The sequence below is a fragment of the Dasypus novemcinctus genome, chromosome 1 (genome assembly GCF_030445035.2).
Source record: "Dasypus novemcinctus isolate mDasNov1 chromosome 1, mDasNov1.1.hap2, whole genome shotgun sequence".
Taxonomy (NCBI): domain Eukaryota; kingdom Metazoa; phylum Chordata; class Mammalia; order Cingulata; family Dasypodidae; genus Dasypus; species Dasypus novemcinctus.
In genome coordinates, this window is record NC_080673.1 from 54398625 (window position 1) to 54470713 (window position 72089).

At 41.9% G+C, this 72089-nt stretch overlaps 1 protein-coding gene across 3 annotated transcripts; it reads left to right on the forward strand.

Annotated features, from left to right (window-relative positions):
• The first annotated feature begins 13711 nt into the window (after window positions 1–13711).
• SETD7 (SET domain containing 7, histone lysine methyltransferase) lies at window positions 13712–56069 on the forward strand. Of its 3 annotated transcripts, none has more exons than XM_071214602.1 (9): window positions 13712–14114; window positions 14776–14908; window positions 23451–23580; window positions 33869–34070; window positions 37717–37906; window positions 41903–41984; window positions 44274–44391; window positions 45955–46112; window positions 50237–56069. In XM_071214602.1, exons 2-9 carry the CDS (start codon window positions 14869–14871, stop codon window positions 50415–50417), a joined length of 1101 nt encoding a protein of 366 aa, XP_071070703.1. In that variant the 5' UTR covers window positions 13712–14114; window positions 14776–14868; the 3' UTR covers window positions 50418–56069. The 3 variants fall into 3 exon arrangements, with proteins under 3 accessions (XP_071070703.1, XP_004472008.1, XP_071070698.1); XM_004471951.5 differs by lacking the exon at window positions 13712–14114 and adding an exon at window positions 14143–14531; XM_071214597.1 differs by lacking the exon at window positions 13712–14114 and having other exon boundaries at window positions 14577–14908.
• The last annotated feature ends 16020 nt before the right edge of the window (window positions 56070–72089 follow it).

The window sequence follows — 72089 nt, forward strand, 5'->3', positions numbered from 1 at the left end:
TGTAATGACATACAACATTTAGTTTCTAGTAGTAATGACTAATTGCATACTCACTTTCATTGCCTCCTTCTTTACCAGTTCCACGAAAATTAGGATTGATTGGAGTTTTTTCAGGTTAATGGGTCTTTCCTAAATAGAACACTTTCTTATTCAAAATAACATGAGAAAATTGATAAGAACACTCATGTAGGTGACCCCCTGCATCCTGAGACTAATTTTTCAGAGCTAAAAGTTTTTGCCTCAAAGTAGCAACACAATTGGATATAGGGGAGAAACACTTGAAATTACCCTGTGATAACAATTATGAAACCAAAATTGAACCTTTTTGTTTATTTTTTAAGACTATTTTTTTCCTTTTTTTTTTTTAAAGGGGCTTTAGATTACATGAATGTTATATCAAAAATATAGGAGAGTCCCATATACCCCACCCCGTCCCCCTCCCACACTTTCCCCTATTAACAACATATTTCATTAGGGTGGTATATTTGTTACTACAGATAAATGCATATTGAAGCATTGCTACTAAGCATAGCCTATAGTATACATTATGCTTTACACTTTGCACCTCACAATTTTATGGGTTTTGACAAAATGTATAATGGATTGTATCAATCATTGCAATATCATGCAGAACAATTCCAATGTCCCCCCAAATGTCCCATGTGATACCTATTCTTGCTTCCCTCAGAACCTGTGGTGACCACTGTCTATATGTCACTGTTACAAGTTCTTCCATTACTAGAATAATAATAAGCCTAATTTAGTCCACAGTTGCATTCCCTCCTTACGTTTGTTCCTCAGTCTTAAGGATTTTGGGATGGTGATGCCCACGCTGCTTCCATTTGAGAGAGGGCTTAGACCTCCTGGAGCAGATAGATGGAACTGGCTTGTTTGCAGTCATAGATACTGTTTTTTGATGGGCACAGTCCTGGGTGAATCTAATGAACTGGAGAGTAGGTGTTGGCTGCAACTCTGCTGAGATTCAGGGCTCAGTCAGCATATAGCTAGAAAATTTAATCTCTGGGACATATATTTGCTATAGTGCTAATTATAAGTTCAAATGGAATAGTGCTAATTATAAGTTAAAATAAATGGGCAGGAGAACCATGTGTAGGAAAATTATAAATGAGTCTAACTCTGATACATTGGAGAGATAAGTTATCATATATTCCAAGGTAAGGCCCACCAACAGGGTACTGATTTCCTGAGGTTGTCTCCCTTCCTATAGCGCCTGGATGTCTGTAGAGCCCTCAGGAGCATCCCTGCTTGAGGCACTGTTTACTGTGGCAGTTAGTGCAATCATCCTGAGATGTGCGTAAGTGTAACCTCTGGAATGACCTTCCAACTCACTTTAAAATATCTTAGCCTCAAAAACTCATTTGTGTTTAGTATTTTACACTTTTGGTCTAGGTCCTTTTCCAAATGCATCACTAGTTGGAGCTTGGTATCCCTTGGTGCCAGGGACGCTCATCCCCAGGAGTCCTGTCCCACATCAGAAGGAAGGTAGTAAATTTATATGCTGAGTTTGGCTTAGAGAGAAGCCACATTTGAGCAACAAGGAGGCTTTCAGGAGGTAACTTTTAGGCAATATATATTACTGGCTAAGTTTCAATTTCACGAGAACAAGGTTCATAAGTGTACACATCAATATCAAGGGCCTAGCATATTAGTCTGTCCTCCTTTGGTAGGCATTGCCCATGTACTCTAAGGACTCTTGCCACTCTATGAAAGAATGTAGCAGGACACCCAAGGATGGGAATTCAATATCTGTCAGTTTTTCTGTGGATCTTCATCCGCCATGACCATATGAACACATTCATCTTCCTTAGAGGCATGCCCCAGGTGCGCCCCTCTCCACACATCTCCCTCCCACCGATACCCCCACACCAGTGATTCTCCCCTGCCACAGTTGCAACCCTCCTGCAATCCAAAACATCCCCAAAACAAAGCTAACAACAAAAAATAAAATAATTTTTTAAAAAAAATAATAATTTTTTTGCATTATGCCTTTCATCACCATAAGATTTGTTATCTTTTATGTATACTGACAATTTCTTCTGTATGTTCCCCAGTATCTTTTTTTTTTTTTTCCACTTTATTTTCCAAAAAGATTTAGGTTACAGAAAAGTCACATAGAAAATATTGGGGATTCCCATAATATGCCCCTGCCCCCCACCACCACCACCATATGCTCTCCTACCAAAAACATCCTACATGAATATGGTGCATTTGTTACAACTCATGAACAAATATCGAAGTATTGCTACTAACCATGGTCAATGGTTTACACTATGGTTCACCTTTTCTGCCACATACTTCCATAGGTTCTGACAAAATGTATAATGGCCTGTGTCTGCCATTGCAAGATCATTCAGAACAGTTCCAATGCCCCCAAAATGCCCTGTGTTCCGCCGATTCTGCCCTTTCCCTCCCCTTGGAATCTATGAACCTATTATTTTGCCTTTGTCCATATCCTCATTCCTAGAGGAGGCAGACTGAGGCCCTACCGCCTCATCCCCCTTTGTTTAAAGCTGCCTTTCCTCTAGCACTAGCATTCAAAATAAACATTTAAATTGTACTTTTTATTCAATTTCCCTGTTTTGTTTCCTAGAATTTCCTTTTTTTTTCTACTGCACATAGTGGGTTAAATAGGCTTTTGTGGGCTGGTTTGGGAACATTGTTTCCAGTGAAAAATGCATTCTGTGTTGGAAACAAACAACATACACAAAGAAACTTTGGGAACACGACCTCTTTGTAGGAACTGCCTGTCCAGCCTCCTGTATCAGAGTTAAGCTTACAAGGGTTCTCTTTGCAAATCTGGGCAGCTATTCTTTTAGGTTTGTTTTTTTTTCAAATCTCGATCTTGCAGGGAAAGCAACTGCTCTGACCACACTTTGAGGCTGCTGTGAAATGCTTATTCTGATTTTTTTCTTCTTCTTAGCTGGGGGTGAGGGGAGGTAGAAATAAAGTGATATGGTTGCCCTTTTCCTTGTTGGGAAAACACCTGCCCTCTGAGGAGAATGTGGTGGATGGTAATTAAACTGTTCAATCACTTGACAAAGATAATCGACTTAATTAAACCATTCATTCAACAACCATTTATCCAGCACCTATGATGTGCTGGTCACTGTTATGGGTGTCCCAGTGACATGACAGGCAAGGTCTGGGGGGAGAGTGACACTAGCTACCAGAATAAAACAAATAAACGAGAACTTGTCAGGTAGTAATAAATGTTATAATGAAAATAAAACAGAAGACAGGATGAGTAATTGGGCAGCCAGGGAAAGCTTCTCTGGGGAGGCAACTTTTACACTAAGACCAAAACCAACCAGGAAAAGACACAGGGAAGAGAATTCCAGAAAAGGGGAACCGCTAGTGCAAAGGCCCTGAGGTAGGACAGAACTTCACTTTATTCCAGGAGCAGAAGGGTCAGTATGGCTGGAGTGTAATGACTGAGCAAGAGGGATGGTTTCAGAAATGAGCTTGCAGAGGTGATCAGGGGCCAGAAAGGTGTTAGGGCCGAAGTAAGTTGTTTAGATTTGCACCTAAGGGCAATGGGTAGCATTGGAAGGCTTCACACAGGGTGATGACTGGGGAAGATGCTCTCTTACTCCACGGAGAACGGGTGAGAGTAGAAGAAGGAGCACTAACGATGGTGGCAGTTAGGATGGTGGTGGCCACCATGTACTGTGTACCCACCATGCACCCAGAACGGTGCGTTTGTGGGATTATATCAGTTAATCCTCATGACCACTCTCAGGAGTGGGGATGGTTAGAGTAGCCACAAGACTCATAAAGAAAAGGAGGCTTAGAAAAGTAAAGAAACTTGCCCACAGCTGGTAGGTGTTTTTATGCTTTTTAAAAAAAAATCCCTTTTTATAATTCCATAAATCAATAATGTAGTCATTATAAGAAATGCTTAAAAAAAAAAAGGAAAATATTAAATCACCTAAGATCACATTGCCCTGAGATAACCACTGTTAACATTTTGGTTTATACTTTTCAAATGTTATGCAATGCAAATAACTTCACATAGACTTATGAAAATGAGATCTGTTTCCAAAGCATATGACTGTTTGCTTCTATAAATGAAATATTTTCTAGATTATAGATTTTTATATTTTTACTATTAATTTTAAGAATACTGTCCATTTTAAATGACACCATGAAGAAAATGTTGAATTGTAATACATAGAATTGGGTGTACCACTGGACAGCGAATTAACATGATATATTAATTAATTAAGGATAGAATTAATAAAAATATAGACTATTATCTACCCTATAATCCCATTTTATCTATGCTTATATATTTTTAGAAAGGGTCTAAAAGGATATATACCACCTTGTTCACAGAGGTTTCTACTGGTTAGGATTTTGAGTGATTTTTACTTTCTTATTTTTGATACTTTACCTTTCTAATATCTATGCAATGAGTATTTTTCTTCTAAAAGCAATAAAGTAAATCGTGGTTTAAAATTACAGAATAAGACCAGACTTTTATTTAGTTTCATGAAACTCTTCCAAAAGCATTCTTCTGTCCTCTTCTGTTTCCGTAATTCAAAAGTCACCCGTTAGAAGTGAAGTGCTCCTAAGACGGTCATTCCAACCAACCCGCTTGTGATGGGCTTGTTTGGGTTGGTCCCTCAGTGGCAGTGAGCACTGCTGGCAATAAGCTTACAGGCATCTCCGGAACCTACCTGTCCTACACTGTGCTGGGCACTAGGGAGCATGACACCTCAGCAGAAGTCAGCATTTCTGTCCTCCACCTCAGCCTCCTTTTATGGTTTTATGGGTTGACTTGTGTTCCCCACAAAAACATAATCAAGTCCTAACCCTTTTTTTTTTTAGATTTATTTGTTTTATTTATTTCTCTCCCCATCCCCCCCCCCCCCCCCCCGCCAGCCCACCCGCCCCAGTTGTCTGTTCTCTGTGTCTATTTGCTGTGTGTTCTTCTTTGTCTGCTTCTGTCGTTGTCAGCGGCACGGGAATCTGTGTTTCTTTTTGTTGCGTCATCTTACTGTGTCAGCTCTCCGTGTGTGTGGCGCCATTCCTGGGCAGGCTGCACTTTCTTTTGCGCTGGGCAGCTCTTCTCAGAGGGTACACTCCTTGCGCGTGGGGCTCCCCTATGCAGGGAATACCCCTGCATGGCAGGGCACTCCTTGCACGCATCAGCACTGCGCATGGGCCAGCTCCACATGGGTCAAGGAGGCCCAGGCTGCACTTTCTTTTGCGCTGGGCAGCTCTTCTCAGAGGGTGCACTCCTTGCGCGTGGGGCTCCCCTATGCAGGGAACACCCCTGCATGGCAGGGCACTCCTTGCACGCATCAGCACTGCGCATGGGTCAGCTCCACATGGGTCAAGGAGGCCCAGGCTGCACTTTCTTTTGCGCTGGGCAGCTCTTCTCAGAGGGTGCACTCCTTGCGCGTGGGGCTCCCCTATGCAGGGAACACCCCTGCATGGCAGGGCACTCCTTGCGCGCATCAGCACTGCGCATGGGTCAGCTCCACATGGGTCAAGGAGGCCCAGGCTGCACTTTCTTTTGCGCTGGGCAGCTCTTCTCAGAGGGTGCACTCCTTGCGCGTGGGGCTCCCCTATGCAGGGAACACCCCTGCATGGCAGGGCACTCCTTGCACGCATCAGCACTGCGCATGGGCCAGTTCCACATGGGTCAAGGAGGCCCGGGGTTTGAACCGTGGACCTCCCATGTGGTAGACGGATGCCCTAACCACTGGGCCAAGTCTGCTTCTCAAGTACTAACCCTGGTGCTGTGGATGTGGACTCAATTGTAAATAGGGTCTTTGAAGATGTTATTAGTTGAGGCCAAACTGAACCCAGGTGGGCCTTAATCTGACATAACAAGGGTCCTTAGTAGGAGAGGAAACTTGGACACAGGTGGAGGAGACAGATGGAGAGAGATGGCCATGTGACAGAGGACGAAAAGACATCACCAGAATGCCACGTGCTTTAGAGACAGCAAAGCCCTGCCAGTGCCTTGATTTTGGACTTCTAGCCTCCAAAACTGTGAGACAATAAATTCCCACTGTTTAAGCCAGCCAGCCTGTGGTGGTTTGTTACAGCAGACCTAGAAAACTAAGACACCACTGTAATCAGAAAAACAAACCAAGTAACTTGGACCCAAGAAGCAAATCATCTCAATTGAGTGAGGGTCCCTTGAGACATTCTCATAAACATGTCCCCCCCGAGATAAATTCCCCTGCCCTCTGAGGCCAGCCATATATATGGTTTTTATGGTTTAGTCTTCCTTAAGTACACCTTGTACAGCACTATAAAAATTGATATGGGGAAGCGGATGTGACTCAATTGACTGGGCTCCTGTCTACCATATGGGAGGCCCTGGGTTTGCATCCCAGGGCCTCCTTGTGAAGGCAAGCTGACCCGTGTGCCACGGAGAGCTGACGGCCCGCACCCACGGAGAGCTGGCACAATAAAATTACACAACAAAGGGAGACAAGCAGACACAGAAGAATGCGCAGTGATTGGACACAGAGAGCAGACAGCAAGCAAGTGGTGGTGGTGGTGGAGAATAAATAAAATAAATCTTTAAAAAAATTTTTCATTAAAAAAAAACTGATACAGAGCTTTCTCAAGAAATCTTCCTGTATTCAGATATCTGCTAGAATTGTTTCTTCACAATTGCCCTATTTTTCCCTTTCCCTCTGCATATGATTCTTCATGCATGGACAGATATGATTCCAATCCCACTCTCACTAGTTATGTGACCCCAGACAAGTTATTTAAACTTGGATCTCAGGTTTCCTCATCTGTAATTGGAGATAATGCTTCTGTAAGGTCATTTACAGAATGAATTAAATGAAATCATGTGAATCAAGCTCCAGGGACACCATAGACTGTCTCTAAATGCCATTATCTTCTCACTTTTCCCCTGCCCTCTTAGGTCAAACCTCTGAAGGGTCTCATTATTATGCATGAGATGTCTGATAGAGTTGAAGGCCCAATGGACCTTGATTTAAGCCTCATTTGCAGGAAGTGGATGTGGCTGAAGCGACTGGGCTCCCATCTACCGTATGGGAGATCCAGGATTCCATTCTCGGGGTGTCCTGGTGAAGGCGAGCTGGCCTGCATGGAGCGCTAGCCTGAGCAGAGAGCTGGCCCAGGCAGGAGTGCTAGCCGGAGCAGACCACATAGGAGTGCTGCCCCACACAGGAGTGCTGGTGCAAGATGAGGCAATAAAAAGAGACACAGAGCACAGAGGAGAGACAATAAGAGATGCAGCAGACCAGGGAGCTGAAGTGGTGCAAGAGATTGAGCACCTCTCTCCTACTTTGGAAGCCCTCAGGATTGGTTCCCAGTGCTGCCTAAAGAGAAGACAAGCAGACACAGAAGAGTGCATAACGAATGGACGCAGCACTAAACAGGGCGGGGAGAGCCACATTTGGCCACATATTAGTTGCATGACCCTGGGCAAGTCTCTGGTTTAAGGGGCTACTGTGAAGTGCAAATAAGATCATAGATGCCAAGTTACTTTCTGTTCAAGACAAAGCATCTCTAAGTACTAGAAGAGTACAGCAGCAATGGGAATAGTCCCTTGGGTGAAAATGGGCCCATACACAAGATGATTCCACGGTATAACTCTACATTTTTAATAAGCATTTTCAGAAGGACTCTTGAAATAGTAGGGAGAGTTAGTAGCAAACACCCCAAATCTTCTACATGTTCAGGGCCAGGGGAAGAGGTATTGACTTGTCCCTCTCTCTCCTCCTCTACAACTGAGAACTAACCTAACCTGCTTCAAATCAGAGCCTGTTACCACATAATGACCTGCACAGGTAGAAAATCCCAGGGGAAGCTGGTCCAAAGAGCAAGAGCCCAGCCAGCAGGGAGGAGGGGCGCAGACTTCCCAGCTAAGAATCGAGGAGCTGCCTCCTCTGCTGGGGCACTCATGGCTTGAGGCACACCCTCAGATGCCAGGTTGGAAGGAGATGCTGCTCAAGTGGTATTTATCTCCAAACAGACCTCACTGCTTACAGTGTAAAGCCCACTGCAGAGGTGCGTTCTTCGTGTTCCTCTATTTTGAACAAATGAGCATGTGCACTGGGCTCTTTAAGTTTTTCTGGAAGATATTCCAAAAGGTTGGGCACAGCATCTTTTCCTGGGAATTGGTCTATGGACTCAGCAAGGAGGATCAATAGGACCTTAAATGACCTGAAAGGATATTCATATTCAAATCCACTGCAAAGCAGGTCCTCAGCAAAGTGTATCCATGGAAGGGATGGTTTAGCATTAAGATCCTCTGGATGAGGGCTACCTATAAGCCCAATGTGTCATTTCAATGCCATGGCCCCATACACATTTCATCAGCCTGTCCTTGTTTGGGACTAAGTTAACAGGGTCATGTGAATATTTTCATTTCTGACTATTGCATTCAAAATCAGAGAAAAGCAAGAGTCCTGTATGGACAGTGAGGAGGATGTTTTGTGTGCCATATAAGTTATAGTAGATAAGATCTGCATCCTTAAGGTTAAATTTCAGTGCGTGAGTCACAGCAAAAGGCCAAGCTCTGCATTCTCCCACATACAAAAAAGCAAAAAACAAAAATCCTTGAGCTGGGTACCCAGGGAAACCTGGACAACTCTAATAGGACAGGATACATGGATCTTGATGAATACATCTGGTCTACTTATCTAAAGTGCCATGGCATGCTATGGTTGTTGGTTGCCCATGGAGCAAATATGAGGTGCTTCTCCAAGAACTTGGGAACTAGTTGCCCACTGAAAGTTAGACTAGCAGACATAGCAAACCAAGACAGTGACTGAGTTTGTGACTGAAGACTTTGGGGATACTCCAAATTCCCATCAGGGTGACATGATTGTATTATCAGGGAAGTAGAAATGGAATGTGATTTAGATTTTTAAAGTCCAGACCTGACTTGTTGGCTGTATAGGATGCTGTGTGGAGAAAGTGGTTGAAGAGACTAGCCTATGGAGAAAAGAAGGTCAAAATCTTGGAAGCTAGCGAGATCATCTCTGCTGGGTTGCAGTGGGTGTGTGGGCGGCTCCTTTCAGGACACTGTGTCTGGGGTATTCCTCTTGTGGACCACACAGCTAATTTCATTTCTTCTAATTCCAGGCTGACTAACAAGTAAACTTTAAAAAATGGAATTTTTCCTCTCAAGTGCGTTTATCTACAAATAGACACTGTACTTGCTATGAAAGCATGAGTATTCTGGTCTCTCAGGCATAATTCTGGGATGTACATCAATCTCTGGAAGACTGGTTAGTGTGGGTCCACTTTGAGGATAGGTTCACTCTAATTTCTGAGCCTATAAGGCTGAAGGTCAAGATCTGAGCCTTGATGAATTATCCATGTTGTAATGTTTGTGGTAAATAAGTGAGGTAGAATCACCCTTTGATTCACCCTGTGTGCAATAACGACAAGTGGGTACACAGGATGCATTTTTGTGTTGGTAGCCCAGTAAACAATTTTTTGAAAATGCAATAAAAAGTAATATTTAAGAAAACGTTTGGTTTGGGTGCAAATTTCTGCAACTCTATTGATTTTTCTTAAGTGATTTCTGAAGCAGTTGTCTCTTTGGAAACAGTTTCCGATTTTTCCTTTTTTTCAAGTTTTGTCACTAAACAGCTTCACCAGACCCAAGCCTGACAACTGTTTTCATACCCCATAATGCATAGCGCAAAAGAACCAGGTACACTGTGGAGAAAGAATATTTGGCCAGACTCAACCCAAACAGAGAGATGTAGGCTGTGTCTTCCCTCCTGCTATGCCCTAGAAGGTCTAAATTTAGTTTACTGGGATACACTGCAATAACATTAACTTGTTGCAAGAGCAAGAATCAAGCAAAAGAGAAAAAAGAAGCCTAATGTGGCGTGAGGCATCTTAATGCCATGGCAACTGCGGTGTCTTCTCTATTATTTAATGCACTTCTCAGGTCAGGTCATTCTGCTCCCTCTCTCTCCTGCACTTCCTGTTGCCAGAATCGGGTCATCCTGAATTTTTGAGTCCTCTTCCTGACTGCAGTCATTGCTATTTCCAGTAGAATGACTTTTCTCTATCTCTTTCTGTGCTCCCCAGACTTTCATTTGGTGCCCACGACGTTGCTTCTTTGCTCTTTGCTGTGTTCCACATACTGTAAAGGTTTCCCTTTCATCTACATCTCTTCCCCCACACCCTTCTCCTTGCAGCTCCTCTCCCTGCTCCTCCCTCCAACTTCTGCAGTTGTCACTAACACAGTTGTCCACTTGATTAGTGACTCAATATTCGGAACCCAAGCTTCTCCTGAACTGCTCATGCCTCTCGTCCTCGAGTTAAGAGAAAGGCCCCTCATCTTCTTAATATCTGTACCATTAAGCTGAATTGACTCCATTTGCCAGAGTTGCCCGGCCTCTTTCCAGGGCATGTATCCGGGACTCTTTGGGCTCTCTATAGCTATTCCCCAGGAAAGGTACAGAGAAGGTTTGAACTTAGAAATTCTGTAGCCCCTCCTCCTCATTTACTGATGGGAAAACTAAAGCCCAGAAAGCTTAATTGTTCACTGCACAGCTAGTTTTTGGTAGAAACAAAACTGATAAAGTGAAAACCCAAACTGGTTAATTTGGGGGAGGGTAGAGCTTGACAAGGAGTGAGCAGGGTTGGAATAAGACCTGATGATCATTTAAGAGTTCCTTGACCCATTTTGCCTCATCTCCCTGCCGGGAGTGTAAGCAAACAGCACAAACTAGAGCTGAACACCAGCCATTGGCCCACAGGACCCCTGGAGAGGCCCCTGAGACTCCCTAGCTGGCTCTGGAAGGCCTTGCCTCCCGGAAACATGAGACCCAGACGTCTGCAGGGGCCACTCCAGCCCCCATGCTGCAGAGTGAGGTGTCAGTAACAGCCAAGGCTAGTGATCCTGCAGGAGTTCCACGTCCACTAGGTTTTCTGCAATTTACTTATTATACGTTGTGGCGAGTTGACAGAATTGTTTCTCCTGAATGTAGGAAGGCACATATCCAGCCTGTAAAACATATTTATCACAAGAGTTATAGCAACCTTGTAAGTAAGCACCAGCCTTCCCCAGGGAAAGACATGGGTGGTAAAATGAATGAAATCAACTCAATATTTTGACTGCTCACTACAGGGGAAGAGCGACCTACGTTTCCCAACCTGAGTGTGAAGAGAGAGGACACATCCTTGCATGCAGTAATGCTAAAATGTGGCAGCTTGGAAAGTTATTCTTTGGTGTGTGCATGGAAGCAAGCCCTCCCCACCCCCCCGCAAAGTTTTTTTTTCCTCTCCCCTCTCCCCCCACCCCAGTTGTCTGTTCTTTGTGTCTATTTGCTGCGTCTTGTTTCTTTGTCCGCTTCTGTTGTTGGCACAGGAATGTGTGTCTCTTTTTGTTGCGTCATCTTGCTGCGTCAGTTCTCAGTGTGTGCAGCACCATTCCTGGGCAGGCTGCACTTTCTTTTGTGCTGGGCAGCTCTCCTTACGGGGTGCACTCCTTGCGTGGGGCTCCCCTACACGGGGGACACCAGTGCGCATCAGCACTGCACATGGGCCAGCTCCGCACGGGTCAAGGAGGCCCGGGGTTTGAACCGCGGACCTCCCATGTGGTAGACGGATGCCCTAACCACTGGGCCAAAGTCCGTTTCCCGTCCGGCAAAGTTTGATGGATGTCCTGTGCAGGTTCTGTTTCTCCTTGGCGGGGCCTGTTCTGGCACATTGGGATGTGCTGGGGTTAGGAACTGAGCTACACGGCCGCCACCACGGCCGCTCACGGCCGCTGCCACTGCCGTACATTGATTTTCTAAACTGTGTCCACATTGGTGGGGACAGACTACAACAGGGGGAAATGGTGGGAAGCCAAGTGGAAAGATGGTTTATGAAGTGAGCTCTCAATGAAGAAAACTGTAGGAAAGAATGTGATGGAAGCCAATTTGGGCCAGTGGATGTGGGAAAGTGGAACATTTCAAAAATGCTCCTTAGACTTGAGCCAAAGCATAGGAAGAGGACCCAGAATGTGAGAAAGACTCAGCCCTGTTTATATAAAACAAAATATTCTAATCCACAGAAGCATCACTGACAGTGCTTAACCCTCATTCTGTACCAGGCACTGTGTTGGGTTCTGGGGCTATAAAATAATAATCAGTACTAGAAATGAGACTGAAAATAGACGTAAAGTGATTTGTGAAAATGCAAGTATATCTTAAAGGAGTTATATAAAGAACATTTAACCTAAGCTTTGGGCCCAGGAACAGTTGGAATGCATGGTGGTGAAGTGACTCCTGCAACTGCCGGCCCTGCGAGGAAGACCCTGGTTTCCACCTATTTTTTCCAGATCCAGAGGAGGCCTGCTTCAGTGATGGGGCTGCGTGCAGGTTTCCAGGTGTCCCCGGGGTAGCAGGTAAAAGAGAACACTTGACCCTTTGGGCATGCAGTGCAGGCTGGGAAAACCTCACAGCACCAAGGAGAGGAGAGGGTTGGACAAGTTTCCTCTGAACCTCAATACAGGGGCGGATGCTTGTGACAAAATTCCGCCCCCCCCCCCACCCATCATGCTTCTCGGTGGTTCCAACTGTGTGTTTGGAGGGGAGATTTCTTTTAACCTACCCACGTCCTGCCTCAGTCCCTTTGAGGAAATGAACTGGTTTTGCTGCTTCCTTTAACTTTCAGCATCTTCTTCACCCCTGAAAATAAGCTGGAATCTTGGGGAGAAAGGTGGGTGTCTGTTATGTTTTTGTGTACCAGTGTAATACATAGGGGAGGAGGTTATACATAAAAAGGAGAAATAAAATATATCATGCAACCGAAAACCAGTGAGTGATCAAGCTCAGTAAATGTTTATTTTCTTTTTTAATCAGAAATAAAATCCTGTTTCTGTGGTTTATGTTTGAAATTGATGTGACCTGAAGTGGCTCTTTCTTCTTTCACGGCAGGAACACTTTCTCTGTATAACGTTGGGGCTCAGATATCAGCCACCAGAGGACTTTCAGGAAGATTCAGAGGGGGTCTAGCCTAAGCTGGGGAAATTCAAGGTCTAGCCTAGACCAGAGGACCTCAGAGGAGTCTGGTGCAAATTAGAGAAACTCAGAGAGGCCCAGCCTAAACCAAGGACCTCAGAGTGGTATATCCTAAGCTGGAGGGATCTTACAGCAGTGGCCTCTACGCCTATTTCCTGGAGGAGGAATTCAGGCTGGCAAGGGTGGCCTATCAGGGCCTCTCGATAGGTGTCTTCCTTCTAGTCCAGGGTCCTTCTAGCTTTGGCTTTCAGTATCAATCAAAATAGGCTGAAATTCCTGGCAGTGTATGAGGGCAAATATCCCTGGCATTGTTCTCTTGTTCACAGATAAAAGAATGTATTAAAAACAACGCAAACCTCGGTTAAATACACACACACACACACAACTGTATAAAGAGCTCAAAGCAAGGCGTGGTCTACTATGCGCTAGAAGTACTTTGAAATCCCCAAAGTCTCTGCTCATCTTCCAGAAAGCCAAATGGAAAAACTTTCTTTGCTCCCCCACCTCTCTCCCTTCCCCCACGAGGTAGCCGCGCCTGGCAGATGCCCAGAGCCGCACGCTGCAATTCCACGGTACATTTCGTACATTTGCATCCATTTAACCAGCTATTTACAGCCGCCCTTAACGGTCACCTTTAAGAGTCAGCGCCATAGTGACACTGTCATTATGAGCGGGGGCCCAATGGTTTTCTCCACTTGAAGACGCCCCAACCTGTGCGGTGGCCGGCCTTTCGGGAAAGGGAAGAGACAGCTAGGGGCATCCCACGTGCGGGGCGGTAAACGGGAGCTGCAGGCGCGCCAGAACGAGGGACCTTCCTGGTCAGCCCCACCCGGTGGCTCTTTTTCGTGACCACAGCTGCCGCGAGAAACCTGCCGGGCCTTTGGTGTGGCTTGTCTCCGGCCTGATAAAGAACCCGCAGCCATTTGGGCTTGATGAATTTTTTGAAACACCCGAGGAGCTTGATGGTCTCGAGGAGGGTGGGGCCCGGGCCGGCTGGCGTGGAACCGGACCCGTTTGACACCCACCTGGGCGTCTGGGAAGCCGTCTGGCGGGCGTGAGGCGCTGCCGCTGGACACCTGCGCTCCTGGGCGCGCCGCACTCGCGCAGTTCCGAGGGGTAGATCGGGTGAAGTGGGGGCGAGCGCGAGAGACAGCCGAGGCGCCAGAGCGTCCGAAACGCTTCCTTAGTTTCCCCTGCGCCTGGGAGGCTGTCCCGAGGGAAGACGGCGGGCACTGCACTGCGAACTTCCAAGTTGCCCCTGGCGCTGCCAGAAGTCGGGAGCTCTGAACCCCCTGAGGGCGGGCCCCGGCGGCCCCGGGTGCTGGCGAGAAGCCCAGGGAGCCGAGGACCGCTTGGCGCTCTCGCCGCGCGCCAAGTCGCGCAGAAGCAAAAGATAAACGCTGATCGGCCCGGGGTCTCGGCTGCGGCCCAGAGTGAGCGCAGACCGCGAGCGCCTTTCATTTTGAGGAGCCTCACTTCTGGGAAGGGACGGGGAACCGTCAATCAGCGAGGGAGGGAGCGCACCGGCGCTAGGTGATGTCAGAGGATCAGCTGCTCGATAACAAAGAGGGGAATTACGGGCGAAAGTTGCAGCAGCGGCAGCGGCCGCAGCGGCACCCCGGGGCCTCGAAGGCGAGGGGCTAGTGGGCGAAGGGAGGGGTGGGGGGAACGGTTGCTGCCGCAGCAGCTGAAGGCCAAGGAATTGAAAGGGCTGTAGGGGGAGGTAGTGCGAGCCAGCCCGACTGCTCCTCCTCTTCCTCCTCCTCCAAACTCGCAGGGCTCAGCCCCAGCGCTCGCTCAGCCGCCGGGAGCACCGAGAGGGACTGGAGGCAGCCGCGCGGCCCCGAGCTGGGCAGGGTCCCCAGCCGCCATGGATAGCGACGACGAGATGGTGGAGGAGGCGGTGGAAGGTACTAGCTTTTCTCCGAGGCCGGGGAAAACAGGGCGGGAGGAGTGGCGGACTGCGGCGGGCGCGGCGCCGGGCCCCGGGGCCGCCGCCGTTGCCTCCGCGGGTAGCCGGCGGCCCGGCTCGGGCGGGGGCCGGACAGCCACGGCCCAGCCGCCGGGAGCGCGCGCTGCGCGGCGGGGCGCGGCAGGCGCAGGCCGGGAGCTGGGCTCCGCCGGGCCGGGGCCCCGGGGAGGGCACGGCCGCTCCATCCCGCCCGGCCGCAGCCTGCATCCGCCCGCGGAGTTGCGAAGCCTGCAGGGCACTTCCTCCTTTCGCGTGGGGGGTGGGGGGGCAGTTGAGGGGGCGTAGGAAGGCCGCCCCCTGAGGGCAGTGGTCTCCGCGGAGCAATTGCACTGCCGGGTTTTGGAACCCGCCAGCCCATTGCTTGCGATCGGCCCCGCAGCCGCTGCGGGATCGGTCCCCTGGCGCAGCGCACCGGGCCGGGCCAGGCACGTGGCAGCCGCGGCCCGAGCGGCCACTCCTCGGAACAGATGAAATCATTGCAGGGCAACGCACAACGGTCCCGACCGGGGTTCGATCACGCACGGTCCGGGAGGCGACTGGCCCTTGCTTCGGTTGTCCCGGGAGCGCACTCGGCCAGACCCCCCCTCCCCCTTCCTGCTTCCGCGCCCGGGTGCCGCCGCCGCCACGCTGTGCAGGCGCGTCGCAAGCCCAGACCGAAATTGCTGGGTGACACTTAACTTTCTGAATTCCCTGCAGTTGGCTGTGGGTGATATCACCGCCTTGGTGTCGTGTTTCTCCGCCCCTTCTCCTTTAGCGCCCCTCCCCCGACTTTGCTCGCCACTTTGTTTTGCTGAGTTTCTCCACCTCTTTTTGGCCAATACTAAAATCCTTGTGGAACGTTGTTTGTGTCCTGAGATGTTATGGTTTTGTAATAGTGAATATTGAAAAATACTCTTTAGCGTATTTATTTGCTTCTATCCCAGACAGTACGTCGTGATGTTTTGCAATGCTGTGTGGTATTTTTCTAGAACATTTTAAACTAGGTGACTAAGTAAATAATTTTGAACTGTTGGTTGTATCTGGTTTATATCTAATTTGTATGAAGAAGGTCTCACAAACAGTAAAGAAAAACAGGGTGGCGGCCAATGCCAAGGGATACCTAGTTTCTTCATTGAGAGAGTAAATCGATTTTTTATGTTTCAGAAAACATAATTGACCCCTTGTGCAGTACTTCCGAGGTCTTAGGATGAAGTAAAGTAGAATAATATTTCTGAATTCTCTAAAAGATGTCATTCTAATGTAACTATTAGAATTCTTAAACATTTTTGGTGAAAAAAAAATTCACTAAAATATTTTGAACTCACGGAGCTATTTATCCCTCTAATAAGTAAGGCCAATGTGGGTCCATCCACATTGAGTTGACCCATAAGAAATCTTTTTTACTATCTAAAAGTTACTGACTTCTTATACCTCCATGATATGAAAGATAAATGAAAAATTCTCAAGTTGGTAGTCCTTGCTGTCATTCTTACAAGTTTAATTTTACTTGTGAAAATTTAGGGTAAACCCCTGGTTACCAGAGACGCTCCCCAGGTTAAACCACCTCCTTGAAGCTGTTTAGAAACAGCGAACAGGTTGTTCCTGGTTCCCTGGCTCATTTGCAGAATGTGATCAAGCAGCCTCAGAAATGTAGCATTGTTGTTACTGAGATTGCCCAGTGGATTAGAAGGTTCTTACTAGTTGCATAGAGTGACCATATGCTGTCCAAATTCGGGCACTCTTGAGAATGAGAGAGGCACTGTGAATAATTATGCTGGGAAAACTGGGTTAGGCCTTAAAGGTCTGGGGCAATCTAGGACACATGGTCACTCGGCTGTACCTAACTATAATAATCAGTGTAACAGAGTCTGAAAGTCCTTAGGAGACTCTCAAACTCAAACAGGCAGTGAACTGCACCTACTGACTTTTCTCCAGCCATTTTTTGGCCTTTTCATGGCTGTCTTCTCTTCTCAACATCTAATACATGCATGGGGGAATGTTATGAACTACTTGTGATCTCTTCCTAAAAAGAACCTAGTCTGAAGATGTTGATGTTTCAGTGCCAACTAGCCTACCTCTCTCCATGAACAGAACCTCTGTTCTCAGTAGAGAACATATTCAACAGAATTGCAGCTCATTGTCTTAGCTATTGTTCTCATTGCTGTAATGGTTTGGTTCTTGTAATGTGCAGTTTCACATGCATTTTCTGTTCATTCTTAGGAGATGGGTACTAATAGGATCCTAATTTTACAGAGGAGGGAACTGAAGCATAGAGAAATTAAGAACTTAATCCGGGGTCACTCCAGAGAAAACAAGCTTGGAGCGTCCAGAATTTCACGCCACCATACCAAATTGTCTCCCTGTTCTTTGTTTTCTGTTTTTGTATTTTGAATATGTCAGTCAAGTCTGTGAAAGAGTTGGTTACTGAGTTTGGAAGAACAGTTAAATATTATGTCAATATTGTCAATGCAACTCTTTAAAAGTTGGTCATGAGAGTTCGGTGAGAAAAGGTTTGTATAAACACTAGTTTTAGTACAGAAAATACTAATTTTTGTTTGTTTGTTTACAACCTGTTAATTCATCCTTTTCCACAGTCTTCTCAGCATTTTCTCTTCGGATTAATATGAATCATTCAGTGACTTTCCATAAAATTGTATTTGGAGCAAGGGAATTTACAGATTCTACAAAGACATCCTTTTCTTTCCCTTCCTTATTAGAAATTTACTCTGGGGAAGAAATTGGTGTCTTCAGGACTTGAGTTTAACTGTCTTTTGCCACATTGTGTACTTTGTGATTCTCTGTCAGGGTGGAATCGTAGCTCAGGTGACGTTCTGAACTGTAGTGGATGAGTTCCCGAGGGGAGGGAGGGCCAGGAGGGAGCAGGCCGTGGACCTGTCTTCCGGGCTCCCAGGCCACCTATGCTGCTTTCTCAAAACTCCGAGGCTCACTTGTTGAGTGGGGAGTGATGTTTAGTTTTCCAGTATTATTCTTCTGGGCCTTTAGGAACAGAACTATTCATGACTGTATTTCTCTTGTCTACCCATAGATACAAAGATGAATATGATGTGGTCCCTAATAGAATTTCAAATAAATATATATTTATTTGCAGATGATTTGTGGTGGTTGAGAGGAAAAATAAAAATCACTTTCAGCTTGGAGAAGTAGAGGAGGAAAGATTCCCCAGCAGTAGTGGGACAGAGTTGAGTGGAAATGAGGCCGGAACGTCATGCGTAAACATAGAGAGGTGTGGAACTATGTGGGCACGTTCAGAGAATAGTTGTTCAGTTCTGTTGTAACACAGGGCTTGGAAGAGGAAAACTGGAGGGTAAGATGGAAAAGAGGCTGGGCCCAAGTCATGTGGCCGATGCCGTAGAAAGCTGCCAGAGCTCTTTAGAGCTGGGAATGTCAGGACCAGAGCTCCGCTCTGGGAGATTAGCAGGCAGTGGCGAGCAGGGCAGCCTGAGGGGCTGAGATGGCAGGTGAGGCAATAACCTTAAAGGCTCTGGTTGTGAGGGCCCAAGTCAGCAGGAAAAAATGGAAAGGCCTTGAAATGTGTAAGAGACCCTGCAGAGGAGTGCTCCAAAGGGGGAAATATCAGAATCCCCAGAACTGAGAGGCCAGGAATGAAAGCAAGCATCTCAGGGTTCCTCTGTCCCACCCCCTGGAAATGTTAAGAATGTTTATTTATTTATTTTTTTTAATCACAGTTCCCTCCTATTTTGTCCTGTCTGTAATAAGACTGCGCATGCTCTGCACCTGGGGAAAATGCACGCCAAGTGTACTGGTAGCAAATTCTCCACGTGGGCCACATGTTGTAATTATGACCCGAACAACTAATTGAGCTCTCACAAAGAATTACTCTTAAAAATCAAATTATGTTTTTAACAGCCAGTATAAATGCATTATCATGAGGGCATGTTCTTTGCATGAAGCAGGATAAGCTTCCTTTGATTATTTTGTTTTTTAAAGCAGGGCTCTATTCTACAAAACCAACAGTGCGTGTAAGCGCTTCTTGTTGTGAAAGAACACGCACTCGCACACACTATTCTTTCAGATCCCCTCTGAGTAAGTCTGAGGCAGGGCTCCCTTCCAGAAGCTACCCGGTGTCTGATCCCGAGGGAATTTCCTTTGCTGAGACGATTGTTGCCACAGGGAATGCAGCCCTGCCTCTTAGGATAAGGAAGAAGCTCAGAAGTAACTTGAGGGGAGAAATTTAACTTCTGTCTATTCAGTAGATAGTGATCTTTAAAACAAAGTGAAAAAGCAAACTTCTAAGAGTTGTATTTTTTCCTCCCTTTCTCCAACTATAATTATATTTAAAGTCATGTTATGGACAGATAGGCCGTAAATTAGCTGGGACAGCCTTATAATGAGCAGCCATTCCAGTTAATTTTTTGTGTTGTTTGGCTGGAAAACTACCCTCTTTTGGAACTGTCTAGTAGGATTATTGGCTGACTTGGCGTATTTTACAAATTGACTTCAGTCAAGCAGGGGGGGATAGTGTTTCTCTTTGAGTTGGGTAACACTTGGTAGAGGTAAGAATTTGCAGCCAGAATATGCAGTTGAAAATCTTGGTTGTTCTGAGAATTATCTTAACTAAAAAGGCTTCTCCCATTTTTCTCCCAAGGATGTAGGGATGCCCACCATTTTAGAGGCACCTTCATCTCCACCAGCTATTTTCAGCCCCGTTTATTGGGTAACATGGAAATCGATTTGCTCCTATCTCTCTAGAGAGAAAGGGGATTGAAGGATTTAGGGAAGGGACTTTTAGTGTTCAGCACATTCAGAGTGGTTAAAGTGTTTCTTGAGCAAGTCTCTGCTTTTGCATCCTTGAGGTATTGAGTGAGAAGTTTAATTAGACAACAGAAAAGCACATAACCCAGTACCTGCATAGAGGGTGCAAAAAATTTTTTCTTTCTGTTTCAGTATCCCTTTCTGTTAAATTTAGTAATACTAACAAGACAAATAGTACATGATCTTATGGTCAGAATGGCATTTGAGCAAGAGTTATACCAGAAGCTCTTTTTTTTTGGTCTTTATTTATTTAATGTTACATTCAAAAAATAAGAGGTCCCCATATACCTCCCACCCCCTCACTCCACTCCTCTCCCCATAACAACATCCTCCATCATCATGAGACATTCATTGCACTTGGTGGATACATCTCTGAGCACCGCTGCACCTCATGGTCAATGGTCCACATCAAAGCCCACACCTCTCCCACAATCCACCCAGTGGGCCATGGGAGGACATACAGTGTCCGGTAACTGTCCCTGCAGCACCACCCAGGACAACTCCAAGGCCCGAAAACGCCCCCACATCACATCTCTTCCTCCCACTCCCTCCCCTCAGCAGCCACCATGGCCACTTTCTCCACACCAATGCCACATTTTCTTCGATTACTAATCACAATAGTTCATGAATAGAATATCAGTAAGTCCACTCTAATCCATACTCTATTCCACCATCCTGTGGACCTTAGAATGGTTGTGTCCACTCACATCTATATCAAGAGGGGGCTTAGATTCCACATGAATGCTGGATGCAATCCTCCTGCTTTCAGTTGTAGGCACTCTTGGCTCCTGGATCTGGTGGTTAACCTTCTTCACCTCCATGTTAGCTGAGTGGGGTAAGTCCAATAAACCAGAGTGTAGGAGTTGCAAGTCTGTTGAGGCTCAGGGCCTGGCTATCACATGGTCAGTCCAGAGGTTCAGGTCCCCTGGGTATACACTAAACCCCAGCACCAACTATAGTTCTGGTAAAAGTAACAGGAGAGACTTGTGGACAAAGATCACATCTGAGTCTAGCTCCATCACACAGAAACACAAACTCCAAAGTAGGGCCAACTGACATGGCACTGAACTCCATCTGCCAGACCATAGAACCCGAAGGTCTCTGTAGCCCTCAGAAGAACCAGTACCTGGGGTTGTATCTACTTTATCTGTCAGAAGCTCTTTTAGCACACAGGATGAAAGAAGATGTAAGGACACAGCAATCCAAACCTTATCCCTACATTTCTTTCTTTGTCTCTGTTGTTGTTATTGTTTTGCTTCAGTGGTTCTTTTAGATATAAATTTCTTCTGCTAAGAAAAATATTCCAGGCTATTAAATAGAGTGAGAGTCTTGAATGAATACACTCTTTAATTTCTAGCTCCCATTAATTGATCACTTCACCCTGCTTTTCAAAGGTTAAAGCTAACAAAATAAACAAGCCAACAAAGGGATTGTGTTATGGTCTGATACAGAGAGATTTCAGAACTCCCACAAGATCCTAAACCTTTAGCATAGCAAGGAAATGACAATCTCCCAGACACCTCCTTTGAAATGCACAATGCCACCTGAGAACCAGCCAGAAATATTCTTTTTCTCTCTCTACCAGGAAATTAAGCACGTGATGGGATACCTCTTCATTGGCCACTTTGTTGGCATTGTGACAAGTATCCTTCATGGAGTGGGGTTGATATTTTTGCTGTCATCTCAAAAGGGATTGAGGTGGGGGAAGGAGTGGATGTAGCTAGGTGGTTGAGCACCTGCCTGCCATGTACAAGGTCCTGGGTTCACTCCCTGGTACTTCCTTAAACAGAAAAACAAAACAAAACCCAGAACTGCCCCTTAAGTGCTTTTAGTGTGCTATATGACACTGTCAGTTTTCACTAATATTTAAATTCCATTGCTGATGGTGAACCTTCAGAAATAGGACAGGGCTATAGTGACTGAGGGAAGGTAGGAATGAAGTTACATTGGATTTTTGTCCTTAGGTTCATCCTTATCATAATATTTCTCTTGATCTAAAGAGGAATAACAGATTTCATCAAACATTAACTTTTTAAAATCTGAAATATGTGAACTGTTTTCTGTGAGGAATGCCTGTTCAACAAATTAGCAAGTACTTTAATTAAAATGAATATTTTATTGAGGTTAAAATATATATTCTGATGTTTATACCTAAATCAAAAGTAGGAAGCTAAATTCATAGCCATGGCTAAATTTAATTTGATCCCAACAGCATTTCATTAAAGAAAGATTTTAGCAGTATACAGAATGATTTTTCAATAAAGGAAAAAAGGTAGATTTCATTTCATTTCAATGAGAGAAATGTCATTAGTAGATATTTAGAAAATAGTTGTCTAAATGATTTCATAGGACTCAAGTGTCACTGAATTATGTCACGTACAGTTGGTTTTTGAGTGAGAGGAAAGCAATTATGGTCTAGTTTCCTCCTGACCATTAATTTTCTAGGCCTTGGAGAAACAGTTTGTGTTGAGAGGAAAGGAACCATATGTGGTGTGATTTATTTAAGTGGCCATGTTTTATTTTCATTCTATTCTAGGTAATCCATTCTATACAGAGGCAGAGTAGCAATAAAACATTGTATTTTTCATTGTTATTGTATTTTTCTGTAGTCAGTAATACAAATAAAGAGCTTTTTATAAAGGTGCTTACCATCTCTTCCAAGGGATAATATTCTTTTAATCACTTCAGAAGAAATAATTTTAGAAGACTAAAACATTCATTGTGGAGTATGGTTTGTGTTTTCTTTATAGTCCTATGTCTGTGAGCCATCTGGAAGCCACATTTAAGTGTTTATTGTCCCTGCATTGCACATTGTTTAATGTGTTCATATCTTTTTTCATCCATGAGCCAGATTAGCCCAGGAAAAGGCCGGTTGATTAACTACTGTCTTTATTTTCACCTGCCCGTTGCACAATCAGTTCACCAAAATGACTGGGGAGACACATATTAGATGATTCCTGGGTTTTGTGAAATATGTAGAGTAATTAAAAACCTCTGAATATTTAAGTATTAGAATATACCCATCTGTGACCCAGGAGGAATCAACGATTTAAAGAACACAGTTCAAAATCACTCTTTAAATGACTGTGTGGGTACTTTTAGCTACATTTAAAGTGCAAGCCCTCTGAAAATAGTGGTCAAGGATATATAATAAAGTTATTACTAAACATTCTAAACTGAAAGATTTTGGAAAGGAAAACAGTAAGCTCAAGGTTATTCACTGTAATAGTTTATCAAATCATATTACATACTTAGTGTTTAGAGTTCGATCATTTATTCCAAAGACAGTGTATCTGACAATAGCTTATAAAACAGTGCTAAATCAACTGCATTTCAGTTAAGCATGAATGTTTGGAGGTATTCATTAATTCCAGGAATGAGAAGTGTACTGCCTGGGAAGTACTTGGTAAATTGTAACATGCAGACAGTATTGATGATAACTCTCAGTCTCCAGTAAGATGCAAACTTACTTTGAGTTCATACACTGAAGTGACTAAGTTCCTCTCTTGTGGACCTATCCATTCACAAAGTACACAGAAAGATCAAGTTGATCCTGCTAAGGCAGGCAAGTGAGAAACTTTGCACATTCATGTCTACTCATGCCAGGAAAGGGGACTTGTCTGGCAGCAGGTGACTGCACCTGAGGGGTAGGGGTGGGGTGGGCTTCGATGATGTTAAGGTTTGTCTCGTTCTTTCTTTTCTCCCAGGGCACCTGGATGATGACGGGTTACCACATGGGTTCTGCACAGTCACCTACTCCTCCACAGACAGATTTGAGGGAAACTTTGTTCATGGAGAAAAGAATGGCCGGGGGAAGTTTTTCTTCTTCGATGGCAGGTAGCACTTGACAGGTTTTTTAAATGCTTGCCTTTGGAATAACTGGCCTTTATGTGTGAAACCTTAATGCTGATGTCATAACTAACATTTTCCACATTCTAGTTGTGGAAAAGTTAAAATATTTTTCAGAGTAGGTTCTTTTTATGTTGCTTTCCCCACTTGCATGAGAGTGCAGAGGTAAAAGTCCCTCCCCCTCTTGAGTTAGGTGGGAATGACTGTAGGACTTTTCTCTCTCCAGAAGAGACAGGATTGCACTGGCTCAGCTTTCCAACAATGATTTTAAAACCACATCAGCTTCAGACGCAAACAGAGACCTTGTGAATTTCTCAAGTCTTTAGAAAAATTCAGAGCCATGAGCAGGGTCAACTATTTTCAGTGCAGTTTATTGGGTAATATGGAAATCGATTTAGCTAAAGAAGTTATAGGATTCTGTGGGATATTAGCACCACTTACTAAACTCTTGGCATTGGTAATAGGCCAATGCTTCTTCAACCTTGGGATTCCTTTGGGAAAGGAAATATCTCAGCTGATGGCGGAAGGGTGATTGCGGGGACTGGCATATGACCCAAATCCCTTTGCTGTAGGTAGAGTGAGTTGTTTTTAAAGACGTTGAAAGTTCCTCAGGTTCTCAGTTATCTGAAGTGAGGATACAAACCCATCTATAGGACTTTTTAAAAATTTCATTTTAGTTATTATTCCTAACTTCTCTTTCCCATTTCCCCAACCTCTCAGCCCTCAGCCTCCTTTTTTTTTTCCCCCTAGCAGAGCTTTGCTTAAAAACTAAGTTTTAAATATTCAGGATTTTTACTTTCTTTCTCTTGCACTACTGTAACTACCTGATTGATAACCTGAGCCCTGTAGAAGCCTCTTTCAAGATTTAGAATCAGTGCTTTTTTCTCTCATGATCCATTTTACTTGTCCGGAGGGAAACTTTTCCTGCCTCATTTCCATAGCAGCTTATTTATAGCTCTTTCCTGAAAAGTGTCACTCTTTACCTCCTGCTGTAATTATTCATTTATTCACTCAACAAATATGTATTTCAGTAAAGTATTATTTCACCTACAGGACAGAGAATTCCTTGAGGGCAGAAACTGTATCTAATTTATCTTCTGTGCTTCGTAGCACTTTCCCTTAATTTGATACTCAAGAAAGATTCTTGCTGAAAGAGTGAAGGTGCGGGAAGAGAGTAGAATTCACCCCAAACACCGGCTCCCCCGCCCCTACACACACATATTTTACAGATGAGAAAGTGGTACTGGGATGGGCTTTATGACTAGCTATGGTACCAAAGTGAGTAATGGCAAAGCTAGATCAAGACTAAGTTTTCCCAACCCCTGATCCAAGATAATGTGTGTGCATACAAAATCTGCTGGGGGAGGTGACCTGGCTTTTCCTTACTGTGATTTTCAAAAGGGTGATCATATTCTTGGAAGTCAAGACTCTTCTCCAAGAACAAAAGCTAAATTTCTTTTAAAAACGTTTTATAGACGGGCATTTTTTTTTTTTAGAGTATTAGAATAAGCATAGCATTGCCTGTACAAAATAACTAAAATTTATCCAAAGGTGGAGTACAAAGAATATTTCTGTAAGTCAGTTGTAGATGCCTTCTATTAAGAGCATGGATAGTCCTGTAGGAATATTCGAGAAGTGTTTTCCAACTTTTTTCATGACACAAGACATAAAAATTGATATTGTTTGTCTCCTGGGCCAGAGCTGACTGGCCCCAAGGGCTCTGGCTTCTTGAGACCCTGTCTCCCAAGGGGAATCAGCACATCTCCACACCAATAACTCATGCCTAGTAGATACATCAGAGCTTGCTAGTTTGGAAGCTCTGAGCTGGAGAACTTGGAAGGAAAAAGGGGACATATTTTGGTAGCATCTGGCAACAGTGTTTCCAGCTGGCTATAGGGTCTTCTCAGGGCCATTCCAATAGTAATTCAGGTGGTTCTGTCCCTTTAACCTGCTGCTCATCAGGTATTACAAAGCATCAGAGTGAGCCACAAGAAACTGCTAATATTTTTCCTTATGGAAGTCTAGTCTAAACTGATTTCTTTTTCTTTCCTTTCTTTAAAGTACACATTGCCCATTTCGCATTGGCTGGTAGGCTTTAGTTTCCTAACCTGAACAGATTTTGGCATGCATTTAACTAGGCAGAAGCTTTATCTAACATGACACAGTTATTAAAAACATGACAAAAGATGGAAGAAGTTTTAAAGGTAAATTCGTGCTTTAAATCTAGTAGTTTGGCTGATAGTAGCATAGAATTTGATCTATTCTTCGGGAAGACAGTCCAGCAGGTTTGGTTTAACTTAGTGTTGGCCGCGTGCTTGCTTCCCAGTCTTGGTATACAGTGTACTGATGAGTTAGAATGAGCTTCCAAACCAGTGTGCCAAGAATGAATTACAGGTTAGCCCCAAAACACTGATCCCCTCAACCTTAGGGGAGCGGAGTGGGGCTGGAGGCTTCCTGACTACCATCCCCCCACCCCACCGCAACACACACTCTGTCAAGCTAGTCACTTCTGCTTCAAAGCAGGTTCATCCATTTACCCCATGGGGTCTTCAAATGCAATAATCTGTATACATGTCATTACTCGAAACAGTTGTCCCACTGGGCTAGGTTGGAACACTGGGCCAATAATTCTAGGGGCTAGAAATAATTTCATTGACTTTTTTTTCCTTTTGAGGTACCAGTTCACTAATTTTTTTCCATATATTTTTAGGAGAAAAGTTGTAAGCTTACAAAACAATCATGCATAGCATGTAGAATTCCCATACATCAACCCTCCACAAACACCTTGCATTGTAGAACATTTTCAGATTATGAAAGAACATCATCAAAATACTATTTTTATACCTACCACTCAAATACCTGTCGAGACTTAGGTCAAGTAGTAGAATCAAAGAATGATATACTGGTAAGGACCTCAAGAAGTTATTTTCATTAGTCGTCTTCAGATGGGTGTAGTACCCTAAGGGAAGGAAGGTCAATGGCATTGCCTCTACAAATGAAGAAGCAGTATGGTGACGGATCTCAAAAGGTCACTGTCATCTTCTTTGCTAAGCCCTACACTGATTATGTTATGAGACATCTGCTAAAGGATTTGCTGTGAAAATTAGTGAGATAAACGTTTGACTGAAGAAAGGCTGTAGAATTTATTAGTCCTCCTAAGGAGGATGTGGAACTTGGTTTTGGAGAAGTCAGCTGCTTCTCCATGAAGCAACACCTTGATGTACTTTATTTACATTTGTCTGCTGAATTTTCTTCCCATTGCCTCCCTCCTACCTCACATTTTTAGGATCTGTTGCGTTAGGTAAAATAAAGTGGAAATACTAACCCTTTACTCCCAGTCAGGAGGGTTTGGCCTAGAACCAATCAATCCCTTTCCACTAAAAAGGAGAGAAATCAGGTCCTGAAATAACAAGTAAGAAAACAGAAAGTTTCTATTAGAGCTTAAGAAAGTTGTTCAAACCTGTAGAGCTGGTTCATGTCATCTGCAAAGAGTTTTGTTGTTGTTTTTGCAATTGTGGGAACCTGTGTTTGTAAAGAGAGAAGGAAAATCACTAAGTATAAATGACAGAAAACTTGGCCTGATGCATTCTATTATAGTCTTATATAAAACCTGAACCTGGGAGTGTGATTTATGAGAAGGTTTCAAACAAATAGGAATTTATATTAAAAACTCTAAAATTAATATTTTCCTTTGACATAGAATATGGTAAACCTGACTAGTAATTTTAAATATCCAGGTCACCGTGAAAGTTGGCCTTGTTAATAACCAAGTACCCAGATATAGCAAGAGAAATGTTTATTTTATTTTATTTTTAAATTGCAAATGTAGCAAATGCTTGGTGAAATTAAAAAATAAAACAAAAAAACTTCAAGAAATACATCCTCATGTCACAGAGGCAACCACGGTTGGCAGACATTTAATCACCTTAATTAAATATGTTCAAGATAAAATAAGAAAATAGCAATCTATTTCTAAATCAGTCTAAATGGTCCAAAAAGGCATTGTTTACCTGTTCATTACTGTCTCTACTTTAGAATGTTTGCTAGTTTTTGAGACCATAATCACGATTTAGTCCTTCCCTCATTACATGACAAAATATAGAACAGAAAAAGCTAAGTTATTACAACCATCTTATTAAGTTAGAAACTAAAAGTCAAACCACTTGGCCTTTACCAGAAATTTACCCCACAAATGAGAAGTGAAGGGGGGAATTAACTTTATTTTTAAAATCGTCTTTTCAAGCAGCTATTGTTTTCTATTTTCTCCCCTTTTTAAAGGAATGAAGAAAATTGTCCCAAGATTAGGTAATAGGGACTTCTTAACATCTACTTTTTGATCCAGAGGTAAAGGCCTTTATGTAGCAAACATAAAGGTTCTTTCGTTGTGGACCTGGAATCTACCCAGCATCCAGAGGATTCGCTGCAGTACTGTGAGGCATAATGAAAATGTTTAGTATTCAAAATACTTTAATATACACATCTCAATTTTTTATACTAATCTTCAATTCTGAATGTTTATTTTAATGTATTTTCCCCTTAATTATATTAATTTTGCCCATGATTGATGGATCTAAAGACTACTTCCCAGGACTTCTCACAAATTCTTGAATGGTAATGAGAATGGTGTTTCAAAGAAGGTTGGCTCTGGGCTGCATAATATTTGCAAGATGGAGATGAGGTCATTAATTCGATATAATTTTTTTATCTTGTTAATTCTTACTCTTCACATGCCAGTTATTTCAAAGAATTATTTATATTCCATGACCTCATTCTCCAGCGTCCTCATCATTTTCTGATATTGGTTCGCTACATTAATGCATCGAGCCAAGAGGGTTCTTTTATAATTTATTACCAGACAAATAACCTAAGGCAATGAGGCTGCCCATCTGATGAGCTGCCAAGAAGGACTGACATCTTCCAGGTGACAGATCCACGCAGATTTCCTACATTTGGCTTTTAGAAAGTGCTTGGTCATGTTGCGGAGAAAGTGGCGTTGGAAGTCGTGGAACCCAACCTCCTACACAAAGGCAAAATCCTTCTGTGTCCCTGACAGTCACCCAGCTTTTGTTGAGCCAGGTTAAGCATGCATATTCATCTGTTAAACAGTTCTCATTAAGGAAAAAAAATTTTTTTTGTTGTGCTAGAATGGGAGTGAAAAAGAAATGGATAACTTTGAATACCTATTATTTGTTCAACAGGGACATGTCACATTTTGCCTTCATAACAATCTGTGAAGTGGGCTTTATAATCCCATTTTACATATGAAGAAACTAAGGCACAGAATAGTTAAGTAACATGGCCAAAGGTCACATAGAAAAGGTTGGAGCTGAGATCCACACTACGATGAGTTCAATTCCAGAACTGCCCCTCTTTTCACTAACTAGAAACAAGGAAATAGCTATGAACCTGACTGCCCTTCTTCCATGCTTTCTTGTTACTTCAGGTAACTCCTTAGCTCTACTTGTGAAAAGTAGAGTCCTGGGCTAAGAACACTTTTGGGTATTCAGATATTAAAGAGAATTTTCAGTTTAAAATACAGTGGTATTTGAATAGAATGCTGACGTATTAGTCTAGACAAAGAATTATAAAAAAATTCTCCATTTCTTTGTAAATTAGATTTTTGTAGCTTAATTTATTACTGGAAATTTAACTCTTAAATACAGGAGCTTTGATAAAACAAGTTTAAAAAATGATCTGTGTATGTGTAGAGAAAGAAATTTAATTAAAATTGATGTTTTCACTTCTTGTACATTTTCCAGTAGTTTTATTCAGATGCTGGTGCCAGAAAAATCAAACTATTGAAAGACCATTTTTGCAGTTTCTTAATGTACTAAAAAATCTGCCATGATGTTGAAAGGGGCTTTAAGAGACATAACTTAAGATTACTATGTATAGTATGATCCCATTTTTATTAAAAACAACAAAAAAGATGGAAAAATTCATGATATACATGGGAAAATGCCTTAAACATAATATACCAAACTGGGTGAGAGTACTGGGAGTTTCTTTCTATATCAATGTAGTGCTTAATTTGTTTTTTGTCTATTTGCTTGTTTGGCGGTAGTTTTGGGTTTTTTTTCATATTGAACACATATTACTTATTTTTAACTTAAAAAGGCATTTATTTTCTTCCTCCCCCAACCACTTGGAGCACTCAAATCTTTCTTTTTCGGTTTTTTAAAGAGTAGATTTAAAGCAGTTTTTATAAATTCTTTGACTACCTATTCCAGTATTCATAGCTATTTCCTTGATGCTGCTGTTTTAAGCCCTGTTTCTCAGTAGAAAGTTCTCTATCATATAAATGAATGTGTGTGCTTAATAGTAATAGCATTTATTTATTTAAGCAATGTGCCAGACCATATTCTAAGCACATGATATATATTAATCCATTTAACCCTTATCATAAGCCTCTTATTAGCTCCAGCTTTCACATGAAGAAATGACACAAAGTTTAAGACGCTTTCTATACTTGGAGACTGTATGCATATAAAATTCATATAAATAATATTCCATGCATTTGAACAACATAGTTTTGTTTCCTCTCAACCCTCTCTTCTCAAAGCAAAATAATCCCAGTTTCCATTTCCATTCTTTCATTTAGGAAATACCAGTTGAAGAAATACTATCTTTGTATGTTAGGGAAGGGATACATTGATTGTTCCCATAGATGGTTTATAATCTCATTAGAGAAATAAGACACTGAAACTTAACATCAGTAAGAATGTAGGATGTCCCGTAATAGTACATCCCCAGGCTGCACTGAGTAATGTGGCCTGTGGGCTGCAGGGGTCAGGGTGGGCTCTGTTTAGGCCAGTGATGAACAAACTTGCTCCAAAACACAACTTGCCATCCAATTTCAGCAAGAAAGTTTAGAAAGCTGCCCTTATGTAGCTACCTATGAAATATGACCACATATTAATGTTTCTATGGCTACAAAATAGTAACTATATTCTATAGTTTATTTCTTCATTGAATAGAAAAATGCCAGTGGTTTGGAAACAATCATTATCTTCCCATGGTTATTTTCATATTGAAAAAAAAAAAAAGAAAATATGACCCATAACATTTTTTCCTCAGTGTGTCCTCAGGGTTTAAAAAAGTTTGCTCACATGTTTTAATGAAAGAAGCAAAGAAAAACGTAGCGTGAAAGCTAAGATCTATGGTGGTCTTGGGGCAATGAGTAGACTAGTGCGAGGAAAAGATTCTAGAATAGGAATCAGCAGACTTTTTCTGTAAGGGGCCAGAAAGTAAATTTTAGGCATTGTGGGCCATATACATTTTCTGTTGCAACTGTTCAGCTCTGTCTTTATAGTACTAAAGCAGCTGTAGACAAATGTAAATGAGCATAACCATGTTCCAATGAAACTTTACTTGCAAAAACCCATGGAAGGCCTGATTTGGCCTGTGGGTCACAGTTTGGCAACCTTCCTCTAGAGGAAAAAGTTAGAAAGTCAGTATTGCAGTTTGATATAGTTATATATTCCAAAAATAGATAGTAGATTATGTTTGTAAACTGGTCTGTACCTGGGCGTGATTGATTATGATTAGGGCTTTGACTGGGCCAGGTCAGTCGGGTGTTGAGTCCCCGCCCCTTGGAGGGTGGGGACTCACAGATGAAAGGCATGGCAAAGGACAGAGTTGAGGGTTCTTAATGTTGGAGTTTTGATGTTGGGGTTTGATGCTGAAGTCTTAAACTGGAGCCTGGGCAAGTAAACACACGGAGGAAAGAGAAGCAGGCTCCGGGAATAGAGGAACCCTGAGCTAGGAAGAAAGCAAGCCCTGGGAAGAGAGGAATCCAGGAATCCTGAGCCCTGGCAGGCATTGGCAGCCATCTTGCTCCAACATGTGGAAATAGACTTTGGTGAGGGAAGTAACCTATGCTCTATGGCCTGGTATCTGTAAGCTTCTACCCCAAATAAATACCCTTTATAAAATCCAACCAGTTTCTGGTATTTTGCATCAGCACCCCTTTGACTGACTAATACAGACAGAAATCACCTTGAACACCAGTCTAAGAAGCTTTTATTTTATTCCCTCGTGACAGAGAATTTCAAAGCTTTATCATTTTTATTGCTCTGAGGATTCCAATACACTTGTATAATATGCCCCATTTGTTGTCAGATTCCATCCAAGTCATAATAGAAATTTGCCAGGAATGCTGAGCTCTGTCCTCAGGCAGATGCTGAAAAATAAAGTAAAAAGTTCTGCTTTCCTTACCCCTAAAATTTTGCATTTGTGTACCTTAATTTAGTCAGCTGTATTAAGAAGGAAATAACAGTTTGTTCTTAGTGTTATAATAGTGGGATGTGGGTATGGGTTTCCTTGGCAAGGGAGGGGAGAACATGCCATTAAATATGGCTGGGGGAAATAATGTACAAGCCCATGTTGTTCTTAAACTCATTTGCAAAACCAATCAATGCTTCGTAGATTTGATCACAAACCTGAGGCATGTTGGCAGACTAGTTTGTGGAGGGATAATTCCACCCAAATACATGTGAGTGGGAACATTTTGAATGCTGCTCAAAATCCAAAGTCAGTGGTATTTCCAGGTTTAGCAAATGAAAATCCAGCATAGTCAGTTAAATTTGAATTTCAGATAAACAATGAAAAACAGTTTAGTGTAAGTGTATCCCACTCAATATTTGGGACATACTTATGCTAAAAAATTAGGTAGTGTTTTATCTGAATTTCAAATTTAACTGGGCATACTGTATTGTATCTGGCAATCCTAAAAATGAAGATAGCTGATTAAGTAGATTTTTACAGTGTATATTGCATAATTATGTTAATTCATTAGGTGTCCTTCACCAAGGTTGTTTCTTTTTATTATTATTTTTTTAATTGTGTGTCTAATGGCATTAGAATATCATTAATTCCAACTTCATAGATTAAGAACTTGGATTATTTATGCAGGGGTTGTACTAAAGTGCACTTTATTCTCTTCTTGAATTTCATAAGCCTATTTGTCATTGATAGTACAAACAAAACTGAAAGAGAACTATTTATCTCCTTGGGAGATTACAAATAGTATAATTACAGTGTGATCAGAGGCCATCGTTATTTAGGCTGTGCTTTTCATTTAGTAATTACAGATCATACTCATTCATTAAAGACAAAATTTTACCCGGTAGAGTCAGGTGCGGCTGCCTCGGGCCCACCTGCCCCCACGAGTGTCCTTGCAAGGCTTCTCTGTTCCACTGTGTGCTCTGTAAGGGCAGGAGTTTTTGTTCTCTTCATCATTCTCTCTCTGCAATAGGAGGCACACTATAAATGTTTACTGGTTGGATGAATGAATGGATGGGTGCTATCTGCACATGTTAAAATCATCAAACTTTGTTTCTAAATATCTTACGTTTTGAATTAAGAAAAAAATTTGAACAAGTCTTCCCCATATCCCAAATTGAAGTACATTTTTGGCAAGGTTTGCTTCATTGTATAATGGCTTTTGAGAGGCTAACGCTGAAAACAGGTGTCTGACCTTCCAAATGTATTTTTTTATCAGAAGAGAAAAGGAGAGGGCTGCTTGTAAAACCACCGTGAGCAGCCCTGTGAGCTTTCTTCGGTTGCTGGACTCTCGGTCTCTGCTGTATCAGGCTGCTAATGATACTAGCTGAATTGAGCCTGCCTTCTTCACTCTTCCTTACTTGCTCCCATTTGCCATGACTACACACACACATATGATATGATATGATATGATATGATATAAATCCCAAGGCAAAAGAGGATTCTTTCAACTGGATACTAATTATGGCTCTCACTGATAAATAATACATTTTGACTAAAACAAATATAGACATTTACATATTCTAAACCACATTCAAATTATTGGAGACCACCATGTACAAAACATCTAAAAGATGCCTGAGAACCATCAGTGGATTCCGGACAACTCTTGAGGGACATGGAGCATGAGTGGTTGATGGGCGGAAAGTCACACCAGGACTTCTTTTCCCTGGCATTAGTCAGCATCTAGCCTTGGAAACTATTCAGGTGAGACTTGTTTCCAGCTGTGGCTTTTTTCTTCTCTGTTTCCTCCAGCAGAGAAAAATGAAGAGTAGAAACCAGGAGATTAGGAATTAAATCACCCTCTGAGTTCCTAATCCTACCCATATCTGTGAAGGATTCGTCTTAATGATTTATGAGGATCAGGGACGATGCGCTGAAAACACATCAGGGTTGAACCAGAGTTGAGCGTGCAATTCCTTGGATGGGGTCCTTTCTTTCCCAAGTTGAGTTGTCCTCTGATGGTTCCCTTTTGTTCTCCCTTCTCTCACAGCACCCTGGAAGGGTATTATGTGGACGATGCCCTGCAGGGTCAGGGAGTTTACACTTATGAGGATGGGGGAGTTCTCCAGGGCACCTATGTAGACGGTGAGCTGAATGGTCCAGCCCAAGAATACGACACCGATGGGAGACTGATCTTCAAGGGCCAGTATAAAGATAACATTCGGCATGGAATTTGCTGGATATATTACCCAGTAAGCCTTATGTCTGTTCACTTCACTGGAAAATTATGTGTTTTTTTGACAATGCTTTGACTCTTTATACTAATAAAATGTATTCTCTGTTTTAGAAATTGAACTCTGAAACGTAAAAGTCACAGTAGCTGATACCAACAGTTTGAGTCATGCCTTCTCATTTTCACTCACTATTAACTTTGATTGTTGATCCTTGTATCTTCACTTACTTATTTTTTATTGTTGTTTTGTAAAGGGATAATCAAACAAATTGAGACAAATTCATTTTTCGTATCCCTAATAAAGGCAAATATATATTGCTTTTAATTCTTTTGGCATATAGAAAGGGATGATGGAATATTTCACTGTTGCCATTAATTTTATTCTTTTTCTTTTTACATGTAAGAACTAATCTAGCAATTTCCAATCTTTTTGGAGTTACTACACATTTGATTTTACACTCCTACTCCCTACTTTTTTAAGGTACTTTACGATTTATATTGCTTAAATTAAGGTGATTAAAATTAACTTGTCTTTGAGTATTTAATGACATTTCATGATATTGCTGGAGTTTATTAGAGAAAAAAGATAATTTAGAACCCGTGGTTGGGAATTAATGCTCTAATATTTGTCTGTATTTCAAATATCCTTTGGGTTGTTAGTGAATTTCCAGAAGGTGTTTCAGAAAATAGTCTGCAGAAATATTCTACTTAAAATTTTATTTTGTCCTGAGTGTAAATCAAAATACATTTTTCTTTACTCTGAATGCTGTCTTATGATGAAAAAGTACAAATAAAAACAAATTAGCTACTATAGATACTAATGTGTCTATTATATAAACTTTAAGAGCAGAATGTAGGAAAATTGTAAAACGCTATTTAAAGAATTACTCAAGCATTACAAGCATTACATATTCTTTCATCAGGATTTGTGATAGATCAAAAGTCATTTTAACTATTCCTAGAAGAATGCAAGGAGAAGGATGAGAAGTGAGTGGAGGTACTCACCAGTCTAGGAAGACCAAAGCTTTCATTGCTTTGTGAGTAGCCAAGTTGAACATCTTCTAGCCAAGTGCAGAAAGTGCCCAGTGAAGTCAGGGAAAATGCAACGCTATGCCTGGAGCTAGGTATAGGAAAGAAATGAGACATGGATCACCAGATTGTGACTGTGATCCGTTTAAGTCCCTAGAAGAGATCAAAGATACACTAAGATTGGAAAACAGATTTACCCCATTCAGTGTAGTTGCAATTTGAAACCTAAAAATGCAGCTACATTTTAGCCTTTAGTTTTAATTATTATCTCATTAAATATTAAAGAGAGAGTTCTGCCTGAGGAGTTATAAGCTTTCAAAATTGAATTGGTTGATGACACTTGCTTTTTATGTATGGCATCTGTCAGGTGTTGTAGGAGCTGATCACAGCCCTCTGTCCCCTGGATTCTGAAAGGATTGAGAAACAAACATGGGTGTCAGAGATCAAGATGTCAGTTTGGTTAGGGTAGTATTGGATTGGAGATGTGGCATGGAACCGAAGCCAAAATGGGCTTCCTGCTCCTTCCCTCCTGAACTGAACAGATGGACCAATGGCAGACAGAGCGGCTAGAAAGATGCAAGTTTCCCCTGGGGAAAGTGATTGAGCTTCCACATGGAGGGCAGGAGTGGAGAGGGGAACAGGTGCAGCCTGCAGGCACTGCCAGTTCCCAGCACCCAGGAGAGGGTGAAGTGAAAAACGAGGCAGGCCACATAGGAGCAGCAGCCGGTATCCTGTTAATTCCGCCTAATAGAGAAATGGTGTGAGTGGGTGCCAGACCCTGAACTTTTCACCAGCTTAATGATTACCCCTTCCACGGGGAGGAGCCAGTGAACAGATGAGGGAAAGCAACAGCTTCTTCCCATACAGTTCCCTGATTCAACAGACAGGGACGTTTTTGTGATGTGGGGCCAAAGCAGAGACAAGGGGAAAGAAAAAAATAAGATTCTCTCTACAGTATTTAAAAGCTGATTCTAAGGGCAGTTTGTCTCAAAATTTTACTTTAAGACCGTGATGTCAAGTTTTGAATTAAAAATTCATAACTTGCTTTGGAAAGAAGACTTTGGCTTTATTATTCTAGACAAATAGTTTCAGTTCCTCCAAAACCAAATGCTTAAAGCATTTAAGTGAAAAATGTGTGAAACACTGGAAAAGCAGATTCTGTTACAAACAAATAGTAATGGTGATGACTTATTAGTTATGGCATGTAACTAATGTCCTAACACACTTCAGTTCAATAATCATTGCTGAAAACTTGAAGGCACATCTTGCAGGAAGTGTCCTCCCATTTATGCTAGATTATTAAGAATTAATACAGAGAGGAGAAAGAGCAGTACATGTATTCCTAATGCACATTTTATCCATGAAAAGTGCTTCCAATTATTTCTCTCTTTATGGAAGTGCTGATTTGCTTTTTCTTAATTTCTAGTTCCTTTCTTAAAAGAGTAGGTAAACTGCTTGACCTGTAGGACTCACATACCTGCTGTTCTTTATTCCTGCTGGCTGTCAGGCAGCAGCACGTAGAATCACTCAGAAATCATCACTGATTTTGAATAGCTGTTCCTAAAACCTTTTAGTTGGGGAAACAACAAAGCTTTTAGGAGCTTTCATGGTATTATTACTGCTCTGTCAAACCCACAAAGGTCTTAGATTCCCAAAGGAATACCATAAGGATCTTATGGATGGAAGGAAAAAGAAAGGAAAAAAAAGAAGAATTCACTCCCTAGATTAGATTGTTCGTTACTTTTTGGTATCCCATTTCAATGCCACAGGTATTTATGGACTACCTACTGTGGCCCTAGCGCTTAGCAGGGTACAGAATTATATAATAGCCTCTGCCCTATTGTGCTTAATGATCTTTAGCAAATGAAGTGAATGAAAGAGTTAAACCTGAAGCAAAGCTGCCTCCTCTCCTGGAAAGAGGCAGGAGGAAGCTGTGAATAAGAGTGGGAAGAGAGAAAGAAAGAGGAAGGGAATAGAATTTAGTTCATCTTTTTTCCCTTTCCCTCCAACTCTAAAATAGGTGATGGTATGAAATTCTCATAAAAACAGAAAAGCAATGTCCAGAAGTCCTTTGCTTATCTCTTAGAAAGTGCAGACAATTATATCTTCACCAGTGTACACTAAATTAAGTACATTTTGAATAAAGTCTTTCTTCAGAATTCAGCATTGGGAAGTGAGATTGTAAAAATAGGGTATAAGACTGTCTTGCTGCAGGTACATATCATATTTGAGGTGGGCCAAGTGTAACATTCAGTTTCATTTCCTTTATATGTCTGACTACTATAACAAATATAACATATTTGTGTCTTAAATAACAAGGCCAGATAGAGTATCAGTATGTCCTGGATTACATAGTAAATATTGACTGGGCCAATAAAATTGCAGCTCCCTCTCCAGCTCTAAATCAGGCTTACATGCTTTCTACGCATAGAACTTTCTAGTGTATATTTGTAAGGGAGTAAATGGAGAGATAATGTATCGTGTTTTTTTCATCCATATGAAAATCTCTGGGTTCTTAAACTATTATCCATAGTAGTGCTATTAAGATTGGGGGAGCAGATGAGAAATTTCTTGAACTCATGTTATACAGAAAAATACTATATATAATATTTTCTGGTTTTGGGTTTCTTCGTCAGGATGGAGGTAGTCTCGTAGGAGATGTAAATGAAGATGGGGAGATGACCGGAGAGAAGATTGCCTACGTGTACCCTGATGAAAGGACGGCGCTCTATGGAAAATTCATTGATGGAGAGATGATAGAAGGAAAACTGGCCACCCTTATTTCCACTGAGGAAGGGAGGCCTCACTTTGAGCTGATGCCTGGAAGTAAGTGGACTCTGTTTCAGATGGGTTGGTCTAATCTCAAAGCAGATTTTCAGGGCTCTTTGAGAGAAGTTTCTTCTCCACAGAGTCCCCTTTAGTAGTATATTAACCAGGTTGAGATGCCTGTCAAACACCCCACCAACCCAGGGGTTTACAACTACAGACAGACAGGTCTGTTGAGAGGCTGTACCTCAGCTGGGACAGGCTGGGCTGGGCTGGGCCTGCTGGGCGTGACTTCTGGTCAGGCCTGAGTCCACTGTACATCTCAGTTTGGGGCCACAGTCTGGAGGGACAGAAGCTGGGGTATGACTTTCTTATGGCAGATCACAGGAGCGCCAGGGGAGAGTAGAAACCCACGATGCCTCTTGACTCCTCAGCTTGGAACTTGACACACGGTCACTTTCACCGACTTTCCATTGGCCAAAATAAGTCACGTGGCCAAGCCCACCAAGCCCATCAGTGAGACGGGACTATACACCACACACTTGTACAGAAAATTCACATGATGAAGGGGATACTATACAATTCTAATATGGGAAAGGAGTGAAGAAATGAGAGCCTTAATTCCACCTTTTTCAAGCGGTTATAACTCAAAAGCTCAGCTGCAGTTTAAGATACTGAAGAACTGAAAATTAGGTAGAGCCTCAAGTTGGTACAACGTATAAAGTTGATTCAGCCTGAGGTCAGACTGGGAAAAACTAATGCTTGGTACATCACCTGTCATTTTCGGAGCCAGCCTCCTGTGTGGAGCACAGCACATTCAATACATGAGTGAGCCAAATAGAATTCATATCAGGAAAAAAACATGTATTTCCCTTTAGAAGTGCAGCTTGCTGCACTAAAAAAAAATTCTGAGTATAAAATTATTTATTGTAGAAAATTTGGAAAACAGAGAAAAGTATGCAAAGAAAGCCAGGATTTTGCATTTTCAGTGGCACAACTTAAGAAAGTTTGAGTTGTTCTGGTTCCATAAAAATAATATATATTTATATTTACCAAGCAGTGTAGATTATAAGGAAAAAACAATTTTTTAATAAGATAATAAATCTGGGTATTTATAGGCCTAAATATTATCTTGCTTTTTGTTATCTAAAGGAAAATCTCCAAAGGAAGATTTTCCAAAACTGAGAATCTAGCATTTACGTTTAGGTCCAACTTTGGTTGCTTTAAATGTCTCAGTTTTATTTTTAAGTTAAAAAGAGAAGCAGCCTAGATGTAATGTGGGAACCTGGATTAGATCCTGAAGCAGAAAAGGGACACTAGTAGAAAAAATGGTGAAATCTGAATAAAGTCTAGAGTTTAGTTAATAGTAATGTGATGATTTCTTAATTTTCACATGTGAACATGGTACCGTGAAAGGTTAACATTAGGAAATGTAGAGAGAGGTCTTTGGACCTCTTTGTACTATCTTTGCAACTTTTCTGTACATTTAAAATTATTCTGAAAGTAAGAGCTTTTTTTAAGTGAACACCTTCTTACTCTAATATATGTGCTCTTGGCACATGTTCTGAAAGAAGACAGTGGAATAATGTTTAGAAATGAGAAGACTTGGTCAGAAGAAGGGGACAGAGGAGGATCCGAATGTGTGACACAAGTTTTTTTTTAAAGATTTATTTTATTCCCCCCCCCATTGTCTGTTTCTCTCTTTGCTGTGTGTTCTTCTTTGTCCACTTCTGTTGTTGTCAGCGACACGGGAATCTGTGTTTCTTTTTGTTGCGTCATCTTGTTGCGTCAGCTCTCCATGTGTGCGGTACCATTCTTGGGCAGGCTGCGCTTTCTTTCGCACTGGGTGGCTCTCCTTACGGGGCACACTCCTTGAGCATGGGGCTCCCCTTGCGCATCAGCACTGCCCGTGAGCCAGCTCCACATGGGTCAAGGAGGCCCCGGGGTTTGAACCGCGGACCTCCCATGTGGTAGGCGGACGCCCAAACCACTGGGCCAAGTCCGCTTCCCACAAGTTTTAAAACTACAGAAGTGGCAGCGTATTTCAGTGGCAAGAGCCCTGAACTTAAGAGTCAATTGCTTGAGCTACCGCTGCTTCCCCTAGAATAGGTTTTACAGGATCCTGTGACCATCGTTCCAATGGTTGAGGGAGGGGAAGGAGAAAGGAATGCAAATGGCCCGCTTAAAGTACTCCAGAACCTCTTCACTAGCCACATCCTTTCTCTCTATGCTTTTGTAATCAACTGCTTCTTGATTCTTGCTTACTTTATGCTGATGTTCTCATTTCTCCCTCTGGCTGGAATTTTCTTCTAGCCTCATCTCTTCACCCCTCCACAGAGGAGCTTCTTTCCCTGGCTAATTCGTACCCATCCTTAAGTCTTGGCTCGCCCCTTATAATTAATGTTTGTGGAGTGAATGGATGAATTCCAGAAGGGCATGGCTTAAGCTTCAGAGGAACAGAGGAAAAGTACAGGGTGCATTCTCTTTGCCTCTGGCACAGGCTGCACCTAAAGGAGTACAAGAAGGAACTGCATTGCAAAAGACCATATAAACTCCCTGAAAACTTGAACAGATACTGCTTGTATTTATATGTTGCACAGCCCTACCACAGTGCTTCACATGTATTTGGCACCTGATACCTTTGTGATGAAAGTTTTAGTCTAAGGAAGGTGAGAGAAGCATGTAGGAGAATTTTCTGATAATAGAGCATGTATTCAACAAAAGTTTGGTGAATCATGTGTTTTTCCCCCTTTTTAAACTAAATGCCTTCAAAGGATTGTATGCTGGTCCAGAACCAGTTTTCCCTCAGATCTGATCCTCATCCTTTCTCTGCTCAACTTTTACTGTAAGAGGTTTCTGTTCCTTGTAGGCTGCATTTCCCAGGCTCCTGTGGCAACTGGCATCTGGCTGAGTTTGACCAAAGGGAGGCGCTGGCAGGAGGCAGGGATGGGCAGAGAAAAAGGAGAAACCCTCTCTTTCTAGAGGAGTTTCCAGCAGTGGCCCATCTCCTAGTTCCATCTCCCACCAGCACCACCCACCATGGGTCTAGCTTCTGCCGGGTTAGCCCAGCACTCGAGCTCCTGTACCACCCCCTTCTCCTCTGTCCTCTGGCTTAGGGATGTGTGGTGGCGTCCCGCTCTTGCTAATCCAGGTTCCTCACTGCCCCCTGTTTGATGGCTCCTTGGCTCTACTGTCTGATGCTGACTGCTCAGGCTGCTTTCCGACTTTAAGATTGAAGCATTAGCAGGGTTTTGGTTGGGCAAAGCACCAGAAAGAGGACCAGAAGGGCTCATCCATTGGTGACCCCTGGGGATTTGCCTAATGAGATGATTAGTGATGTCCTGGTGCCTAAAATGAGTAACCCTCCAATTCCTAAACTTGTGATGGTGTTTGTTTTGTTTTGTTTTGTAAGCCTTCAGTGCATCCTCTGTCTTTATGGTGGTTTGTGAGGATTCCCTGCTGTTAATCCTTTGCAGGGAATTAATGTTAATTCTATGTAGCTTAGCTTCTAGAATAAATTACTAAATGGCTTTTGATACTCCTTAAAAGAAATAGCATGACTTTGTTAATGCTTTATCAAAAACAACTCTGTCCTCCTTAATTCTGGTGAGGCTGAATGTTTATTTTTAGTGAAGGAAACAACTCAGAGTGCTGGGTCATTGGATCCTACATCTGGTAGAAAGAAAAGCATGAGAAAATTTAAATTTCGTTGTCCAATCTTACTTGATTGAAGAGATCTCAAAATATCATGAACAAAGCATCTTCTCAATTGAAAAAAAATTCAATTATTCAAGCTTCTTTTAAGGCATTTGAATAAAGAAAATTCAAGAAGAGGGATTTTAAGATATGTATCTGATGGATTTTAATTAAGACCTGAAAATAAAACTCAAGAGCAAATCTAAAAATTATCCATCTATATTGAATAATTTCATTTTAGTGGGTATTCTGAATAACATTTTTAGTTATTTAACACTCTTTTCCCATGGATGGAAAGAAAAGTTTTGAGAGCTCTTCCTTAACTCTGTACCTGTACTAATGTATTTGTTTGCTCTATAGGTTCAGCGTATCATTTTGATAAGTCAACTTCATCTTGTATTTCTACCAGTGCTCTTCTTCCAGATCCTTACGAAGCAGAGAGGTAATTTTGTGTGTGTGTGGTTTTAACTGCACTGTTTATCTGAGGTTAAATAACACTGGTGGTAGAAACTAATACTGCCCCTGAAGGTCTCTGCTCAGGCCAGGTTCCCATCAGATCAAGCTCCTCATTAAACATCTTGTTTCTTTGTGAGTCCTCCAAAGAAATATTAATAAATTCTGAGGAAGTGTGTGTTTATTCTCATATAGAATCTGTTCCTGTAAGAGAGTTTCTTCACCTACAAAGCGTAGACCAGCCCATGTTTCACGGACCCAGATGAAAGCCTCTGGACAGAAAGAGCAGTTGGGCCAGGCAGCCACCTGTGCCCTGCCTGCGCATCCCTGTCCTTGGGACCCTGCAGCCACAAGTTGCATTGCAGCCACGCGCCGGCCTCTAGGGGTGCATTTCACACTCTTTAAAGCTCCGGTCCTGGCAGGGACCAGAAGACCTCCTCTTTCAGTTTCACTCAGGGAGTACAGGAGTAAATAAAACATAAGAGGCATAAAAACATCCCAGCTTATACATTACAAGGTTCTGATTCGACAGGCACTCTCCCAGGGTTCAAACCCTGTCCCATCGCCTCTCTCCTCTGTGCAGTTAGCTAAATTCTAGCTCTCGATTATTGGTAGGGCTTTCTTTCTCTGGGACCTTGCCTGGGATTTTTATTCCCCAGCAAGTGGCCTGTTTATGAGGAAGGCTGTCATCTTGTGGGTTCTCTTTTTACCTCACCCCTTGTAAGCATGGCTTACTTCCATTTCCCTTGTAGTCTTCTGTTCCCATCTGAGAAATAGTCCTCTTCCATGAGTTAAGTGACAGAGCTGTGGTCTTTGACACAATGAAGGCCTCTTTCCTGACCTGAGGCTCTGGCCCATTTGCAAAGGGAAGGATTTGGTCTCTTTTTGGTACAACAGTACCATAACTATATGCATTAGGCTCCCCTCCCGCCCCTCTCGCAGTATTGATATGGCATGATGGTACCCTCAAAACTACCAGCGGTTTACAAAAGCAAACATTTTATTGTACGTTTGTGGCTCTGTCGGTTGACTGAGGCTCGGCAGGCTGAGCTAGTCTAGGCTGGACTCCAGTTTTCAAGCTGGGCTCAGGTCTGTTTCACAGGCCCTTATTCCAAGACCTGGCTGAAAGAGCAATAGCTCCCTGGAGCATCGTCTTCTCGGGGGGATAAACAGAAACTCTGGAGAAGGCTGGCAGGAACCTTCCATGCCCCTTAACACCTTAGAGGTGGCCATAGTCACTTCGGCCTGTGTTCCATTAGCAAAGCAGATCACACGGCAGAATCCAAAGTCCGCAGAACAGAGAGGTCTGCCCACCTCCTGTGAGCTGCGGGCCATGGCAAGCGGCAGGATACATCCTTCTATCAGAGGGAGTAAAGAGTTACAAAGAATACTCACTCGACCAACCCATAAAATAAGCATTAGATCCATAGAACAAAAATTACAGGTGACCCGTTACAGGAGTCATTCTATCATAGCATCCAAATAACTTGAGGGAGTCTACACTCACTTATTAAATCCAGTTCCAGAATCACCAGTGCTGTCTTTTCTTATAAACCATCAGCTGGCAATTTTTTTTTCTTAAAGGGCCAGATAGATAAATGTTTTAGGCCTTGTGGGCCATGTGGTTTCTGTCACAACCACTCAACTCTGCTGCTGTAGCATGGAAACTGCCGTAGACAACACCAAACAAACAGGCGTGGCTGTGGTCCAATAACACTTTAAAAAATGGGCCACTGCCAGATTCGACCCTCAGGCCATAGTTACATCTTGTAAATCCTTTTGTTGGGAAGTGCTTATTGGATATGTTTTATTAACTCTGTCACTCTTGTAAAAGATTCGTTTTAGGACAGAACTAAAGCATCTTTCCCTTCTATTTGACGTTCACAATCTTTGGTAGAGTTTTAATTAGCTTTGGAAATGATTTACTTGTGCAGTAAAACAGTGAAATTTTCATTCACTTAAACTATAAAATTCTACCCCAAAAAAATCCATACATCAAACACCAAGTAGCTTTATGGGCATATAATAACAATAATCCACTTAGGAGTGAGCAAATTTTAAACCCCACTCCTAAAAGAAACAAAATTATAATTTTCTTTGATTTCCGATGTCAAAATAGGGTTCATTGCTAAAATTTTTCTTCTCCCTCTTCCTTCCTCTGTGGATTATTATAAACCATTTTGAATTCAGTAGCCATAATAATATTTTGGGTGTCGATGTAGAGAGTGACATGTCAAACAAACAAAAAAAATGTTATTCTTCTCTTTTTCCTGTTTAGGGTTTATGTTGCTGAATCTCTCATTTCCAGTGCTGGACAAGGACTGTTTTCAAAAGTAGCAGTGGGACCTAATACTGTTATGTCTTTTTATAATGGAGTCCGAATTACACACCAAGAGGTAAGAGCGATGTAGAAGTGGCACATTGACTTGATTGGTTAAAGGGCTTTGTTTTTCAGTCATTCCTTAACTTTTCTATTCACTAGAACTATAAATGAACAAACAGATTAGGTTTTTTTAATATGAAATTAATTAGCCAAATTATTTTTTCCTCTTTATTTTGAGGTTTTAATTTGATTTTTTTAAGCTCCACAGTTATTTTATAAAAAATCCGTGAGGCGGTAATTGCTTTGTACTAGACCGTACCCTTGTCACATGTCTAAAAATTTGAGATCCAGTCATACTCTCAATAATTTATTATTGGGGCAGAGCGCTTTATGGGAAGGCCCCCTACTTCTGTTTGTGCAAAAACCATGCAGTAGCCTACATCTTGTCAGGAAGGGTTCAATTTCCAAAGAAATTAAAAAATAAAAGGTTAAAAACTTGAAACAGCTTTTACCTTTAAGGCACTGCTTGAATTGATTTCCAAGATTTTGTGTAGTTTTGTTTTTGTTCCTTCACTTCACAGTTGACTTCCCTAATTGTCTGCTTAAAGACAAACTTTGATGCTTTTAGTTATAGCTCGTGATCTCCATTTGCTCTCTCTTTTATTGAGGACTTAGGCTTATCGCTAATATCCCACATTCATGTGTTTTCACTTTTTCATTTATTGCTATGGAATAAGGAGGTGGGGAATGCCATGAAATAGTCAAGCTATTGCACATTCAAATCAGTGGCACAGACAAGAGATGGCTGGACGACAAGCTGCTCTATGGTCTGGCAGCCAGTGACCCCATGTGATGGCCAGACCTCTCTCTCAGCAACATAAGGACGTCCAAAGCTGCAGCATATGACAAGTGGCTTGGGCATATCAATCCATAATTTAGTCACTCAACAGACATATTACAGATGAGGAATCTGAAGTCCAAAGAGATGAACCAATTTTTCCAAGGTCACAAAGCTAGTAAATAGCAGAGTTCAAGTAGGGTTTCAAAAAGCAGAAGCTGGCACCGCTGAAATCCCCTCTGCTGTACTGTGAAAATGAACAAGACACTCTCCTTGCCCTCACGAAGTTTAGAGTCTGTTGGGGAGATAGAAAAATACACAGCTAATGGCAGCCTAAGGGAGATGGCACTAAGTGCCATATATGAATGTCATAAAGCATTTTCTTTGCTTTTGGTCACCACTTTATCCCCTGAACTCAGAGGAGTGTTTGGCACATGTAGGCCACTCAGTCAATATCTGTTGAATGAATATCAGATGTAAATAAAAGCATAATTGTAATTTAGAAGTGGGAGAGGTGGTACATTTCCGAGAGTCAACAGTTTTGTGTGAAAATATGAGTCTCCCTACTCCAAAGGCTGTCCTGCTGGCATTAAAAGATCCTGGGGTTTGCTGGACTGGACGTGGTTTGAGGGGGGAACCTGACAGCTGCACTGAAGATAGTGAGTTCTTTTGCAGAAAACGATGCTTGCTTGTGACCAGTGACTGTCCGCTGGTCAGATCAGTTGTCCCCCTGTAACAAAGGTAGAGGACTTTCTAGGAAAGGGCCTGTCTGATGCTCACTCTGTTGTTTTCTGGCAGGTGGACAGCAGGGCCTGGGCCCTTAATGGGAATACTCTCTCCCTCGATGAAGACACGGTCATTGATGTGCCTGAGCCCTACAACCATGTATCCAAGTACTGTGCCTCCTTGGGACACAAGGCAAATCACTCCTTCACTCCAAATTGCATCTATGACATGTAAGTATGACGCTGAAACTCGGGTTCCTGGAACTGAAGCAGGCACCTCAGTGGGGTTTAACTCGCCTCGGATAAAGGCTGGCCTTGAATTTGAGGATCATCCCAAAGAAGGACCAGCAGTCCACTGCCATGGGCCTCCTGGTTGTGAACTGAAACCCAGAATCTAAACATCCCCCTCTCTGGCCTTGACAAGCTAAGAAATGGAAAAGTGGTTGGAAGACCAAAAACGCTCAGGAAATACTCTGCTTAGTGATTGCTGTTGTACTGCTGTGTCCTTCAGTTTTCTCAATCTGGGGAGACAGTGTTATTTGAAATAATAGAAAAACAGAAATTACCCTGCACGGTAAAGAAGACTAGGGAAGCCTTTTATGATGTGAAAGAAAAGGGGAAATAAAATCCTAAACCTAGGGTATGAGGTCTCAGTATTGGAAGAGACCTATAAAATCAAATAGTTCCTATTATTTGGCATGAAAAAGGAATGAAGTTCTGATGCATGCTTAACATGGATGAACCTTACAAACATTTTGCTAAATGAAAGAAGCCAGTCACAATGAGTCACATAGTGTTCATTTATATGAAATGTCCAGAAGAGGCAAGGTCATAGAGGCAGAAAGTAGATTAGTGGTTGCTAGGGGTGGGGACAGGGGCGAGGATGGGGAGTGACTATGAACAGGTACAGGGTTTCTTTTCGAAGCAGTGAAATGTTCTGGAATTAGATAGTGGTGTTGGTTGCCCAGCCTTGTGAATATCCTAAAACTACTGTATTATATACTTTAAAATGATGAAGTTTAGAGTATGTGGATTATATCTCAATAAAGCTGTTACAAGAAAATAAAATAATCCTACCGCCTCCTCAGGGTTTGAGCCTCCCCTTTGAACTGCTTATTGAATCTCTGCTTGAAAACCTCCGTCAAGGAAGAGTTTACAGGCAGTTTACAGGCAGCTGTTTGGACAAATGGAAATAGAAATTATGAAATTAGCTTTTGGGCTCTGATGATTAGAAAGTTCTTTCTGCTGAGACCAAATGATTTTCCCATCCAGCCCTTTGTCCCTATTACTCCCTTTCTTTCCTAAGTATGATGTCAATCTCTCTTCTACATGGAAGCCCTGCAAATACTTTTGTAATTTTCATGCATCCCTTGAAAATTCTTTTCCCAAAGGCAAGCATTCCTAGTTTCTCCTACTATTCCTTAAAGGATACAGTTGTAACTCTTGGTACATTGTTCTCCTTCCCTTGGCCTGAGAATGCCAGTCAGTAAACCATGTGCAACCTTTTCTGCTCAGTTATAGCTTGCAGTCCTTCCACCCTCTAGCTTGTTAGCATAAGATCAGATCATGTCATTTAAACTGTAGGAAAATTGCCAGGATTAAATAACTTTCTCAGGTACCTTCTTGCATCCCTGAGATGGTTTCCAGATTGCTCTGGCAGTGACTTGCTCTCCTTGGCAGCCAGTCACAAGCACTGGAGCCACAACTTCACTTTAAAGGGTGGGTGGAAACGGCAAAGGACGTGTGTCATGTGAGGGGAAAGTGACATTGTTACTAAAGCCAGTGTGCATTAGGCCACAGTGTATTTCCAAACTGCACACAACTTAACAACCCTTTAAAGCAGGGGTTCTTAACCAGGGGCCCATGAACCCCTTAAAGGTTTCAGGGAGTCTTTGAGCTTGAATTGAAAAAAAACACCTTATTGTCTTTATTTTCTCTGACCTCTTGCTGAAATCTAGCATTTCCTTCACTTAGGAATATATGCAATAAATAAATTACAGTAGTACTCATTTCACCTGACTGGCAAAGGAATCATGGAACAAAAAAGTTAAGAACCCCTGCTTTAAAGCAATGAGAGTGAATGATAACAAATGCTATTTAGACTATTCTTTTTAAGACAAATTTGTTGTGACTTTATTGCAAGGACGTGATACTTCTCACCAAAAAGAGGAGGGCACAGTAGGCCAGAGAAGGTACCATTTGTGCAAACCAAGTTCCTGTGCTCTGCAGGTTTTTTTTCCAAGCCCAGTGTGACCAAATCTTAGTTATTTGGAGTAATGGGAAGACTACTTGAATAATAACCAAATATAAAATTAAGATACCAATTCACGGCTTTCATTTGTTTCTCAGATAGTTGGTATTTTTAGGCACACTTCAACATAAACAAAATAACACTTCTGTAAACTGTTTTAACTGTAGTCTGATACAAAATGCCAAAGGGACAAATGGACAAGAATAACTTTTCCTAGCTATAAATACAAATAGCCTGCAGACAAGGGGCCAAACCACTTGGTGCAGAGGTTTGATTTGATGCTAACAGTGCAGCTGACGTTTACTGAGAACTTACCCTATGTCGGATGCTGTGCCAAATGCTTCTCAGGTTTTATCTCAATCAGTCCTTGGTAAGGCAACTACTATTACAGTCCCTGTACACAGATGAAGAACTGCAGGTCTTGCCGGCAGAGTGGTCGAGTGCTCTTTATTTATCATTGTGCCTCTTGCCACCTTGAGGATTCAGTACACGATACTAACTATGTGAGTTACTTCTTTCCTGTCTGCCCATTTTCTACTCTCTGAAAACAGTGATAATGGGCAAGAAAATAATGATATAAGAATATCAAAAGAGAAGTCTTAGGCCCAGAAATTCAGCTAGGGATTTTTTTTTTTTTTTAAGTGTACCCAAATGTTAACTTGACCTCCATTTCAGGAGTTTTTTTGTTTTTGTTTTTGTTTTTTTTAATGAACTATTTTAAGTTAGACAAAGAGTTGTGGTTTTAAAAAGGAATTCCCAAATCCCTGGCCCATGGATCCACTCTGTAATGAGCATGATGTAAGGAGGTCTGTGCACACCTGTGCACACGCATACACACGTGGTAACTAATATTAGTTGACTCCTCACTTTGTGCCAAGTGCTGTGTGAGGTTCTTTCAATATGTGACCCCATTTTATCATCATAAAGAACCTTGCAGGATATGTTTTAGTAGTAGTATCACGATTTTACAAATGAGGAAAGTGAGGTTCTACAGATATTAGGTTACATTTCCAAGGGGACACAGTAATAGGGAGCCAAGAGTCACACCAGAGTCTTCTGAGCCCAAGTTAAGTGTGCTTTCACAGTGCCCAGGAGGGTGGATAGAGGCCCCTTTGTGTTAGGTGGCAGGAGTCCCTAAAGCACTCGTCCAGGATGCCCCTAAAGAACAGTCCCCCTTTTCCCCCACCCCCGATAGAGGACCAGCCAAGTACTTATGTGCCCCACGTGGCACTCTAAGTTAGGGACTGGGGCCTTCTCCTTTGGTCTCAGATGCCCTTTGTGACTCTTAAGTGAATGAGATTGATTGGGCCAAATGCATACAAAAAGAAAGCTAATTTCTTTCTGGTCATGCCTTACCTATATCCATTTTGGCAGCTGGTAAGTGAGGTCCTATTATTTACCTGCCTGTTCTGCAGGGAGCTTCGCAGGTGAACTGGGTTGGGAATTTTTGGCAGGTGAACTTAATGTGTTAGCCCTGCCTCTGGTTCCGAGAGCAGTTATTGCAGTGACGAGCTGCTGCTCCCTTCACTGGGAACTGTTAAAAGAAGCAGGTTGGCGCAGATGTCTAGCCTTTCCTCTTGGAAAGAAATCTCCGTCTACTTTTATGCTAGAAAATAATGCTTCCTCTGTATGCATAGGGTGGAATACAGAGAACATCTCGGGGAAAGCCTTCCTGGGAGGGACAGCCAGGTAATCTGACGCTCCAGGGAGGGCTGTGGCCAGATGTGCTGAAACGCTGATGGGCTGCAGAGGATCTGACTTCTAATGGAGGACAGGGTTTTGTTGTTGACTATGATTCCTTGGTTTATAAATCCAGAGTGCCAAACACGCTCAAACAGGAAGATGGAGCAGTGCTTTTCAGACTTGAATATATATGTGAATTACCTGGAGTCTTGTTAAAATGCAGATTCTGATGTAGTGGGGCTGTGATTCTGCGCTTCTAACAAACTCCCAGGTGCCACTACTGGTCCACGGGCCACACTTTGACTCCCTGCCATTGGAGTCCAGGGGAAAACACCGAGGGTGATCCCTGCATCAGCCCCTGCGCCTTTGCTTCTGCCTCCTGGTCTGGTCCGGGAATGACTGTGTTCACTTGATTGTTTAGGTTTGTTCACCCCCGTTTCGGGCCCATCAAATGCATCCGCACTCTGCGAGCCGTGGAGGCCGATGAGGAGCTCACCGTCGCCTACGGCTACGATCACAGCCCGCCAGGAAAGAGTGGGCCTGAAGCCCCTGAGTGGTACCAGGTGGAGCTGAAGGCTTTCCAGGCCACCCAGCAGAAGTGAAAGGCCTGGCGTTCGGGTTCAGAGACCTGGAGTAGAAACTTGGATCTATGCACTACGTTTATCCAACTTCGGGACAACCAGGGACTGCTCATGCTGTGACGTCACATCCTCTCGCCCTGCATTAGCAATGACTTTCTTGCATTCTAACTAGGTTTGACTATATTACTCATACCAGATTTAAAATTAGCTAGCTTTGCAACAACGTCCTACTGAGAGGTATTGTCGAGCATTTGACATAAAACAGCATGATGTTCTTTGGTGGTTCAAGACTAAATCTGTGTCACGTTCAGAGATGCCAAATGATTAGACTGAAAAAGGGAAATGCGGTTTTCAGTCGTTTTTTAGTCAGTGGTTTTTCCATGTTTTTTTTTCCTATGGCCAATGCAAACTGCGTTCTTCCTCTTGCATATGTACCGCACCAAGGGTGGAGAACTACTACATTTTTATATTCTCTAAATGTAGTATAATTTGCCTTTTAACCTTTGATCTGTATCTTGCAATAGAATGGCTTCCCTTTTTCCTAGTGAACAGAAGCCCACTTTTTTGAGTCCTTTCACTCTTTGGTCCCCCATTTTAGATTGCTTTGATGAGAGAAATCCTTCCAAATGGATTTTGTGTCAGTGGCAGTGCGTAGGTTGCCCTGGCTCTTTCTATATCATTGTTTCATTATTATGTCCTAATATAATTAAGAACTGGCTTATAGGGCCGGGGTATTATTATAGAATTATTATTCTCGCATGAAAACAAAGATATCTTTGCTTTATGATGTGAGAAGAAATGAATTTGCTTTGTTTGCATTCAGTTATACAAGAGTTATATACTTTCAGAAAGGAGAGAGGGAAATGAGTATTTCTAAGCAGTAACTCTGGCAGTTTTGCAATATCTTCAATAGTGCTTTAGTGATTTTTTCTCCTTGGGTACACATTAAATGTATGTAACATAGAGCAGTCTGGCTTGTGGCGTAGTGCATTGAATCAAAAAGTCAAATAACGAACTCGAATTCTAACACAGAATTCAAATGTTTTTTTAAATAAATTGATACTATTAAGCCAGACATACTGATCACTAGGTGCAAATCAAACCTTAAAGCTAAAACTCGCTTCAGTGCATTGCAAATTAAGAGTAACACCTGTATAGTTTAAAACAACAGTATGAATAGCATTTCAGCCATTCTGCAAGCCATATGTAATCACCACTGCAGAAATAAAGGGGGAAAACCCCTGTTTTTCAGTTTAGCTAATTAGGTCTGTAACATAGCTAGGATTGCTCTAATGAATTCTGAGATTTTTGTTTTTTATAAGTGCCCTCACCGCAGGCCGTAGCTAGGACTTCTTTAGATGCCTTGATGAGGTAGCTGGATGGATAGGTCTGCTGGGCAGCATTTGCTGCAACGTGCAACTGTCAGTGGTGGCACCTGTTGCCTGAATCAGTTTTGCCTTGGACACTGTAGCAGGCCTTCCAGACTATAGCAGATTATGAACTCAGGTTGATTCGAGAAGGCTTATTAGGAATGCGAAGCGTAAAGAAACAGGCTGAAGGAAGTTTGCTTTTTCTTGTCAGTTATATGTTGCTCTTATCCAAAGTGCTTGATCCAGAAGTGCTCAGAACTTTGAGTCCAGGAGAGCCCTGGGCTCGGGATTCAGCCTTCCAGACTCGGGTAGAAACAGCTCTTCCCTCGGCAAGGCCAGCCTTCCCAGAGTACTTCTCAGCACCCAAGTGCTCTGCAGCCAGGTGGCCGCGGTTTCTGGGAGGTCCTGTGAGCCCTGTCTGAAGGCTGAAACTGATGGAACTCACACGGGAAGGCGTTGTCGGGGCTGCAGGAAAGCTCTGCCACGAAGAGAACTGAACGGAGCTTTTGACTTAAAAACTAAGGTTCAATTAAAAAACACACTAGGATAGGATTGCTTCTATTCTGTAGAAAGATGCCGTTCTGTAAACTTTGATAGATGGGCGGTTCCTGGACTTTTTTCTGTTAGGTGCTTTCATTCTAATGTATCCCAAAGCAAGTGACTGTCTTCAAGGAGAAGGGTGGTTTTGGCGAATCTCAGCCAGATGGGTTGTGGAGCCAGGTCAGCAGGGAGTGGAGCCGGGGAGGGGCTATCACAGCAACCCTCCCATCCAGCCACGCTCTGAATGAGCTCGTTCCGGAGGGCAGGACTGTTCTGGTCAAAGCTGCAGTGGAGAATAATAATTTCTGTTCTTGTGAGCCATTCTGTCCCATTCGAATGGAATTTCTAATAGATTTTTTTTTTTATTAGAGAGATCAGAGAGCCATAAATAGTTATTAATCAGCTCATCAGGTTTTCAGATTATATGTATGTATAACATTATGAGCTTAAAACACAGCAAGCACTGTGTCTAGTGACCTTCAGGTATTTCAGAGGAAAAAAATACACCCAAGCTGAGCCTCCCTCTTTCCCCTACTCTCTTCACACATCCTCGCTTCCTCTGGCTCTTCTTTCTCCCACCAGATCTCTTTCCCTTTCTCTCTGCCATTGTGAGAATGCCTGAAAATGCATTACACTGCCCCGCCAGCTCCCCTCTCTCCCTCCCTGCTCTGGGTTCCGCTCCACTCGTGTGACTCGCTCTGCGCGTCTCTCCGTGTGTGCCTTTCGGACTCTGTGTGTCCTCCTCCGTCTACACTGGGGCTCTCTCGGCTCCCGCCACCCTCCTGGCTCTCTACCTCCTCCTCCCCAGCACTCACACGTTCCCAGGTGTAAGGCTTTGTGACCGCGTGGAGTCGGACGAGGGAGGCTTGAGATTCTCCGAGTCCTGCGTGTAGGTAAAAAAGCTAAAAGGGTTGAGATTCTGCAAGAATTAACGGTGAGGAGGTACGCGATGGTAGGGTTTGTTCCTTGTGTGAACCAAAGGGGGAGGGGGAACGCCTCGGAATGTGTTGGACTACTGAATCTTGAAATCCACCGTGGAGAGAAATACGTCGGGAACGCAGCTGAATCTGGTAGTTTCATAAGCAATAGAAACTCAGCAGAAATGTGGAAGGCTACATGTGGTGAGGAATAAAGAAATAACTTGTTGCTTTCCCAAAAAAACGGCCTGAACCTGTGAGTGTGCATGCCACCTTAGTCCCAGGGAGCTCCCCCAGAGCCGTCTCACTCAGAGCCCAAAAGCCTGCATGAACTAGAGCTTTCCTTAGCATCTTTTTTATGAGAAAATATTATCTTGTGTTAGAGTTAGGAATAGGAACTCATCTGTAGGAGTATGTCCCCCAATGGACATTTGAATAGACTGACAAAAACAATTATTGTAAGGATTGAGTTTCCGACACAAAGGAATGATGTGATACAAAGCAACTGGGGAAGACGACTTGAGTTTTGTAGTACCTATTCTTATTTTCAACCTGCTTCATCCCTGTCTTCCTGAGAAACCAAGAAGGAAATTAGTTTTTCAAGATCTCTTTGAATCTGTCTGAGGCTGTAGTTAAATCTGTTTGTCCTCTGGGGGTTCTTCCCACTCGAAAAACGATTTCTTTTATCACCAGTGACCTGAAAAGGAACACAGAAGGCCAAATGTTACCCTTTACAACATTTAACCTATTAAAATTGCGGTAACTGCAAACAGCGATATAAAGGGTTGTCTTCTCAGTGAGACAGTATGTGGCACAGTAGTAACTTTCATTTGACATATGAAACTCTTAAATCACTCACTACAAAATGCATTTTAAATCTTCCAAGAATGTAGAAGTACAGTTTTCTGTTTAGTTTGGTTTTAAAACAGTTGTCTCAAGTTTCTGTCAGAGTAGTGATTTAGAATCCAGACATCTTTTATACGATTGCTTTTTTTGGAGGGGGGGTGGGGAGAAAAGCAAGCAAAACTATTTGCAAGACTGATAGTTGTTTATTTGCCACAGATCAAAGGTTCACAAAATTGTTTAAATTTATATCCATTTAAAGTACCTTGATAGATTGCTTTTTTTCTTTGACCTTTCCCCTTAGGAATTTGGATCCTCAAAGACATATTTTTATTTTTAAAAACCCAAATTTTAATAGTTTTATTTTGCAAAATGTGTGCACACATATTCAAAGCAATGAAACTATTTCAAGCCATACAACCACAGGGGTGGGAACCCTTTTCACAACTTTTAATGTGTTTGTATGTAAATAGATGTTTGTATGAAATATTTTCATGGTAGAATGAATATATTTAAATGAAGTTGAACTATTCCAGTGCTATTTAAACAAATTACAAAATTTTTGGTGAGAATTATCTGAGTCTATTGAGATATGATGCAGATCAATTTTGATTTTTTAAAATCAAAAGCCTACAAATGACTCTGACTCATGGCAACTTCCCTCACGTTGTTGCATCTGATGTGGAAAGAGCTCGTAGGCTTCCCAGTGCCTCAGCCGCTTCCTGGTGGTGAGTTAGGTGCTAATGGAGGTGTGTTCACCTTTTAGTGATCTCACAACGGGCCTTGGAGGGGCCTGAGAGTGAATCAGAGGCATTAGAGACACCGGTGCAGTTATCCGGAGCACAATTTCTTTGCAGGGCAGCAGAATCTGAAGCCAGACGTGGTCATGAGAACCTCCAAACTGGGTTTCCTGGCCACCATTTTCCGCCACCCTTACTGCCTAGTCCACAAGTCAGGGAGGCTGCCCTCAGTGGAGTTGGGGTTCGTACCCCAGGGTGGGACTTCACAGTTTTGTCAGCAAGCCCTGCCTCCTGACCTCTGCCTAGCCCAGAGGAAGGAGAAAGGAGCAGCTGGCCAGGGGCCCATTTCTCAGCACAGTATGTTTCCTGTCTCAGCTCTGGAAGACTATGCGCCTAAGCACCAAACTTCCAACCAGAGAGAGACATCCTTGGATAACAGAAATCCTTGCTTCCTCTGTCTGTGATTTTACACACAGTTGTCAGAAGTCGTTTTAATGTCAAGACCAATCACATCCCTAGGACATACCTCCCAACTCTCCAGATTCTTGTGTTTCTGAAAAACTCCTTTATAATGATACTCAACTTGAATGGGTTGTGTTTTTTTTTTTCTTCCACTTTGGTCATGGATATAATGAAATGATATTATGACAAATGTTCACTGTGTATACTAGCAATATGTACACACGTGCCAATATATCTTAACATATCTACTTAGTTACATTTTGGGTTATTATGATTATCTGGATTCATGTATTGGCAAACTACAGGGAATAGATCATACCTACGTATCATTTTAAAAAATTATGTCCATGATTCTGAGCTCCCTGCTTCAACAGCTCTTCCTCCTGGGTTCTCTGTGTTCTTTCTTTATCCTAAAATGCATTGATTAGGTTGTGAGGTATGTTTTTAAGGATTGAAAGCCAGGGGTGAGCCTGCAGCATTTATTGCAACAGAAAGTTAACCCCATCATAGTTAGTGAGCATCCTTGATTGGTCTTTCATGGAATTTGAACTAAATCTATGAGCCTTATTCAGTATCTATGATTCTATGATTTTTTAATTATGGGAAATTAATGAAAGATGTTTACATGAATTACTGTGTTATGAATGAGTTTTTTGTAGTGTGTCTGGGTGCATGTGCAAGAGAGCAGGAAAAATGTTTCTGAAACAAAACTTGACAAATATTTGTAATGAAAAGTAAACTTAAAGATTGCTATATTTGCGCTATAGAAACAATGCAAGTATTAAACAAAATATTGAAACACTTGTTATTGTCTTCCTTTGGGTCATCAAGGGCAGAAAAGCATTAACATTTTTCTTATGACGTATCTAACTATATATTTAAATTACCTAAGCAAACTTTACATTTTAAGTTGCTTAAAAATATTAACCATTTATAATTTTCAAAGCAGTATAGTAAGGCCTGAGGAGTATAGAAAGTTAGGAACTTGCCATGTATTTGGCATGACTCAACACACACCAGGGAAGCCACAGTTAGTAACACCAACCAAAATGTATCTGACTGAATACATACGTGCTAAGGGTGTTGAACATAGATGATCAGGAAAAATGAAATATGTATAACGTCAATTTATAGTTTCAAGAAGATGTAGTAACTGTTAGACGTTATGGTAGATTTGGGTGAACTTAAGATGGCTTTCAGCCAAGGAATCCAGGAACCCATTATTCCTACCTTAATGCACCCAATATTCTCAAGCTCTCCCCTCCAACATTTCCAAAGCACTAAATCCAATAAAGGGTTTCAAAATAGTACTTCATTTTTAGCCAGCCTCCAAGCCTGGGTAAGTTGGGCCAAACCTAACACGAGACCCAGTTAAGCCTCAAGCCAGAGCATGCTGTGAGAACTGCTTTATGACGTCCCTCAGTGGCCCAATCCCAGGTCTTGACACACTCCAGCCAACTACATGGGAAGGAAGGAAACAGAAACAAGTGAGAGATGACTAAGGCAAAACTGCTCATAGACCAGCTTCACTACATGGACAAAGGCACATTTGTAAGACACAGAGTCAAAACACCATATTAATATTCTTCCTCTCTGGAATTTGGAGGAAGAGTGGACTATGGGATTCAAAATACGTTACAAACTGGAAAAGTCTAAGAAGCTAAATTCTTGAAAGTAAAGGATCAGGCAACTTTTGTGGGTTAAGTTTAGGGCAGACCCAATGGTTTGTAGAATAAAGTAACGTGAGGAAGATGAAGACCAAATTATTTTAGTCACAGTAATCACACCACAAATATTGCTTATCTAAATAGCTGCCTTTAGATTTTTAATCTTCTGAATAATCCAGCCTACTAGTTCAGTATTAGACTTGAAATTACTCAACTGCCTTGTCTAAAATTAGGTAACAGTCATTCAGAAGAACTACATGCTATAGTGGACATTTAGTTTTAACTCAGTCTCTGACCAATTTGTGGTTATTCAGTAAAAAAGGTTCTGTTCCAAAAGTATTTTAGAAAACAGTTACTATTCACATAAAAAGATAATGCTAATTACCCTGCATCATATCCCTAGGCCCAGTGAACATATTAAAGTTTTGTTTCTTTGCAAAAACCTAAAATAGGGTTTTGAATTTAGAACTCTACTTCTTACCATATAGATCCATATAGAGTGTTAAATTTTTACTTTTGCAGTATTGGAATGCTTTCAGCTTCAAGAAACTTAAAAGTTCAACTCAATATGGCTTAAGCAATAAGGAAGGTTTTCTCTTACCCATAAGAAGTATTGAGTGACCCTGGAGTTGGTTAATTCAGTAACTCGGGGTTATTTCTATCTTTCTGCTCTGCCACCTTGTCAGGTTTGTCCTGGAGGCCAGCTCTCCTCACAGTCACAACATGACTGCTCTAGCTCCAGACATGGCAGCTAGATTTGACAGCAAACAATGGGTGTAAATGGTCTTTTCCACGGGGCTCTATCATTGAGGAAACCTAAACCAACCACTGGCATGGGCAATGCGGCACCATGATTATTAAGTAAAGCATGACTGTGTGGACAAGGGTGGATCACCTAAACAAAGCTGAGTTTCTCCTAGCAAGGAAGAACGGTGAAACCACAATTGGGTGCCACCCACTGAGTTTGCCTCATCTGCATTAAGGGTTTTTTATTTCCTCAAAGAATAAGGGAGGTTAGTCTTTTGAGAAAAATTAAATATATGCATCCTTAAATTCAGATCAATTTGGAGATGGGAAACAGTCTTGGCCCAGTGGTTAGGGCGTCCGTCTACCACATGGGAGGCCCGCGGTTCAAGCCCCGGGGCCTCCTTGACCGGTGTGGAGCTGGCCCATGCGCAGTGCTGATGCACGCAAGGAGTGCCGTGCCACACAAGGGTGCCCCCGCGTAGGGGAGCCCCATGCGCAAGGAGTGCACCCTGTAAGGAGAGCCGCCCAGCGCGAAAGAAAGTGCAGCTTGCCCAGGAATCGCGCTGCACACACAGAGAGCTGACACAACAAGACGATGCAACAAAAAGAAACACAGATTCCCGTACTGCTAACAACAACAGAAGCGGACAAAGAAGAACACGCAGCAAATAGACACAGAGAACAGACAACTGGGGTGGGGGGAGAGGAGAGAAATAAATAAATAAATAAATCTTAAAAAAAAAAATCAATTCGGAGAATTAGCCGGTATGGGGAGGGGGGTGGATTTCTACCAAGATATGTTTATCTGGCATTTACAAGGCAGTTGTAAGTGTATTTGGTTATTCATTTCATCCTCTTTTCCATATGATATATGAACTGTTATCACCCCATTTCACAGAGGAAAAATTGAGGCATATTATTTAACTTGCAGTTAAATAACATGGTAGAGGCAGAATATGAAGCTGGGAGGCCAGGCTCCAGGCTGCTCTCTTAGCCATATCCATGGTTGCTCTTTCTACTCCTGCCTTTCTGTCTTTCGTATGCCCCACATAGGCCATCCATTAATATCCTTCACCTTTCTTTCCCTTGATCATTCACTTAACCAACCAATCAATTGATTCCCTTGACTGTGGTCTTTCCATGCAACAAATAGACCTACAACTTACTCTCATCACACTCTCCTACAATTTTACTCTCATCGTTTTCTGCACTGATCCTCTGCAGATCCTCGTTTGAATTTGTCGTAGCCTCTCCATCCCATCTTATTCCTCATTCCTCACCTCCACCACATAAAGCAAGCACCCGCAGCAATGAAGTTCCTCTCTTCCTGCCTCTCTGTTGGGGCACCAGGGCAAGCAGTGCCAGTGGGAAGGTCCCAAGCTCTGGTTTCAATCAGCTTTGCCGCTATCTACATGACATTGGGCTTCAGGTTGCTATCCGATAAGGATAAGGCGTGCTGTGCAGGGTTGCTCTAGGGTTTAAGAGCTTGGGTGTTTGACTCATGGAGGAGACTCGCTGTGTCCTTCCTTCTGCTCTGGAATGCCACCTTTCCAGGCACACACAAACCCTGCCTTCTTCCAAGGAAGGTCCCTACCAAGAGCCCCTGTCCCAGTAAGCCTGACCTGACTCTTCCGGACCAGCCCTAACTGGTCTCCTCAATCTGTCTTAAAATAGACTTAAAAAATAAGGGGAGGCAGTAGGCAGAATAGCGTCCCCTCCCTCAGAGATGTTCATGTCCTAATACCTGGAAGCTGTGAATATGTCATCTTACATGGCACAGGGGAATGAGAGATCAAACTGAGTTTGCTAATCAGCGGACCCCAAAATAGGGAGGTTATCTTGAATTACTTGGGTGGGCCCAAAATAATCACAAAGGTCCCTAAAAGCGGAAGACAGAGACAGAAAAAGAGTGTATCAGGGTGGTGTAATAAAAGAAAAACTCAGCCGTTGAGTGCTTGGAAGATGGAAGGGGACGGAAGCCAAGTAATAAGAGCAGCCTTTAGAAGGTGCAAAGGTAAGAAAACAGATTCTCCTCTAGAGAGCCATCTCAAACTTCTGACCTCTGCAACTATAAGATAATTCATACGTGTTTTTAAGCCACTAAATTTGTGTTAATTTGTTACATCAGCCATAGGAAAACTAATAACAAAGGATTTCCTGGAAGAGTAAATTATCTCAAATTTGGACCGGAATTGTCTGCATTGTAGCATATTCTTAAAGAAATTCAATTTGTTACTTTCATGTACATAAAATAACTCAAACTCATAAAGTGTTGCCTAGGAAAGTTCTTAGACTACTTTTATTAGAAAATAAGCATAACTGTACCAGGCAGAACTGTGGCTTGCATGCAGCATACTTAAAAATAATTGTTTTTCCAATTACAGGAAAATTGTTTTCATCAGTTTAAACTTTTCCCCCTGGAGCCTTTCTTTCAATGTAATTAATGTGGGGGGAAGAAAAAACACACTTTTTTTAGCTGGTGCAAAGTTGAACTTGTTCGTTCTAGTCTCAAGTAGCACAGTTTCTAAACTCAGGCAGTCTCAGTTGATGTGTTTTTTCTGAGTGTCAGGACATCGAGTGGAAGGTTTATTTTTATTTTTTTTAAAATATTACATTCAAAAAATTAGAGGTCCCATTCAACCCCACTGCCCCCACCCCCCACTCCCCCCACAGCAACACTCTCTCCCATCATCATGACACATCCATTGCACCTGGTAAGTACATCTCTGAGCATCACTGCACCCCATAGTCAATGGTCCACATCATAGCCCACACTGTCCCACGTTCTATCCAGTGGGCCCTGGGGGGATCTACAATGTCCCCTAATTGACCGTGAAGCGCCACCCAGGACATCTCCTCGTCCCGAAAACGCCTCCACATCTCATCTCTATCTCTCATTCCCTGCACCCAGCAGCCACCATGGCCACCCTTCCCACACCCATGCCACATTTTCTCTGTGGACATTGGATTGGTTGTGTCCATTGCACATCTATGTCAAGTGGGGGCTTGGATTCCACATGGATACTGGATGCAATCCTCCTGCTTTCAGTTGTAGGCACTCTAGGCTCCATGGTGTGGTGGTTGACCTTCTTTAACTCCATGTTAGCTGAGTGGAGTAAGTCCAATAAATCAGAGTGTAGGAGCTGAAGTCTGTTGAGGCTCTGGGCCCGGGCATCATATTGTCAGTCCAGAGATTCAAATCCCCCAAATATATCTCAAACCCCAGCACCAACTACAATTCCAGTAAAGTAGCATGCGAGTCTTGTGAAAAGAGATCCCCTCTGAGTCCAGTTCCATCACGCAGAAACACCAGCTCCAAAGAAGGGCCATCTGCCATGGCAGTGAACCCCATCTGCCATGACAATAGAACTCGTGGGTCTCTTTATCCCTCATAAGAGCCAATACCTGGGGTTGTATCTACTTTATCTGTCTCTTAGACTCTGCTCAGTTGTGCATAAGGGCATTCCTTCTGACAACCTCCAGACTCTTTTTTAGAGACTCGTAGCCTTATAAACTCATTTCTCCTTTCCATTTCCCCCTTACATTAGGTCAAACAGCATTTTGAAGTCATGTTATTATATGTAGACAGGGAGTGGAAGGTTTAAAAACCTTCCAATGGCCTCCTGAACCCAGGCCACAGGGTTTTTCTGCTCTGAACCTCACAGCAATTTTTTCTCCATTTCCAAGACAACTATTAATTTCTTCACAGTTTAGCGCCCTCTTGTGGTAAAAATTTATTCTCATGCTGTTTCTGACTTGATTTTTTTAAAAAAAAACTTTAGTGAAAGGATGATTCCATGCTTTTTAAAACAACATGAAAAGTCAGCTGATTTTTTTTTTCATATCCTTAAGGTAAATTTTGAATGGCCAAATGCAAAATACCTCTTCCAGAGCTTTTTAAAATTTTTAAAATAGGCTCAAATTTCAAAAGGGCTAACAGCACTTTTGAACCTGCAATAAACTGAGTTGAACAAAATTGGTTTACCTTTAAAAGCAAATACAAGGATTTTTAAGTCCTATAGCTCTTCTAAATTATAACTGGCTAGAGAAGTTTTCTGCCAAACATGGGTTATGAGCCCATTAGTACTAAATTCATCTAATCTTGTATTTCCCTGAACTACCTTTTTTTTTTTTTTTTTTAATGAGTCAGCCCTGGTGTGGTGAGAAAGAGTCATGGTCACCAAGGGATGTCACCTGCTAGTTAATCATATGTACAAACTGTGCAGAATTAAATGAAACAGTATAGATATCTTTATAATGAGCAGCTTCCTGAGTCTTTCCTAGACAGTAGAATATAGCTCCTTATCTCAAAGAGGAATATGGTTTCTCCAGAACAGCTTGAAATTAAGAAGCCATACTCAGGTTTACCATGTGCATGGAATATACCCTGGGAGACTTGTATCTATCCTATACCTACCTAAATTGGTCCCTAAAAGGAAAGTAATGTATCTCATAGAATGGAGGTATTAGAGAAATTTCTTGGAATTTCTTTATGTATTAGAGCTATTAAAAATATGGCACCCTGGCCTGTGTGTGTGTGCACATGTAGGTACACCTTGGCCTCTGTGTGTGTGTGTACAGGTACACCCTGCCCTTTGTGTGTGTGTGTGTACAGGTACACCACTTATCAAAATATTCAGGTATTAGGTTCTTCCAGCAATGGCAGCTATGCAGAACACCACTAGAGACCTGCCGGTGAATGACTTCTGAGCAGCTCATAGCTATTTCAAAGTTCATGCACTTTACTCTGTAGACGAATTCTTGTGGCACAGTCACCACAGGACATCAAATTCCAGCTTCAGGGCTCTCTCGGTGAGAAGTGAAAGCCAGCAATTTAGAAAAGAGAGAGAAGCATTGGAAAAATGCAACTGGTTTTCTACAAGTTTTTCAGCACACGGCTTGAGACCTCTATACCTTTGTAGTATCTGAAAACATTCTCGGTCAGAGGTTCTCCAGCTTCAGTGAGCATAAGAATCATCTGGAAACTTAAATATGCAGATTCTTGGGCCTCATGCCTATGCATCCTGCATCGTGATCAAGTCCCCCAGGCATAGAAACCCAGGTATTTCCGCTTTACAGTACAAGTCAGTAATTGCTGCTCATAATGATGTCCCCGAGTGATTACGAGAAGATAAAAGCAAGTGAAATGTACTCTGCTAAATGATAGTGGTAATTGTCAGAACGTAGGCTTCTCCCAAGGACTGAAAATAATTCTTCGCGAGCAATTTTAAGATCAGAGCACGTATATCGGTAGTCACCAGAGAATGAAAATGGCTTTTGAACCAGCAGGATTTGGTTAGATAAAATATCTTCTAAAACAATCAAGATGTTGGGAATTTGCTTCAGCATAAAACAGGAGGGTGGAGGAAGTGAATGTGTGGATGGAACCTGCCAGGCCGTGCTTTGATAGGCTGAAGCTGGGAGATGGGCACATGGGGGTTCATTATCTCCTACTGTGTTTTCTTATATGTTTTAAATTCTCCATAATAAAAAGTTAAAGAAATACAAAACGGAAAGTTATTTTGTTTAAGCACATCAAAAAACAAGTGTCACAGAGGTAAATATTAGCTATCCTAATACGTCTGGACAATTGCCTTCCTTGAATTTCCTGTGCCCATTGTTAAACTAATTCCTATTGTGAAAGGAATCAGATATCATTAAACATTACAGTTATGTAAGTGAAAACCCTCCTTGTTCTGATTCTTTCCTCACCATGTTCTCTTCTGGTTGTCATGCTGCCTCTAGAGAGAAAATACTCTCGTGGTGCTAGCACAGCTCCTCAACCATGTAACAGTCATATTCTTCATTAATTATGACTAAAGTAGGATTCTGGTTTTGCACACTAGTTTTATGAGTTTGGTTAATAAGTCTGTTCTGGAAGGTGGAGCTATTCATATTGTACAGACAAAATATTCAGATTCTGAACCTATGAAGATCAGGAAAAGCACTAATCCAAGGATAATCTCCCAAGGTTACAATGTCTCCTGATGAAACCTCTAGGAAAGTACATAGAACTGCACAACACAGTGAATTCTATGATAAATGATGGACTACAGTTAATAGCACAATTATAAAAGTGTTCTGTCATGAATTATGACAAATGTGCCACACTAATGCAAAGTGTTAATAATAAGGTGGTATATGGGAACGCTGTATTTTACATTTTTTATGCATGGTATTTCTGTAAACCTACAACTTCTCTAACAAAAAGTGTTAAGGGAAGCGGACTTGGCCCAGTGGTCAGGACGTCTGTCTACCACATGGGAGGTCTGCAGTTCAAACCCCGGGCCTCCTTGACCCGTGTGGAGCTGGCCCATTCGCAGTGCTGATGCGCGCAAGGAGTGCCGTGCCACGCAGGGGTGTCCCCCGCTTAGGGGATCCCCATGTGCAAGGAGTGCACCCCATAAGGAGAGCTGCCCAGCACGAAAGAAAGTGCAGCCTGCCCAGGAATGGCGCTGCACACACAAAGAACTGACGCAGCAAGATGACTCAACAAAAAGAGACACAGATTCCCATGCTGCTGACAACAACAGAAGCGGACAAAGAAGAACACACAGCAAAAATGGAAACAGAGAACAGACAACTGAGGGTGGGGGGAAGGGGGGAGAAATAAATAAAAATAAATATTTTTTTAAAAGCTGTTAATATAAAAACTTTAAAAAGAACTCAACTCAATTCCTTGCTGAATCTCCTATGAGCTGTTCTCTTCAGTACTGTTTCCCTCTCATAAATGAGTAAAAAACTGTTGTGCCTATTTCACAGACTTGTTTTAAATATATTCCACAAGACCCCATTGGTAGACACTGTGGACTGGCTACCTCAAAGCCATCCATAAACCAGTTTTCCTTGCTTTCCAGTGCCTAAAAGATTTCCATTTCAAGAACCTCTTGCAGCTAGGAATGGCCACCAGACCTAGTTCTTGCCATTGAGATGGAAGGAGGGATCACTGAGCAGGGTCTCCAGGAAAATATGCTGCTGTCATCTCTTAGTCTCCAATCCATTATACACAGAAATTAGAGTGATCTTTCAAAGTAGTAAAGCAGGTCATGTTATTGCCCTGCTGAAAATTCTTCAATGGCTTTCCATTGCAGTTAGAATAACATTCAGATTATTTCCAATGGCCCAGCTCACTCTACCTTCAGTATCTTTCAGTCCATTCTCTCCCACTCTCTGTCCTCCAGCCAGATCTTCTGTTCCTCAGACTTGTCAACTGTTGTCATGGCTTTAGGCTTTTACAATGCTGAATCCTCTGCCTAGTGTTCTCCCTCCAACTCTGCGTGGTTAGCTCTCTCCCAACCTTCAGCTCTCAGCTCAGGCTGTCCTTATTAGAGATGCCTTCCCTGGCCATCTGTCTTAGAAATCTCCTCCATTCACCTTCTCATCACCCAATTTGTTTCATTCTTTGTACTTATCCCAACTTACAGTTATTTTGTCTATTTGTCTACTTGTTAGTTGGCTGTCTTCTACTACTAGACTATAAGCTTCACTGGGGTAGGGACTTTGTCTTGTTTATTGAGGTGTCCTCTTGCACAGTGCCTAAGACACAGGAGATATTCAATATTGGTTAAATATTGTTGCATAAATAAATGGGTCTTCCCCACGGGTCTCCATCTTATACTGACTACCTCTTCCTCAAATGAAATACAAGGCTCAGCAAGAGTGAGTAGTAGGAATAACAATTGCTTAACACAGAACATGCATGTTGGTTGGATGAATTCCAATAGGAGTAGCCAAGGGAACAAACCTTGTGGAAAAAAGCAGGAAAGCCATTGTGATTGGATGAATGTAGGATATAGTAGAAAGTACTGAGTCACTATCATTGCCTGTAGCAATATGATACTGTCTATGAATTCCAAAAATAGATATTGAACTCAGAGATTTCACTTTTACTTGATTAAATTATGATTAAGGCTTTGATTGGGCCATGTGAGTAGAGAAAATGACATGGCAGAAGGAGTTTTGATCCAGGAGCCCAGGGAAGTAAACACACAGGAGAAGAACACAGAGGAATAGAGACAGCTCCATAGGCACAGCAGAGGCCCTGGAAAGAGAGACAAGATGTTCTCCTGATAGTCTATAGCTGAACTTGTGAAGAGAGAAGAGCAGCTGAGCCCAGAGAGAAAAGCCCTAGAAGAGAGAGAAGACTTGTCCCAGCCTGTGGCTGAGATTGGAAGAAGCTGGGACCATGGAGCCTTGGGAGGAGGAGGAAGACTGAGCCCTTGTAGACGTTGCCCGCCATCTTGCATCAACATGTGGCAACAGACTCTGGGTGAGAAAGTAACTTCTATGATACTTTGAGTTGGACTCTTTAGGGCCTTGTGACTGTAGGCATCTACCCCAAATAGATACCCTTTATAAAAGCCAAAAGAATTCTGGTATTTGCATCAGCACCCCTTTGGCTGACTAACACACTGCCCAAAAGCAATTTCAATTCCCACAGCTATAGACACCTTAGAGAGTCTTGAGAAAAGACATTTGGAGAAGCCAGCCCTGATCAAGATGTTATGTCTGCTTTCTTCACAATCAACATCACATGCTGGGTGAGGCAGCCCTCATTGTCCATGTGTTATCACTGGAGAATGATAAATTCCCATTTCTCTTCACTTCCTTTTCTCATGTGCCTCTTCAATTCTATCACTAACTGCTCTGATTCATCTCCTTTAGGATTTCCTGTTTTGGAAAAATTTCAAGGCAAGGATGAGGGAGCAAAGGTTCCTGGGAAGGACAGGAGCTCTGAAGTCAAGCAAACCTAGCTGTTAATCCTTGCTTTATCTCTTTCTAACAGTATCATTTTAGAAGATCTAATTAATACTTCTCTAAGAGAAGCAATAATATCTACCTTATAAGCATAACTGTGAAGACTAAATATACTGATAAAATATATAAAGCACCAGGGCCGTACAGAACAGAGTAATATTGTAATTTCAAAACAAGCAAGATGGGGTCGGGGAGAATTTAATGGGAAAAAGGAAAAAGAAAAGTATCTACAGCAGACATCATATTTAATGGTGAAATGTAAAAAGCATTGTCTTTAAAATCAGGGAGAAGACATGAATGTCAGCTATCACCTCTCCTATTTAATACTGTGTTGGACATCTTGGTCACTGCAATAAAACAAGTTATTGGTAAAAAAAAAAAAGCATAGGAATTGGAAAGAATTTAAAATACATTCTTATTTGCAGATGATATGGTTATTAATGTAGAACATCAAAAAGAATCTTTAAATACATAATTCGATTAATAAATGTTTTGCTTGTTTCCTGGATCTAAAAAATTTATTGTATTTTGATATATCAGCAACAATTAGAAAATGAAAAATTTTAAAGATTTTTAAAATTTAAAACTGTACCTAGAAATAAATCTGTTAACAGATAATCAAGTACTTTAAGAGTACTTTAAGAAGAAAATTATAAAACTTTAGTGAAGCCATTGAAAACCTAAATAAATGGGAAGATTTCCCATATTCGTGAGCAGGAAGACTCAGTACTGAAAGATGTCAGTTCCCCTAAGTTGATTGATAAACTTAAAGCAACCCCATTTAAAATCCCAACAGGGTTCTTCATAGAATTTGACAGGCCAAATCTAAAGTTTTATGGAAGGACAAGGGCCCAGGAATAACAAAGACTCCAGATGGTAAAGAACTTGCCTGACCAAATATCAAAATATAAAGTTATACAAGTTAAAGACATGTAGTATTGGCTCAGGAACAGACCAGAAGACCAGAGGAACAAAATGGCACAGAAAAAGACCTATGCATACATGGAGTCTTAATATGTGATGGAGTATAAATAGGATGGACTATTTAATAAATGGTGCCAGGACAATTAGTTATTCCTATAAAAATACAAGATTGGATCCTTACCTCCTACTATACAAAATCAATTCCGAGTGGATTAAGGAATTCATTGTGAAAAACACAATCATAAAATATTTAGAACATTCAAGTGGAATAACCTTTTTTTAAAATTTCAAGGTAAGAAAAGTATTCTTAAACAAGACACAAAAAAAATACATAGCCTCTGCCCTGACCAAGATGGAATGAGACACTTCAGGGAGCCTTCCACCCACAAAAGTTTGAACAACCAGCAAGAACTGGCAGAAACACCTTTCTCAATGCTACAGACAACAGTTAAAGGACTGGAGTAGGAAAGCACTGAACCAAGGAAAAGGCTACTTAAAAGCTGTAGGATCCCATGGTGCCTGGGCTGGCCACTTCCTCATCCTCTCACCACCTTGGCACCAAGCCAGCCATGCTCCAAGTGTGAATCCCTGGTCCCAGTACAGGAAGGAGCAGAGTAATCCTTGTGCACGTACTGGGAGCATGTGTGTCTGGCCATCTGTCTGGTGGTGATCTGAGGGACTTGCTGTGCCAGAACTTGCCCTGCATGTAGAAGGCAGCACACCAAGCTCTCCTACAGAATGATGTGGGAGAGCATTCAAGTGGCTGCCAGGGCTAAGTGAGTATTGGCCACAAGACATACAGTACAGTGCCTGGGGCCATGAGGAAACTGTTTTTGAGAGAAGAACAAACATTCCTATCCTTATAAATGGAGGAATTCCTGGGGTCAGAAATGTATATGCAGAAAGGACCAGGGAGGTTCTTACAATTTGGACTGGAGTTATTCCCTAATCCCTTTGTATGGATAAGTTTTGAGGAGAGCACTCAAACAAGTCAAACTATAGATACTGAAAAAAGGGCCTTCCTTCCTTCCTTCCTTCCTTCCTTCCTTCCTTCCTTCCTTCCTTCCTTCCTTCCTTCCTTCCTTCCTTCCTTCCCTCCCTCCCTCCTTCCTTCCTTCCCTCCTTCCTTCCTTCCTTCCTTCCCTCCTTCCTTCCTTCCTTTCTTTCTTTTTAAGGAACAAATGCCTCTGAATCTAAGGTCCAGTGATAATACATTAAAATATCAAAAGGTTTGGGTTTCAACAAAAGATTACAAAACATATAAAGAAACAAGAAGCAATGACCCAGGCAAAGGAGAAAATTAAGGCATTTGAAAAAAATCGTTGAGGAGAATCACACCTGGGACATACCAAAGGCTTTAAACGTGGTCCTAAATATGCTCAAAGAACTAAAGGAAGTGAGGAAAATGGCAGCTGAACACAATGAGAATAATAGAGATGGAAATTATGAAAAAGAAACAAACAGAGCTGATGAACACTGTAATAGAATTTTAAAATTCCCCAGAGGGGTTCAACAGCAGATTAGAACTGGCAGAAGAAAGAATCAGTGATCTTGAAGATAAGACAATTGAAATTATCCATTCTGAGGAGCAGAAAGAATAGAGAAAAGTGAACAGAGACTGAGAGATAGCTAGGACTCCTTCTGGTATATACACATGGTGGGAATTCCAGGGGAAGAAATGAGAGAACAGGGCATAGGAGTACGAAAAGCAATAATGGCTAAAAGCTTCCCAAATATAACGAAAAACATAAATATACACATCCAAGACATGTAATGAACTCCAAATAGGATAAACTCAAATAGACCCACACCACAACATGTTATAATCAAACTATCAAATGCTAAAGGTAAAAAAATCTGAAAGTCACAAGAGGGAAGCAATATGTCCCATACAAGGGAGTATCAATAAAATTAAGTATCAGTCTCTCATCCAAGACCATGGAGGCAAGAAGGCAGTAGGAAGATATATTTAAAGAGCTGAAAGAAAAAATTGCCAGCCAAGAATTCTACATAGAGTAAAACTGTCTCCCCCCAAAATGAGGGAGGGATTAAGACATTCCCAGATAAATAAAAACTGAGGGACTTTGTCACCACTATACCAACCCTACAAGAAATACTAAAGAGAGTTCTGCAGGTTGAAATGAAAGGACAGTAGACAACTGACTGTAGCCACATAAAGAAATAAAGATCTCTGATAAAGATAATGACATGGGTAAATACCTAAATACCAGGACTTTTGTATTTTTTGTTTGTGCTTCATTTTTACTTCCTACAGGATCTAAAAGGTAAATGTAATGATAAATCAATGGTTTTGTACTCATAATATGTAAATACATAATTTGTGACAAGAACTACATAAAGATGAGGAGACGGAGGGGTACAGGAACATAGTTTAGGTATGCAATTGAATTTCTTAAGTTGATGTAAAAGCAAATGAGATTGTTATAGATTTAAGGTGTAAATTCGAGCTCCCTGGTAACCACAAAGATAATATCAGAGAATATGCAAATACATAGAGACAGAAAGTGGAATAGTTTATTAGGGGTGGGAGTGGGGCAACGGGGAATTAAAGCAAATGAGTGTAGGGTTTCTATTTGGGGTGAAGGGAAAGTTCTAGTAATGAATGGTGGTTAGGGTACTGTAACATTGTGAATGTGATTAATCCCACAGAATGGTATGCTTGGAAGGGGCTGGAATGGGAATATTTATATTGTATACATGTTTCCACCATTAAAAAAAAAAGACAGTGATAATGACAAATACAACACATGATCCTAGATGGAATCTAAGGATGGAGAAGGCTCAAAAGGATATTATTGGAACATAAGAAAAAATTGCAAAATAGAATGTAAGCTTTATATTAATGTTAAATTTCTTGAACTTGATAACTACACATAAGTGAATATTCTTGTTTGTAGAAAATGTACATAGAATAATGTGTTCAATGAGTATGATACGTGTAACCTGTTCTCAAATGTTCAGAAGATAGATATACATAGATGATAGAGAGATGATAGATTAGATAGATAGATGATAGATGAAGGAAGGAAGGAAGGAAGGAAGGAAGGAAGGAAGGAAGGAAGGAAGGAAGGAGTAAAGGTAGCAAAATGTAGAAATTGGTGAATCAGAGTATTTGGGGAGTGAAGAAATGTTGGAGTTCTGTGTATGGAATTTGTATTATTTTCGCAACTATCCTGTAAATTTAAAATTATTTCAAAATAAAGTTGAAAAAAATCACATACCATAAATAAAATGATTGATAAATTCAACTGTATTAAAATTAAGAACATCTGTTCTTTGAAAGACACCATAAAAGGAGTGAAAAGACAATACATGAACAGGGAGAAGATATTTGCCTCATGTATAATCAACAAAGGACTCATTTTCAGTTGTCTTAGTTTGCCAGGCTGTTAAGACAAATACCACACAATGGGTTGACATAACAACAGGAATATTTGGCTTACAGTTCAGAAGATAGAAGCCATCTGTAAGATCATGGTTTCTTCTGAACTTAACTATCTTTTTTTTTTTTTTAAGATTTATTTTGTTTATTCCTTTTTCCTCACCCCCTTGTTGTTTGTACTTGCTGTGCCTGTTTGGCTTCCTTGTTTCTTTTAAGAGGCACTGGGAACTGAACCCAGGACCTCCTGTATGGGAGGGTGGCACCTATTTGCTCAAGCCACCTCTATTCCCTGCTTTGTTGTGTCTCTCATTGCATTTTTCTTATTGTGTCTCTTGTTGCATCATCTTGTTGCCTCAGTTTGTCATGCCTGCCTGTCACATCAGCTCACTATCTTGTTCATCCTCTTTAGGAGGCACTGGAAACCTCTGCTCCCTGCTTTGTTGGGTCTCTCATTATGTTTTTATTCTTGTGTCTCTTGTTGTGTGAGCTTGTCACACCTGCCCGTTGCTCCAGCTGTCTGTCTTCTTTAGGAGGCACCAGGAACAGAACCCTGATGTTTCATGTGGTAGGCAGGAACCTAATCGCTTGAGTCACATCCCTTCCCTTGGTAGCATTCTGCTGATGGCTCACAGCTCACCACAGTCCTTGGGCTTCCTTGGCCATTATATTACTTGGAGACATTTCTCCCCTTGTATCTGCTCTTTTGGTTTCCTCTGATTTCTGGCTCCCTGCCATGTGGTTCCTCCAACTCAATGACCCCGAATTTCTTCTGTTTATCAAGGACTCCAGCAGTACCAACTAAAGCCCATCCTGATTCAGTTGGGCCACAATTAACTAAAAATAACACCTTCAAAATAAATTCACACCCACAGGAACACAGATTAAAATTAAGAACATGTTCTTGTGGGAGTACGTAATTCAACCCACCAAACCAGCATAGATTAAGAACTCCTGAAATCAGTAAGAAAAGACAAAGAATCCAAGAGAAAAATGGGCAAAAGGCATGGCAGGAATTTCACAGAAAAGGAAGCACACTTAGGAAATGAATATAGGAAAAGTCAGTAGTAAGCAGGGAAGTACAAATTTAAATCACTAGAGTCTATTTTACTCTCACCCTATTAACAAAAAAAATTTAGCTGGACAATATCAAGTGTTAACTTATGTCTCAGACCTTTGCATGTTCTTTCTTCCCTGTATCTAGAAAATTCTTCCTTCAAATTGTCCTTTGCCTTGCTCCTTCACTTCATTCAGATCTGGTTCAGATGTTACCCCTTAGCAAGGATTTTCCTGACCAAGCTATCCAAATAATGCCCCTCCAGCTGC

What these genes read in the sequence shown, in the direction of transcription:
- SETD7 (XM_071214602.1), top strand. Translation starts at nt 14,869, where the DNA reads ATGGATAGCGACGACGAGATGGTGGAGGAGGCGGTGGAAG. An exon ending in CTTTGAGCTGATGCCTGGAA is followed by an intron (nt 37,907 to 41,902) that starts GTAAGTGGACTC and finishes TTTGCTCTATAG; the next exon opens with GTTCAGCGTATCATTTTGAT. An exon ending in TCCGAATTACACACCAAGAG is followed by an intron (nt 44,392 to 45,954) that starts GTAAGAGCGATG and finishes GTTTTCTGGCAG; the next exon opens with GTGGACAGCAGGGCCTGGGC.